Source organism: Glycine max, chromosome 13, assembly GCF_000004515.6.
Source record: "Glycine max cultivar Williams 82 chromosome 13, Glycine_max_v4.0, whole genome shotgun sequence".
Lineage (NCBI taxonomy): Eukaryota > Viridiplantae > Streptophyta > Magnoliopsida > Fabales > Fabaceae > Glycine > Glycine max.
The window spans coordinates 36267278-36339366 of NC_038249.2; the positions used below are offsets into that span (position 1 = coordinate 36267278).

Sequence of the window (72089 nt, forward strand, 5' to 3'; positions counted from 1 at the left end):
TACACTAAGAATATAAAATAATTTTATATTGTTATCCAATGATAAATTAATTAACATATATAATAAATTTGTTAATTTTTACCTAAATTACCTTCAAATTAAACTCACACCACCCATTATTTTTTATTAGTTCAAAATGTAAAATTTTCTAATCATATGACTCTATTATAGTACATAATAATCATGAAACTCTTAAAAAATATACTTAATTTTTATTTATATAAAATTATTTATAGTTAGTTAGTATGTCTTTATCTTTCTCACTTATCATTTTGATATTTCATATACCATTGTTTCTCTTTTTTTTAATAAGGATATAATTAGTTAAGAAAAAAATGATTAACGTTCAAATTTTAAAATAACAATAAACAGAACTATTTTATTTTTTCTTCCAAAATAACAGATTAAGAGAAATAGAGAGAGTAATTCTAAAGATAGGAACTGGCATAAAAATTTTGCCACAAAATCTTTAGATCAAATTCTGTTGATAGAAAGATTGACCTATATATATAACACGGCAGAGAAACTTACATTATTACAACATGGCAGAAGTTTTCACCGGGGATAGTGCAATTGCAAGTGACATTGTTGTTCTCCTTAGATGTGAACCAGGGAGGTTGTCCTGAGCATGGATCTATGTCAGTGTCCCATTCCTTCTTACCAAGCGTCTTGCCCATATCTTTCAGAGCTTGCACTATACATATGCAAATTTCAGAAGGATATCAGCAAAGTACTCATTATTTATCTTCCAAATTCTTTACACACCCACACAAAACATATATTCAGAGAGAGAGAGAGAGTGTGTTTTAAATTATGGGAATGACTAAAATAGAATTTTTATCTATTATTTATATTTTGGAAGATGTCATAATATATATAAAACATTACGGATGAAAAAATTTGATTTACCAGAGATACGTGTTAGAAACAAAGTAAAAGTTTTCAAATTAACTTAAAATAACTAAATTAAAATATAAATAAAGGATTAAAATTATTTTAACCGGACAAAAGTTGTGAATAAAAAAAAGACTTAACGTGATTTTTGATTTATTATATTTTATGATTGTTTTATTTTAATATGTTAAATTTTATTCTTTTATGTTTTTAAAAGATTTTATTTTAATATTTTTTTAACATTTTCCGTTAAGAACATTATTCCTACATTAACTTTTAATCTTAAAAAAATATAATCTAAAATGCAAAAGCAACATCTCTCTACATCTCCGAATCAAAAAACAACATCACCCCTTAGACAGAACACAAGAACAACATGAAGAAGCCACCGATTTCAAAGCCTCTCCAAATTCTCCTTCTCCTCTGTAGCAGCAACACAAAAGCAGATCTGGCTCGGTGGGATGGCCACGCAAGCGCGCGTGGCGGTTTAGAAAGTGAGCTTCTGCCGCAGCGCACCGACCTCAACCGCGACGCCGATTACATGCTCTCCAACGTCGCCACTTCCTCCGCCTCTGCGATCCTTTGGGGGTTTGAATAAGCCAAGTTTATGGGTTTGGTGTTGTTTGTCGATATATTTCTTTTACTAAATAAAAATAACTGTGTGATGTGATATTTAGTGGCATTATATTAAATTAATTATTTTCAAATTTAAAAGTTAATAGAAGAGTGATTTGGTGATAAAATTAAACGTTAAAATAATTTAATGAACTAAGAATGATATACACATGCATGACATTATACCTTCTTCTGGGTGAGTGGTATCAGCTCCAAAAGCAATCGATGTGAACCATAAAGCAAGGAGTGAAAGGAAGAGAAGAAATTGAGAGGAAGTGATCTTCTTCATGCTGATTGAAGATAAATTAAGAATGGAAAAGAAGTTCAGATCAATTTCATAAAAGATACTGGTCGAAAGAGATGAAAGCAAACTGAAGATTACGGATATTAAAGGAGGAGAACTTTGGAAAAGTTTCGTAAAGATAAAGGATGGGCGGCGGACTTCAAATTTTAGGAAAATAATATTTTTTACTTTTTTTAAAAGAGAAAAAAATATTAACAATAATAATAATTTAAAAAACATTATAAATTTGTTTAAAATTTATTATTAACAGATAAATTACTATTTTTTATGCGATAAATTAAATAATTAAATTTTATATATAAAAGGAGTGGAAATATTATGGGAGGTCCTCATATGTGTTCCATAGAACAAAACAATGTCAACTTGCTGGCTAATGTCTTTTCCATGCATCTTCTTTATTTGGTGAGAGTGAGACTGATTGGAGAAAGTACAGTGAAAAAATAAACTAGTGGAGCAAATAATTGTATGAGACTAGCTAGCTATTACAGAGGGTATCAGTGGGATTACAGTGCAGAGTTATAAATCAATAATTGTACGAGACTAGCTAGCTAAGTGCAAGTGGGTATCAGTGGGATTAAATTATAGTTTCTAAATTTATTTCTTTTAATTTTTATAATTAATAAGTAAATTTTTTTATTTTTAATTCTTAAAATATTTTTGTTGTTAAAATTTTTTAACTCATGAAATTAAAAATTAAAATTATAAAAATTAAAAAATTTACTTATTAAATTTTACAAACTAAAAAATTTAGAAGAAATAAGTTTGAAATTATAAGAATTAAATAATAATAAAAAAAGAAAAAAAAGTAGTAACGTGGAAATTTTAAAATTTTTGATGTGACATTTCATAAAAAATTTCAAAGTCGTCGTCTAGCTTGTCAGTATTCCCATGTGCTATTAGCTAGGATATTTCATTGGCATGCTGAAAAATCAACTTGGAGAAGCATTCGTGCATTATGTAATATGTATCATTTCATCTAGCTTTCATGAAGATTCAAGAATACTCAAACACTACGTAATCGTCACAGCGTCAGTATGTAGAGTAAAATAAGACATAAATTATTAAATATGTTTTTTAAACTAATTTATCTATGTAATTGGTGATTCTCTTAAATCGTTCTTATATTTTATTATTTTAAAATATTTAGGACTTCTTATTTTTAAAAACGTGTTAAAGTGCCACCAACATTAATTCAAATGCAGACAAAACAGAAAATGAGAAGAAAAAATAAATTAAAAAAATATGGATAGAGATGTATTATAAGAAAATTAGATAATTGAATTAATGTTTGCTTGATTTTATCAAATAGTAAATTTTAGCCTAAATTATAATTTTAATCTCCTAAATTTTTAAATTTATGATTTTGGTTCTTCTGATTTTTTATTATAACATTTGATTTCTTAATTTTATAAATTAACGATTTTAATGTTTTCCAATAAAATATTAACTAATAACTGTGATTTATACAATTATTAAATTAACTATAAATAATTAATTATTAAAATTGTTTACCAAAAATTAATAATATTTAACTACAATTATTAAATATTTTAATAATTAATAGTTTTTAATTAATTTATAATTAACTTCATAAATTTATTAATTACAATTATTAGTTAATAATACAACCAAAATCGTCATGTACTAAAATTAGAAGGAGAAAAAAGTTACAACTAAAAACTAACAGGATAAAAAATCATAGATTAGAGAAATTAAAAAGATTAAAACTATAATTTAGCCTAAATTTTTTCTCTAGTTTTATACATAAAATTAATAATAAATATTTTCGTAGGATTTTTTATTTATTAAATAATTATTTATTATAAGTTATTAGAAAATTAAATAATTATTAAAAAAAACTTCAGCCTTTGGCCTCTTTTAATGCATTTCTGAATCTGTCCCTAACAGTAATTAATATTAAAATATAATTTATTTTAAGACTTATTTATTTTTAAAAAATGTTGAAAAAACTTCTTTTATGCATGGATTTAGGTTTGAAAGTTGACCATGGATATAAAAGATAACAAATCGTTAATTATGAAAATCCGGTTACCCCTAGTAAATTATATGAAAGGATTTGAACAACAGTATAAGATTTCGCTGTAAACATGTGGAGAATTATTTATTTAACGAAATAGTTTATATTTAATTTTTTTCATTTATAATTTCTTTTAACTAATAAGAATCGCAAACGAAATTAATTCTCCTGTGTTTTTATAGTATGTAGGGCTAAATTATTAATGTTGTTTTTTTATAATTTAATTTATTTGGCGTTGATGATTTCTTTTTATTCGTTGAATCATTTGTTAGTACCTTAGAGAGTTTATCTGTGTGTGCATATAAAAGAATTTTCGTGTAAGTCAGTGTTGGAAATTTGTAATATTAGTCCTCAAACTTTTAATTGTACCAATTTGGTCTCCCCAAATTACAATTCTGCAATTTTAATTCCTTAATTTTTGAATTGTGATAATTAGACCCTTCAATATCACAAATGTGCAATGATAGCCTCCCAAACTTTAATTGCACTAATTTGGTCAAGTATTATAATTATGTAATTTTAGTTCTAAATATTTTATAATTATGCAATTGGAAATATTTTTGAGGATTAAAATTACACAATTATAATATTAAGGATCTAATTAACGTAATTGAAGTATAAGAATTAAAATTAAACAATTGCAATATTGAGTGACTAAATGGAATTCAGCCGAAATTTTATTATATTTTTTTATTATTTGTAAAGATAAAATTAAAAAAATTTAATTATTTATTTAATCTTTATAGTTATACAAATTTTATTTTATACTTAAAAATATCTATTTTAGTCCTTATATATATTATTTTAGGATTAATTAAATTTTTAGTTGTGAATTTTTTTAAAATTCAAATTTTAATCCTTATATATATATATATATATATTTATTATTTTTAGGGATTAAATACTATCTATAAGGACTAAATCCGATTAAAATGTTATATTTAAAAAATAAAATAAATGATGCTTAATTATATCCGGTAGTTTTGTTTTGCCCTCTATTCTTATTGCTGCTAATGCGCCATTACTTATGCTAAGCTAATACCTAATCCTCCCAATTCATAAGGCGTTCTCTGGCTTTCGTTGGTAATTTTCTCTCCGTTTCAGGGTTTTCAGAAATTTTCGTGGTAAGTAAGTGTTTGGAAAATTTTCTTTTTGTGTTCTTAGGGTTTTTGAATTTCTGCAATGTTGTGTTTGCTTCTCGTGTATCGATATTTGTGATCGTCAACTGTCCCCGATCGCCATTGTTTCTCTGTTCAGTGTATAAATATACAACAAAGACATCAACTAAGCCTTTTCGGCTACATGAATCACACGACGCCCATTCGGCTCGGTTAAAAACCAAGTTTCTAAAAATGTTTAAAAAGTGTATAACTATGCATGTATCAAATTTCCATTTTAATGTAGCCGAGATTCTTGAATTGGGTGCGGAGAAGAGTTGAGTGTAAAGATTGCTACCTCTGACTTTACAATTTTGGTTATTATTATTTTTTAAATTTCAATTTGTTGGTTAGTTCTGTGTTGTGGTGGTAACCGGTAAGAGATGATTGAAAGGCACAGTACACATTATTGCGCTGAAAAGAAACCTAATTAATTTTCATGAGCGTGCTGTGTCTTCTCTGCTCACTTAATTTATGGAATGGGAAGATATGATAGCTGGGAGATTTTCGCAGTCTCTGTTTTGTTTGTATCCCCTATGATTTGGGGGCAGGGGTAAAAAAAATTCAGGGATTTCATTTTGCATATAATCTTTTACATACAGCTGCTGCAAAATCAACGCCGGGACCCGGTTATATGCTGTGAAGTATGTCCCTACATGATTGATTCCCTTTCTTAGTGGTGTTGATTGTCCATTAAACCCTTCTAGCCTAGCCTCCAATAGGTGGTTGTCTATGGACTTCACAAGTTAATCTGTATGGTATTTTAGCATTCTAATTTTTCTGAGGTTTTATTTAGTTTGTTATGATTGCTCGTTGCTCCCTGTGTGCCTTTTCTGTATATTGGGTGGTGATTAGCTTTTGATTTCCTTTTTGTTTTGCTTTTAACTTTTTATTATTTGATTTAATTTATGTTTTTATTTATATTTCCTTTTGTGATTCTACATTTTGGGGTCATTCAGTTCATGACCTGAGGAGTGTAAAAATACTTTATTGATGCATTGTAAAGAAGGAAGGAGGATTGATTGAAGTAAGCTTTTAATTTGGTACACGATGTGCTGCTGGCTACTAAATTAGCGGGTCTATGAACTGGGTTCTCTGTTAGGAGATATAATAATTTTTCAATAAAGGTCAAGGGAGGTTAAGTCCAAATTGTCTAATTGTCTTACTTGATTAGACCCTTACACGAGGTCTCCATATTTCTATTATTCACTGTGTTTCAACTTTCAAGTGGTTGGGATACCCTTCAGCCCTTTTGATGTGAAGTCAACCAGTTTCAGTTGTATACACTTTACTATGTTGCTTATTCTGGCCTTCTTGGTAATAATTTTTAGGTAGTAAATATTTTAAACTACAACAAAGTAGTGCTGTGACCTTAACTTGTCAGGTAATTTACTGGACTGATTTTTTACTTGTGTAGAAAGGTAATTGCATTCTATTCGCAGGTAGAAACCCAAAGTATTGAGAAATGAGAAATATAGCTGATAAACTTTTGGTATTTTTTATCATGCTGCAAGCATCAGTGTGTGCCTATAACTTGTTCTCTTTGTGTGATAGTGACCCTGTGACCAAGAAGAGAGAAGATGGCACCTCAATTGGCACTAACCCACTCTTCTCTTCTCTATGTTTCTCCCTCTTCTGCTTCTCTCGGTTTCAGAAGGTACTTCCATTAACAATTCCATACTTTTATTTTTTCTCATCTGATACATATGCCAATGTTGTATGTTTATATTTATATTTTATCATCATCATCATGATTAGTGTTATTGTTATTGCTCTTGGCTTATAAATCTATTGCATCCACAATGAATTCAAACAAGTGGAGCCTTTCCTGATCAATTGTCATGTTGGGTTTTGTAGGGTGGAGGATTTGATTTGATAGATTTTGTGCTAATTCAGAATAAATTTTGAATTTCAGAGTGCACTCTTTAGGTTAATCCCAGTGTGCTTATACCAGAAAGAACTTATAATTTTTGTTTTGAGAAGCTAAAGAACTTTATTATTGTTAAGCTTTTGTGTAGTAATTGTGGCATGTTAGAGTGACTTTTGTCATTGTATACATGTTTGTTTCATGCTTCAAAACTGATGAGATGGTGTTGTTATATCATGGTCTCCCTTGCTTTCTCTATTTGCATTTGTAACTCATGTTTTCTTTGGTTTTGGTTTTCAATTAGGAATAAAGTTTTGATTCCACAAAGATGCACTATAACCAACGAGAAAAAAAATCATGCCATCACAGCGTTTGCAGCCAACTCTCTCGGTAAATTAGCATCTTGCTCCACCAAATTTTTTTAAGGACTTTCTATCTAATTTAGATGCTTAAAATTAAATAGTTCCATTAATTTAACTTTAATAAAACAATAAACCCCTATCAAAGTGTTTGCTATAAGAATAATGAAATATTGCTTTGGCTTATATCCTCTAAATACAATTGTTTCCAGTTAATCCCCAATTTTATTTTGTATCAGGAAAATCATCTATCCAACTCACTCCTGTTTCAACTTCACTATTTACCGATAAAGAAGCTAACCTCTCACTCAGACTTCCTATTTCTCAAAGATTCAATTCTAAGATCTGTGGACAAGCATTTAAATATCATGCGTCTGGTTTCCGAATCCCTGCAAATGCTGAGAAGCCAGAATGGTGGTGGAGGACTTTATCCTGTATTCCCTATCTAATAGCATTGCAGATGTCATCAACTGGATATTATCTAGATCCTTTCATTCAAAAATTTCCTTTCTTTCAGAATTTGATTTTTTATATCCCAGGAGGTGTCAACCGATTACCAATCTGGTTCCCTATGTTATATTGCTATGTGGCTATTGTATGGGTGGTAAAAAACAAGGACTTGCCCCTTATCTTCAGATTCCATGTAATGATGGGAATGCTGTTGGAACTTGCTCTGCAGATAGTGTATACTTCAAGCAATTTCATGCCACTCATACACTTCCCAGGGGGAACATTGGGGATGTATTACTGGACTGGTGTGGCATTGGCATATATTTTTACAATGATAATGTGCATAAGGTCGGCCCTTCTCGGTAGATTTGTGAGAATCCCTCTTGTTAGTGAATCAGCCTTCATTCATTCTCTATTCAGTTTAGGAGGATTCCAACGGCCATTTTAGGATGTGATCAAGAGCATATGTAATTTACTCTTGGTTTTGTAGTTGATTTTTTATTATTACCTTAATACAGATAAGGGACATAAAGATTTTATTGAAGATTGTTGTAGTTTCTCTTGTCTTTCCCTGCCTAGCTTAAACTTAAAATTGAAAGTTGAAAGGTTGGTATTATGTGATGTTTGGGATTATTGACTCTAGTTTCTAGGTTTTACTGGGGTTCTAGGCCCCTGCGTTACAAATTACCTTTTTTTAACTGTTTCTACAAAAATTAAATGAAAAATATGTCTTACAAAATGTTAGAATCTATGAAAATAACCAAATAATATTTTTTTTACAAGATACCAAATAATATCTTGATTATCTTTTAAAATAATTTAAAATATCTTATTTTTTTTGGGATTTATTATTTGTATATATCTATTATTAAACGAATCATGGTAATTCATGATAGATTAATAAGTGATAATGATGATAAAAAAAATTACTACCCTTGTTTTCTATTCGAACATCGAATAATAATAGATTTTTTTGTAACAACATCGAATAACAATATGAAAGACAGCAACAAATAATTATGATGAAATAAATCAAACATCAGTTAAAAATGCATGAAGGTTCTGTCAATCAAGAGTGTATGTTATCTTTAATCATGCATCCAATTTAGTGTCCTATGATGAGTAATGTTGGTTTTACCATGTCTTAAATTAATCTTAAATTATTGCGATCCAACTATGATGTATTTGGGGTCATTATATCTGTGATTGAACTCTGACATAACCAACAGTCTCATAGGTGTTCGTAACAAGAGAATGAGAGGGATAGAAATTATATCATAGGTATATGCCAAATATCGTAATTTTCAAGAGGAATAATACTGATTGATTTAATGATGCTGAAAAGGTACATGGTGTTCCAATTTATATTAACTATTGAGCACTGACAAGTAACTAATCATAACAAACTAATTGTGTGATTAACTCAGAGAATTTCTCTCCTAACAATAGGAAACTATGCAAATGAATGCAATTCATACAGACTCTCTTAATTTCTTTTTCTCCCAACAGGAAGCATCAAGGTGAGCCGGATTGAGATCTACAGCTGATGAAGATGAACAAGTCCATGGAACATCCATTGTCAAGCTCAAACTTCGTGCCTCACTTGTGTTATTTTCTTCCATTTGACTGTAAAACTCTCTCATTATCCCCAACTTCATCTCATCCAATACCTCACTTGACAGTGCAACAAATTCTGGAACTACCGTTCTGCCCTCAAGCATGTTTAGCACAGTAGACATGGAGGGCCTAAGGGTTGAAGTGACATTGGTGCATAGGAGAGCCACTTTGACCATCAACATTACCTCCTCTTCATTGAAATCTATACCCAACCTTGGATCAACTAGCTCCATTATGCTACCTCTGTCTTTCAACAAACGTGCCTGTTGAAAGAAAAAAAAAAAACAAAACTCAGTTTGATTTGAGAGTCTGTTACAGTTGAATATATAATACTGTTTCAAGTATGAAGATTCTTTATCATAGGATATTGGACATTTTGACAGGAGATAAAGATTACAATGATGTCATTTAGATGACTTGAAGTGGCTAATTTTTCAGAAAATTCACAACAAAGGTGAAGTGCATGCAATGTTTTTCTTCTAGACTGGCACAAGATGAAAATTGAATCATAATTTAAACACATCACAGAAAGTATATTGTATGATGAATATTCAGAAAGAAACAATGGAGAATGTTGAGAATAAAAGTTACCCAATCAAGAAGATAAAATGCTTCCTCCTTTGATTGGTGAATAGTGTTTCTTTTTCCACTTACAATTTCTATGGTAATAACCCCAAAACTATAAACATCTGCCTTTTCGGTCAGATAACCATGCATTGCATACTCAGGAGCCATATATCCCCTGCATAATTGAAATACATTATTCCAGCAACCTCAAATTTGATAATGCTCTGGCTTTTATATCTAAAATCTTTCTGAATTGGATTTGATAAGACTTGTCAGTACATAGTGTAATTTGGAAAATACATTTTAAAAATATTTAGATAAAAAGATATGAGCTTATTTCATATGTATTGTTAGTGTAAAAGGTTTTACACTTTCAAACAATTAAAAATCATGTTTGATATGAATTTTAAGGTAATTATTATCAAAGTCAACAAACTTATCATCCATGATGATTTGTAATTAGATGACAATGTAAAAACACTTAACACTATCGGTGCATATCCTATTTTCTCAAAAATATTGTATCTCACCAAGTCCCTGCAATTCTGGTGCTTATGTGAGTATTGTCTCCCTCACGAAGCCTGGCCAAACCAAAATCAGATATCTTTGGGTTTAGGTCTTCATCAAGCAACACATTAGAGGTCTTTAAATCCCTGTGAACAACTTTTAGTCTTGATTCTTCATGCATGAAAGCTAAACCTCTAGCAATACCAACACAAATCTTCTTCCTTGTTGGCCAACTCAATTTCAAATGTCTATCTCCTGAGTCTTTTGTGACAGTGACAGAAATTAGACAACAAGTTATTTATCCATGTATACTTTTTAAGATTGAAATGCCACATAAAAAAAAACCAAAATTGAGTATATAAAGCAATGAATTACCAAATAACGCATGTGCAAGGCTATTGTTTTCCATATATTCGTATACTAGCAACAATTGATCTCCCTCAACACAACAGCCATAAAGTTTAACAAGATTAGGGTGTTGCAAAGCAGAGATCATGCCTATCTCATTTATAAACTCACGGGTTCCTTGCTCTGATTTAGGTGATAGTTGTTTGACTGCTATTGGTTTGCTGTTTGACAGAATGCCCTGCATCAAACACGAATTTAGTCATTAATATCCATCAATACAATATATCAAACAAAATTTATTTAATGCTATATAATTGGGACACCTTATAAACAGGACCAAAGCCTCCTTCTCCAATCTTATTGGAAATATCAAAGTTATTTGTTGCAACTTTGATTTGATGTAAGGTAAATACACCAGTTTGTAGATCTAGATCTCTGAGCTCTGCCAATGAAAGCAAACAAAAGACGAGACATATATTATCGTATGAAATTCTTGTGTCATTACTCATTAAGGATTTGGAGGAAAAAACATTATTCCACTATCATTGCTCAAAAAAGGGAAAACATATAGATACCAATGTTTTGATTAGATTGTCCATCCATTGTCCTTTGCTTTTGTTATATAGAATTAGCAAGTAGGTAACTAGAATGAATGGTCAAATATCATGAACAAAAGCCAATTTTGTGTTTGATAATTCTCAATTGTTTCAGCTGAATGATTGGAAAATGGCAATCATGATAGCAAATGTAGTTGCTTTGTAGTCACCTTTCATTAATAAATGTTTCTTTCGACCAAAATGAGGCAGGAAGTTTGACGTTGACAATAACCCTTCCACCGAAGCATTCCAACAACAATCACCAATGAAACCCATCCACCAAAGTATGCCAAGAACAATCAAGATGACAACAATCACTAATGCAGCTACAATTGCAACAATAACTCCTGCAGACATGTCACCTGTAGAGTCTGTTTGATTATCACATAAGAGCAATATGAATCAGATAATACCATTAAGGTGGAAGTTTTGAAGAAATAAAACTTAGAAGACAACCCACCATACTGAGCATACTTGACAGAAATAGCGGATATAAGAGGACCATATACTGATTTATACGGGATATTTGTTGTCCCTTTGCCTGCCCAATAGAAGCGGATCTCTAAGTCATTAGTACTCACATGAGCAGGAAATTCTTTTATGAGTTCCTTTCCAACTCCTTGTGCTTCATTAGCAATGTTGAAATCCTTCAGTACTCGCCTTCCCTGCAATATTTCAAATACAAGCCTAAATGAATTTTTTTAATTCATTACAGTAAATTCTATTTATCTGATGCCATGTTTCTATATTTTAATATAATTCAAGCATGGATTATGAAAGGGATCTAAAGTCTAAACATTGATTGATGATGATCCTAAAGGAAACTAGTGACTTGTTGGTTAAAATCATGTACCTGAATATATACATCAAATAGACGCCTCCCTAAGCAGCTATATGTGCTATCAGCTGTAAACATTATCTCAGCAAAGTGAAGCTTTACTGTGTAGTCTCCATTTTCCAAGCAAAATCCATAATAAGTCAAAGACATGGGGGAAATACGCGCATTCTTATATAATTCGGCATCCGTCATATAAAGCCTGGTTTCATTTTCTGTGGTATAGGCGGGAAGCTTTCCTTGTATAGCTAAAGTATTATTGTCCATGAATTGACCTGTGTTGCTAAATGCCCAGTTGTTTCTACTCTGTTTATACACTGCTGGTCCAGCTGAATCCATATCTTCATCATATGTTATACCTCCAACAACAACCTGCTTTCCACCACAATTTATATATAGAGATTGAACATCTGGAACAAGAGGCAAAGGATCAGAATTTCGAAACCATTAAAGGAATCCAGACAATATAAAACAGTTTAAGTTGCTGCATACGTTGATGAACGAGTATTACAATGTTAGCCTGATAATATTAGTAAGATAGTTTAGCTTACAGAAATTTCACATTTCATTAACTTACTCTTAGTACAGGTTCTAGTGCTGTTCTCACAAGAAACTGGTCCTCTGAGGGAGAAGAAGTGGACACAAATCAAAACATAAAAAACATAAATTGCACTAGAGAAAGGAAAAATGAAAGGGTCTATATGTACATTATAAAAGTGATTTTTTTTTTTTTTGTACATACATTTATAAAAGTTAGCACATGAAATATAAAACTTACAAGTTAGTCCTTGAAAAGCTTCCAAACAAGTTCCTATGGCATAGAAAGAGATGGTTAATACTCGGATAGCTTCATGAAATTGCCAGAAAACCAAAAATCATATGAATGTAAGTATTCATACGCAGTTTTCTGGTAACATATCTTTGACTCTCGGTCTTCAACACTGAAGTTGTTATATGAAAGATCTCTGCATAATGTGAGAAAGGTAATTCCAAAACTTAGAAGATGAAACAATTTCATTAGGCCAAGAGGAATTATCTTAATACATGATGTCAATCGGCTATGAGCTATGATATATTTGATAGAAATCAATCCATGAAACTTCGAGGCGATTAAGGACTAAATGCCTAGAATATAAGATACAAAATATGGAAAAGTAAATTTACAGTTCCAAAATTAAAAAATGAATTACTCAGTGAATTATACAAGTAACGTTCAAAATAGAACTCACAAATTTTTATTATTGGCACTTGTCCACTCAGGTACCAGTCCAGTGAGGAAGTTTCCAGTTAAATATCTACAGTAAAATAGTATATAAGAACCAAAACATAGAGCACATCAGTTACTAATGAAGCTATCAAAATGAAAAATAAGCTAGTTATCTGTAATGATTCCTAGCCATGCTTTCTTTTTTCTTTCCTAAGTAGTATTTGATTCATTCCTAACCTATAACTTATTTAGAATAACTGCATAGATATCTTGATTGAATAAGAGATGTTAACTGTAAAAATTTATGACATTCAAAATGTACTTTAGAAAGTAGAGTGACTCAACAGAAAATTAAGGGAGTGAATTCTTATTTACCCATATGTATTATCAGCATGCTTGTACTCACTGTTAATTTTTTCATTGATAGTTATTGTAATATCTCATTTTTCGTAGACTAAATTAAAAAGGATTATTATTTATAAATAAATAGAGTTTTATAAAATAATAAGGTTTTTTATAATTAAATAAATAAGGAGAAATAATTTTATTAATTAAAATAATAATTTTAGAGAAAATAAAGAGTGTATTTATTTATTCATTTGATAGAGAATCACTACAAGAAATATGCCCATTTGCCAGGGATTTTTGACAGGGACATTAACCCCTGGCAAATTTCCCAGGGACTAAGCCAAGGAAACCCCTGGCAAAATGACATTTGAGAAGGCTGGGACCACTTACATTTACACAGGGGTTTGTCCCTCGCAAAAATACAAAAGCCTTGGCAAAAAAAAGAGCGGAAAATGAATTTTAAAACAGCATGTTGTTTTCACACGGCCAAACACACGGGTATGCCCTCGTTTTCTGTAAAGCTGACGGAATCTTCCCATAAGTCAACACGACATGACCATGCACTGCAAAAAGCTGTGCGGCCCAGACGTGACAGGGGTGTTACCCCTCGGAAATGGCTTGCAGCCCCTGGCAAAAAGGAATCCCTGCTTTCCTAGCTGCACCGTTCTGCTCATATAGCTGAAGCTAGGAGGTTAGCCTTTGACTCTGTTGTTTTGCGAGGGGCATTCCGTGAGTTATTCCCTGGGTTTTTTTACACTATATAGCCAAACCGCGTGTTTATCCTCATGCTCAGTGTTGTGTTTTTGAAACTTAGAAAAATTTTCGGTTTCCATTTCCATCCTCACCAGTTCATTTTCAGTCCATTATCATTCAGTTCATACACTTGTTCTATAATTTGGTAACACTCTTTTCACTTATTATATTTTTCTGTTTTTATTTGTTACTACTTATTAACATAAATATTTTTTATTGTATCAGTGTCCAAATTTGCCTCCTCCTGCTGCTCCTTGCTCTCTGAATTTGTTCTCTCAAGCTTCAACAAGTTAGTAATTTTTCTACTTATAATTTTAGATATATGATGTTTATATATATGATGTTATAATTTTGCATGATCTGTCAAAGAAAATATGATGTTTCTACTTGCATGATGTGTTATAATATATGATGTTTATATATATTTCGAATTTTGTTGTTAATATAACTGTTTAATTAGAAACTGTATAATTTTTTTGTTTAATAAAACTGTTTAATTTTGCATGATCTGTTTAATAAAACTGTTTATATAAAACTGTTTATATATAATATATGATGTTAACATTTTTAAAACTGTTTATAAAACAGTTTAGTTAGAAAAAATGTTAAAACTAGAGAAAAAAAATGTATAATAAAACTGTTATTTTTAAAACTGTTTAATTAGAGTAAAACATTTTTTCTTTGTTTTTATTCGAAATTTTAATAAATATGTTATATAGAATGATATATGTTGATGATGATGTTGGATGTTATTGAATATATGCATGTTGTTGAATATTCAAATTATTTATGGAATATATATGCATGTTTTTTTATTTTTTAACAAAATAGAATATATGCATGTTGTTGAATATATGCTTTTTAGGTAGATTTGTGGATTATGTGTAGTTATTGTTATACTAGAATGCACAAAAATACATAGCATTTTGTTAATTATTATGGAAAACTGGTTATTTACTAAAACTGTTTTTTTAAAACTTTTTTTTTAATTTAGAGGAAAATCGGTTTTTAAATTTGTGTAGTCAAAAGTCTGATATTTTTTAAAAGTTAAACTGTTTGTTAAATTAAATCGGTTTTTTTATAAATTGTAATTTTTTTAAAATTTAAAACTGTTTTTTAAATAAAAATACCACAAAAAAAGGTTTATTGTTGGAAAACAGTTTTTGAAAATAGTGTATTCAAAATCAGTTATTTTTTTAATTAAATTTAAATAATTTTTTTTAATTATTTTAAATAATTTTTTTTAATTAAAATGATTTTTATTACAATAAATTATTTATTAAATTTTTTTTTTAAAAAAAATATATATAAAGTTTCACAGGGGTTTGCCCCTGGCAAAACCCCTGGCACTGTATGATTTGACTTGTATCAGTACAGCAGCGCGTCAGAAAAGTGTGCAGATGCGTCAGTGAGAAGACAGGGGCTAAGACAGGGATTTTGCCAGGGCCAGCCCCTCGTTTTTTTGCCAGGGGTGAAATCCCTGGCAAACTGATTTGCGATGGGCGTTTTTCCCAGGAATTCAGCCCCTGGCAAACGTCCATTTCCCAGGGCTTTTTGTTCTTTTCCCAGGGAATCCGCCCCTGGCAAACGAGCTTGTTTCTTGTAGTGAATAAAATATAGTTTATTTTTATAAAATTATAAAAATAAATAGAGTAAATAATAAGTTGTGAGTACCCTAGGTATAAATAACGATGTTAGGTTAGTTTTCACCGTTAGGAATTATGAGAAAATGTTGGAGGTGAGAGAAATACACTTCTCATAGTAGCATTTTCTTTTTCCGCAGAAACTCAAAACTGTCTAAGTAAAACTACGACCAAAGATTTGTTAACCGTTGGATTGTCGTAATCTTTTGATATGTTTTCCAAGATTCAATTACGCACACCTTCATCGTTGGGATTTGTGAGATAATATTCACGGAGGGAGATAATGGAATCACACGAAGACAGTACAAATGGATGAGTCTTAGTGTATATGTTGCATAACGCTTGTGTATTGATCGATATTGATTGACTTGGTGATATTGTGTGTTGATCATTGAATACGTGAATTTTGTGAAAATGAACGAGACGTGTTGTGTTATGATGTGATGTTGGGTGATAAAGTGGTGAAATGATATGAGCTATGTTTAAGTAAGTTTTATTTTGTTTTTATGATATTTATATTTACATGTTGTCTTGTCACTCTTCATTAGTTAGGAATGTGATAACTCACCCCCGGGGTGTTATTTGTGTTTAGATCCTATAATGATCTCGAACCTTGTGTGCATGGAAGCAGATGAATAGGTGAATGATTATGAAGAACCTGATGCTAAAGGATACAGGAACACAATGCTCTGATAGGATGTGACATTAAGGTATAGGTTCTATATTAAGTGTATGAAGTTTTTAGACGCATTGTTTTGAGCCAAAGTAAATTTATTATTTATTTGGATAAATTTTATTATGATGTTAGAAAGGTGAATGTGAGTTGTATTTAAATATGTTTTAAAAACTTTTAATTAAATTTTATTTCTTATTTCTTTTATTATTAATACATGTATGTGGTAGAGGATGTCACATTTATGAGTTTTGCACCTTACTTTCCAAGTTGCAAGGTGCACTTTATAAAGGATCATGATCCATTCAAATACAATATGATAAAACCATGCCACACAATTTTATCCATGTTCAATTTCAAAAAGGGTGCATCCTTTATTCATAAATTTTCTCCCATTTCATCTCATATTTGCCTTGATCTACCTAAGCTACACTATTAAGATGACAATTTTACATGTGTCTAAGCTGAGTTTTTCCTTCAAGAATTCAATTGGACATAGACAGCTTATACCAAAGACAACCTGAACTTTTTAAACCTATAAAGATATTACAAACATGCAGAATAGGTATAATATCTGAAACCTAATAATCATTTGATTATTTATAAATAGATAGTGGCTTCTACAAAGTAACAGCCATAGTTTTGGATATTAATTATCTAACTGGATTTGACAACGAAAAGAATATCAATTCCTATTTTGGAGTAAAATTAATATAAAAAATGTTAAAAAGTTCTCACATGTAGCTTGCTAATGCTACTTCTTGAAGGTTTTTCGGGACTGGTCCATTTAATTTGTTATAGCTGAGGTCTCTGCAAGAGAAATTTTATCCAGCACAAGTCAAAGTTAAAGAGAGAAGAAACATCAAAATATTTATCTTCTAGATGTGATGACCACAAAAGCATACTCATGTTATATCCATTCGAAAAAAGAGCCTATGTCAGAGATACACAAATTAGTTAAAAGGTTAGTTACATTAGTTAGGAAGTTGGTTACTCTAATTAGCTTTATAAGCTTTATTGTACCCTTGTAAAATGATCTTTCTTATTTTAATACAATTCTATTTTTAAGTTCTGTAATTTTTCTCTAATTTTCTCTTCTCTTTTACTAAATACTAAAAGTATAAAATGGACAGAGCGATACTGATCAATTTGATTATCTGACACATCATAACATGCAGAAAACTTGAAACAAAAGTATTTGGTGGATGTGTTTTTCATGAAACCCACTTATTTGTTCAACTATTTTTATAGAGCTACATCTTTTCATTTTTCTCATGGGCTGTTTTAGACTTTTCAAATTGTAAGGACCATACATGATCTTAAAATAACATAAAATTAATACAAGAAAATTTGACAATCAGCATCAACATAGTATATCATTGGAAAAAGAGTGAATTAGCACTTACAAAATTTGCAAACGTGATAGCCTTACAAGATACTGAGGAAATGTGTCATTGATATTGCAACTCCTTAATATCCTGTTATACAATCAAATACGTGAATTCTGAAGAAATAACATTATTAATATCTCATGAGTTAGATTTTGTACTTCTCAGATCACGTATCTTGTATTAAGGAGAAAAACTAGAATAAAAATATCAACAATTAAAGCAATTCACTCACAAATATTTCAGATATGTCATATTTTCTAGTCGTGGAAAAGTTGAATCAGGTCCATTTAAGTCACTAATCCTCCTGCATTTCATATTTTAAGGAAGGAAAAATATAGTTAGAAAGCAATTTAATGCTGAGGTCCCAATTATAAATAAAGTTTAAATTATTCATTTGGTCCTTATATTTATCTTTATTTTAAGTTTTAGTCTCCAAACCAAAAAACTATACACTAAGTTTTAATTTCTACATAGCTTTTTGTGGTAATTTAGCACTGCCAGAAAACTTTTGTAATGGCTTTCACTGCCAGAAAATGTTCTCTAGTGTTAGTAATAGAGAAAAAAAAACTAAAGTTTTTAAACACTTTACTTATAATTATATTGTGTAGAGACTAAAACTTAAAATAAGGAATAGAAACTAAATGAATAGTTTAACCTTTATGATGAATTGGTTAGAGAAACTCCTTTTAGCACTAGAAAATTAAAATAAAATTTACTCTACAGCCTTGGCAATATATATATATATATATATATATATATATATATATATATATATATATATATATATATATATATATATATTTATTTATTTATGTATGCATATGTATATATATAAAAAAATCATACTTACAAATCAGTTAAGTTTAGAAGTGAAATTCCCGAAGGAATTGGTCCACTTAAACCACTCCCTTGCATATGTCTTCAAAATAAGAATACATTTCCATCATATATAAGGATCAACAATGGAAATAGAATCAAACTTCAATTAAAAAAAAAAAGAGAAAAAGAGAATGGTTCGTACAGTTGATCAAGACTTTTCCAACTTCCAATAAAATCAGGTATGTTGCCAGAAAACTGGTTGTCATTAATTCGACTGCTCACATGTGACAATAATCATGCAAAGTTACTATTTATTCAGAACCAAAATTAATAATAGAATTCCAAGTAACTGCAAAAAATTTAAATAAGGACCATACAATTCATCCATTGTAGTAAGCCTCGCAAGAGTTGCTGGCAATGGACCAGTGAAGTTATTGGAGCTTAGATGTCTACAGTAACAAGCAATTATCAGAACTCATATGTTACATGAGTTTAACAATTTATATAGTACAAAACTTAGTTGAAGCATTTTTTTATATAAAAAAAATAGAGAGAAAAAAGTCCACTTTCACTGTCCTGGCGCATAATCTTGATTCTTGAAGATTCAACAGCAAAACTTAATCAAATGAAACAATATAGTGTCTCTTAATGACAATGACAACTAAAATGCAGAGGCTTACAGTTGTTTAATGAGGACAAGATTCCCAAGTTCTGAAGGAAGCTTTCCAGAGAGTTGATTGAACTCAAGGATCCTATGCAATAGAAATTACGTTACATTGAAATGACTTACATAGAATCTTAATCAATGAGGAAAAGTAGAAACTCACAAGCGTGTAAGATTGGTGAGTTTTCCCAGCTCTTTTGGGATTGGGCCAGTTATTCGGTTTCCAAGAAGAGAACTATAGGAAAACGTAAATTAGATTCATGTGACATGAAACAAAGTAATAAATTTTAAAATTCAGAAATGTCAACAATATAGTCTCTTGTGGACACAATTATTACATGGTCCCAAACTATTATAAGTTGGGTCAATTTTCACATGATACATAATCAAGTTTTATCAACTATTTTTCTTTGTAAACTGAAAAATATGGTTATGTGTAGATTGATGAGAAGCATGTCACCATGGTCATATAATGATATTGGACTATATAATAATTTTTTCTCTATGAAGTAAAATTCTAAGTCTGACTAAATATGTGAATTTTATTTTTCTTCTAGTGGATTTTGTTACAAAACCGGTGAAACTCAAATAAATTTTAAGCAAAGGGAGATAAAGTGTTGGAAAGAAAAATATTAAAGAGCGCATTATTAAATTTATATACTCTTTCTCACATTCTGTATAAAAAAAAATACCTTTTCTCACACATGCAACACAACACATAAAACAATACCCTCATGTAACAAGATCATATGCTAAAGACATACAATGAAGATGATTCATAAGTGGAAAGAGAAACATACATTTTTTGAAGGTTGGAGGAGCCCCATTGTCTAGGAATTGTACCACTAAGGTAGTTACGGCTGAGTTCACTATACCAAAATGAGGCAAAAAAGATAAGAAATAAATTAATCAGATTTATAATGAAACGCCAGCAAGATTACGTGAGTAGTATTGTAAATTTCTAATAATAAAAAAAAATTCATAGTGAAACATAACATATATAGTATGCAAGTTCACTTTCCTTCAAAAGAGTATTACGTACATCTCTTGGAGATAAGGTAATTCGATCAGTTGTGGGGGAAGATTGCCTCGAAGATTTTGTGATTTCAGAGCTCTGTCACCAAAAATTGAAAAATAGTAATTATTTTTTTTATCAAGACAGGCGTTTATGTAGTTATGTTTATTGTACTAGTCTCTTTTAATTACGCATTGATCGATAATGAAAGGGTTAGAAATTGAAGTTTGAACAATCATAAAAGAAAAAAGTTGTAGTGTTCATAGTTTCAAACATCCATGCTACTATTGTCGTATAAGAAAATAAGATACTAGTGTAATATTTATTCTTAATTTTAGTTTTGATTTTATTAGCGTGTGCCTTTAAAGATACATGCTAAGAATAAAAATAATATTAATTATTTATTATACTTTAAAAATTGAATATTTATTTTTCAATTTAAAGATACATACGTTTACCAAAAAACTTAATTTTCAAAAGTCAATTTTCATATTTATTTTTTAAATTTTTTAAGAGATTTCATATATTTGGTATCAATCAAAGAGAATTTAGTACTTGTACTAAATTTGTTCCGTCGTATTAGTATATATCAGATAGTATATCCTCTTTTTGTTAAGCAAACAATCATAATTTAGTACTTGTAGTTGTCGTAAGGTTTAGTCCTGACTAGAGAAAAATTGTTTTAGTAACAGCGCAAAACTGCTAAGTTTTAATCCCTACGAACATAGAAAAATTTCAAGTTCTAGTGTTTATTGCCAATACCATAGAATATTTTCAGTGGTATAAAGCTACCACAAAAAATTTCTGACGTAATAAACCTTTACAAAAAAACTGTATATATAAAGACTAAAACTCTAACTATAAAGACCAAGTGAATAGTGAAGCCTCTTCCGATTTTAAAGACACTGATGAGAAAGGGACATACATTTTCATGACATGGCAGAAACTGTCATTAGAAATATCGCAATTGCAAGAAACCATATTGTCTTTGGAAAGATTCCAGCTGTAGCATGGATTTACACTGAAGTCCCAATTCTCCTTACCAAGTGTTTTAGCTATCTCCTTCAGCGCATCCACTAAAATAAACGCCCAAAATTGAAGTGCCATAAGCAATGTGATCACTTAAACAATATTTTGATTCATTTATATTTAAAAGAGATTTATATGCATTTCCTACCCTCATTTTGTGGCAGTTTGTTGGCTCCAAAAGCAAGCCATGTGAAGCAAATTGGAAGGAGTGAAAGGAGGACAAATTGAGAGGAAATGATGGTCTTCATGCTGATTGGCATTGCAATGGAGAAAGTGTGAAGAGGAAGAATAATGAGAAGGCAGATAATAAAGGAGGAAGGAGTGTAGAAGGGTCCAGTTCAGGGAAGACTTTAAAGTCTCATAGGCGTGTCAATTAAGGACCAGCAAGCTAAGGAGACTAATTCAACATTACCATAGCAACTGTTACCAACTAAGTCCTTTGACTCCTTTTTCTTCAACAGTTTAATTTAATTTATGTATGCTGTTAATTTAACTTACAGTTATTTAATAGTAATTTATTTTATAATGGCATTGTATTAATAAATAAGGTGGCACGACAAAGTAATCAATTTTTTTTATAGAAAGTAATCAAATTTTGTTAGGTGTTTGTATAAATGCATTTATACTAATCATTTATATTTGAGCGTGTGGATCAAGTACAAGGTTGCTCCGGTCTCTGTACAAAATAATAGTTGTTCTTGTCTAACTAATAATTTTTAGTTCAAATTTTTTATATGTAGATGTCTGAATACTTAGAATTTTGTCCCTAGTAATATTTCTATATGATTCAAACAAGATTTTCTATTGTGAAGAATATTAGTTTGTAGTTTCTATCAAAATATATATTAATCCTAAACTCTTCCTTCTGTTATCATTGAACGCATATATCAACTGATTTGAAATTATATTAGTCTAACTATATTAGGATTTTCTAAAGTGAAGGATAGTTTGAGCACAACTAGCTAATTTAGGTCCAGGAATCAGGATGATCGATGTATTCGGACCTAACTACTCGTTATAGGTTTGGTTAAATATGAGTCTATTGTTAATATTTTTAATTTTTAATTTAAAAAATATTTACTTTATTTTTTGAATTATAAAATATTGTAAAATATATTAATAATTTCTATTATATTTTTCATTAACAATAAGGATTTATATCAAATGATACTGTAGTTTGCTTTGTAAAATTAAATACTAACGTAAATTTTTTATAAAATCAATAATTGAATCACTAACACTTATAGTATTAATACCAAAAGTAAAAACTTACTCATATTTTGTCGACCAACTGAGTCAACTCGTCACGCCATTTTAACACGGTAGGTAGTTGCGCATAGCCTGGCCATCAAAAGGTCAGGCCTAATTATTTGTTTTCTCCAAAAACAAGAAGGCAAGGCCAATGGCTTATAGAAAAATGAAAAATGAATCTTGGTTAACAGATTTAAAATCTACAGTAATTTTGTTAAATCCATTTTTTGTTTTTTTATTATGAGGTATTTGAAGGTTTTATTTGACATCCATTTAATCTTTCTCTCAAATTGACCCATTTTTTTTCTATTTGAATATAGACAAGGAAATCTTTTTAAAAATTTAGCAAGGTGGAAAAATAGCAAAACAACCTTATAAGGTTTAGGGTTAAAACACTGATTGCTTTCACGAAAAGTGTGGCCGAGAAGAAGATTTCACTGTCAAGCAATTTTCTGACAGATACTATTCATCAGAGAAGCATATCTATGGAATATTTCTGACAAGGCATGTTAATTAATCTTCTATATCTTGTGTGAAGATATTAATTATTTGAAAAAATAGGGTTTTGTAAGAACAAGTAAATATATTTGAAAATAAATAAATCACTTAGAGATAATATTTCCTGAACATAGAAAAATGATACGAGTCTCTTAGCTAGTCACATTCAAAAAATCGAATTAGGCAAACAAATAAGTAAAATAAAACTAGAAACAAAAAGTTTGTTTGAAAAAACAAATAGTATTCAGACATATGCTTCACATTAAATTGTAATATTAATTTCTATGAAAGTGAAAATTACCTAAAATGTATTTTTTTTATAACTTGGCCAAAAACCTCTTATCGAGAAGTTTAAAAATTTTAAGAAGTTAATAACCTATAGAATAGGAATACTAAATACCTAATATAAGGGAAAACAATTAATGAGAAATACTCCCACAACTTAATTTGAATCCCACTTTAAGTTACATATGCAAAATAATTAGGAATTCGATCATATATAAGTGCACCAAAATCCAAAATGATTTGAGGCAAACTATAGAACACAACAAACTAATACCTTACCCAAACAGAAATTTCTATTCACATAAAGAGAGATCAGATTTGCTAGAAGTACGAGTCAAGGAGCCAAACCTATGTATACTTCATGCCAAATATAAATTAGACGGTGCTAAACACTTGAATTATGCCATCAAAACTCATTGTGTTACTGTCACAAATTAAAAATCTGTAATAGTGTTAAAGAGGGAAAAACATACATCGTCGTGTATGGTGTTGTAGAGTGTATGATACTGTAAGTTGATGCTCAATTCCAACCTCCTCATAGAATTTATCAAATTCATTTGAGGTGTATTCCTTCTCTTTATCTGACCTCAAAACTTGAATTCTAAAATTACTTTGGTTCTCAATCCAGTTCTTGAATTTGAAGAACACACCTGCAACCTCTGACTTGAACCTAAGAAAATAGTTCCAACACATTCTTGTATAATCATCAATAAAAACAATGTAATATTTACTCCCATTTAATGAAAGAGTTTTATGAGGTCCGACAACATATGTATGAATGAGTTGCAGCTTTATGTTAGCTCTCCAAGCTCCTTTTTGGAAAGAAAGCTTTGCTTGTTTACCAAAATGGCATGCCTTGCAGCTTGGCAGATTGAACTTAATATGGGGCAAGCCACGAACTAACTCCTTCTTTTGCATATTCAAAGTTGCTGGTGATGAAAATGACCTAGTCTCTTATGCCAAGTCTCTGTGTTGGTCATAGCAGTCGCATAAGTTGCTTGCTCCTCCTCCATTGGGTCAAGTAAGAAACTCTTGCCTCTCATTTTAATTCTCATGACCTCATCGTCACATGGATCCTTGAATCTACATTGATTGTTCTCAAAGAAGACTTTGAATCCCTTCTCAAGTAGCTTTCCAATACTTAGTAAATTCTTATCAATGTCAAGCACATACAAAATATCATAAATTTGTTTTGTACCTGTGATACTCTCTATAATAACAGTTCTTGTAACGTCTCATTTTTCGTAAATAAATTAAAAATGTTTTTTATTTAAAAATAAATAGTTTTTAAAAAATGATGAGATTTTTGTAATTAAATAAATAAAGAGAAATGAATTTATTAATTAAAATAATAGTTTGAAAGAAAATAAAAAAATATCTTATTTATTCATTTGACAGGAAATAAAATAGTTCTTTTTTTATAAAACAAATAAATAAATTAAGTAAATAATAAGCTGAGAGTACTCTGGCTATAAATAGAGACATCTTAGGTCAATTTTCACGATACATCTCTGCGCTTTCTCTTCCTTTCAAAATTTATTTTTTCTTCTCCCCTCCCAAAATTCTCTTCTTTTCTCACATATACTCAAACCTATCTTAGTAAAACAACGATCTGAGACTTGCTAACCGTTGGATTATTGTGAAAACTGAGCACTAGGTTTTCAACTCATATCCAGACATTCTCACCGTTGGAAATTACAAAAAATTGTTGAAGGTGAGAGAAATTCCCTTCGCGTCTTATCTTTCTCTTTTCCCGCAAAGACCCAAAATTTGTTCCAATAAAACTGTGACTCCGGACTCGTTAATCGTTGGATCATTGTGAAATTTGGACACCAAGTTCACAATTCATTTCCACACATCTTCACAGTTGGGATTTGCAAAATGATGTTTGGGGAGGGAGAAATATGCATTGCACGTTGACAGTGGAATGAAGGCTTCAATCTCTTTTCATTCTCTAACGTTTTGAAACCTTATCAGGGCAACCAGAGGAAAAGCTTGAGGAATGTCAAGGAACCGTTAGAGATGCCACTATCGCTGTCGAAACACGCATGAGCCCACTTAGAGGTAAGGGATAAATTTATCGCAGTTGGGGTTAAAATGAACATGTGTAGAGATCCTTATATGATTAAATTGAGGTTTATTTTTAGATGTTTATTGAATTATAATTTTTCCTTTACAATTATAAATACAATATTGTTGTGTTTGATGTACCAATTGATGTTCTGATGAGAATTGGTTGATAAACTTGAGTGCTCATGATGTTTTTGTGTTTTAACCTATGATTTTGATTCATTGATTTTAATATGATTGTGTGAAATTGTTTAAGGGGTTTTACTCCCCATGTTGTGAGAAATATTTTGTATAATTTGTTATAGTGAGATTATGAAATGGTGATTCAAATTGTGAGTAAGTGACAAATTCAACCTGTGATGAATGATATGTTTATTGAGATGTTACATGTATTGAATTGTGAACTATGAATTGTGCAATTACACAATTGTAAGACTCTTTAAAGGCAACAAGTTTTTGGATGACGAGTATTGTGATGGGATCCACTGTGGGAATCTGACGAGTTGAACCACTTTGAGACGCAACGAGTTAAAATGATTTTGAAAACAAAACGAGTAGTTGTATGTATTACATAGTTCATAAGTAAAATGTATATGATTCATGAGGTGTGATAACATATTAAATTGAGATTATACCATTGTGATTGAGACCGAATGTATGTGATAAACTGAGTATGTATTAACTTGTAATATATATGTGCATTGAGATGTTGTGTGCATTAAATTGTGAACTATGAATTGTACAATCACACGAATATAAGACCTTTTATGGGCGATGAGTTAATGCGCAGTGAGTATTGTGATGGGAATCCTTGTGGGGACCCGACGAGTTTAATCACAAGCGTGATGAGATAATATTATTTTGAGAATAATTGAGGAGTCGTGTATTTTTTACAATTCATAGATAAAGTCTGCATGCTAAAATATTTTATGGGTTAGACCTGAATCAGAAGGGAGAGGTCTTAACGGACTCTTTGGAGTGTAGGCCTTGGGGGTAAATACACCCACTTTGAGTGCTTCTTTAAGTCTGTGTCGATCCCACATGGTTGGAGCATTCTTGTAGAACAGTGTGACCCTGACTGGTCCCTTTATGATTTTACCTAGTGAGAGTGACTTGACTTACTAGTGTGTGGTTTGTCTTGTCATGTACTCCTACGCGCCCAACAAGGTTTTTCACTAACATGATACCACATTGCATATAGGATTGAGTCTTAGTGTATTTGTTGCATAACGCTTGTGCATTGATCGATATTGATTGATATAGTAATATTGTGCTTTGATCCTTGAGTACGTGAATGACGTGAGCTATGTTTAAGTAGGTTGTATCTCATTTATATATGTATATCTATGTTGTCCCGTTTCTCTCTATTAGCTAGGGATGTGATAACTCACTTCCCGTGTGCTATTTGTGTTTAGATCCTATGATAATCTCAAACTTTGTATTCATGGGAGCAGATGATTAGGTGGATGACTATGGAGAACCTCATGCTAGAGGACGCGGGAACACAATGCTCTGATAGGATATGACATTGGGGTATAAGTTTTTATATTAATTGCATAAAGTCTTAGACAACCTTGTTTTGAGCTAAGATGATTTGATTATTTATTTGGATAAGTTTTATTATGATGTTAGAAAAGATAATATGAGTCGTTTACCATTTTGAAAGACTTTTATTTAAATGTGTTTTAAAAAATTTTAATCAATTTTGATTTCTTGTTCCTTTAATTATTAGTACATATATGTGAGAGGTAGATGGCGTCACAGTTCCCTTCCCTTTGATAATAATGTAATCGCCATGACCAATTCTAACTTTGGATACTTGTGACTTATTCGAATCTCTAAAGAGTTCTTCATGACTGGTTATGTGATTAGTACAACCACTGTCTACAAGCCAATAACCATTAGAGCTTGAACAGCTACTTGTAAAACATGATGCTACGAATAGTTGTTGCTCTTCCTCTTGTTCGGTTACTGCTTGGGCATTGTTCTTCCGTTGAGAATTGCTTTTGCATATTCTTTCATGGTGGCCATGTTTATGGCACTTCCCACACTTTACATCAGGTCTTCTCCAACATTTGAAAGGAGGACAACCCTTCTTGTTACAATGTTTGCAAGGAGGAAAGTCTCTCTTCTTATTGCCAGCTATAACACTTGGTTGAAATTCTTCTTAAAACTCCTCCTTTTTTCTTTCTCTCCTTGATTGTTTTGTAAGTTAGCTTGCAATGCTCTTTTCACATAATCTTCACTCCTCATCAGTCTCATTTGTTCTTGATCTTGTAAGGCATTGGTTAGTTTTTGCCAAGGTGATTTTTTATAGATCTTTTCTATTTTCCATGGTAGATATAGTAGCATTAAATCTTTTAGGAAGGGTTACAAGTATTTTTTGAACGATTCTAGAATCAGAAAATTCAGAACCAAGCAACCTTATTTGGTTAGCAATGCTAAGAAGCTTATCTGTGTACTCATTGATTGTCTTTGACTCCTTCATTCACTGCATCTCGAACTCACGAATTAGATTGAGCACTTTCATACCTTTAACTTTGTCATCTCCTTCATCTTCAATTTTAAGGAAATTCCAACTTTCAAATGCTGAGTTTTGGTGCATGATTCTGGTAAAAATCTCTTCTGAAACAGCGGCAAATAATGTAGCTTTTGCCTTCAACTTCCTTGATTTCTTTAAAGTATGACTCTTCAACTGAGTCATGGTTGGATTATCTATTAAGGGAAGAACTTCATAGTCTTCCTCAACAGCTTCCCAGAGATCATTCGCTTCGAGGTGGGCTTTCATCCCAAATGCCCATAGTTTATAATTTTTACCCTTAAACACGGGTGGCGCTAATGCTATAAATAGGTGTTTCAGAATCCATGTTATGGATTGAATTAAGGAAGGTAAGATTTGCTGTTGAATTACTCACAGATCCCCTTGAGAAAAATAGGTCTGATACCAGTTTGTTGGAGATATATTAATGAAGATGAGAGTTGAATATTGTAAATAACAAAAATGCACACTTTTATTGATTGCATCAGATATTGCTTAAATAGATTAAGTTAAAAAACTGAAAAACTGAAAATAACAACTAACTAGCTAAACTTCAGCAACTAAGCTTAAGCTGCTAAGTTACTCACACATAACAATCAGACAACCTAACAACAAACTCCTTAAAACTTGGTAAATAATTAAACATAAAAATAAAAAATAAAAAACCAAAGCTACTGATGCATACATTTGCACACGTTCAAACAATCACAAATAGATTTACAAGAAAGAAATGAATTTTGCACATAAACTCACAACAAAATAATTAATACAAAATTAAAGCAACTTTTCTCCAAAGTCTTTAATCTCTCTTCTCCAAGTAAGAAGAATCTAGGCCCACAGGATAAAGATCTGCTACAGAAGTAGATGAAGCTGTCCATGGTTCTTCCTTTGAGTTACTCAGCTCTTGGTAATACAATCTCATTTTCTCCATTTTCTTCTCATCCAATACCTCAGTTGTCTCTCCAGAAAACTCTTCATCAACAACAATTTTTCCTTCTAGCATGCTGACCACCGATGACATGGTTGGCCTAAGTGCTGCAGTCACATTAGTGCATAAGAGAGCTACCTTGATCATCACTAGCGCCTCCTCTTTGTTGAACTCTAAACCTAATCTTCTATCAACTAGATCCATTATATCTCCTTTCTCTCTCAACAGATGTGCCTGGAAAACATAATAGTATAAAAAACAATTTGATTCCAAAAGTCAATTTAAAGTTCAAAATAACCAACTATATATATTGAAACAATTTTAACAGATTTATAATCGAGTAAGAAGTTGTTAACCTAGCTATTGGCTCATAGTTTGAATATTTAGAATGGATCAATTTGTAAAGAAAAAGCTAGAAGAGTAAAAGGACTTCAAAAATAGGAAACAATTAACATATTCTCTCCTATTGGTTGAAATTCACATTGTTCACACTATGAGGAAATAAGACTAACATGAATTAATCACCTATGAGAAAATAGTGAGTTAGAAATAGAGTTTATTGAAATAACACTTCTCTTTTTACATATCTAATCATGGGAAACGTGAAACTTGTTACTCTTAAAGTCTAGTAATAGAAACTCAACAATATTATTTATAAATTAAATCTTATCAATGGTTTGTCAATATCCTCAAAAACAGTTGGTTGAAAACCACTTGAAAATACTTACCCATTCAAGAACAGAGAATGATTCTTCTTTTTGTCGGTGAATAGTATTGCTCCTTCCGTTTATGATTTCCAAAGCAACAATTCCAAAGCTATAGACGTCTGCTTTATCAGTCAAGTAACCATGCATGGCATATTCTGGAGCCATATATCCACTATATAGTAAAAAAAAAGTTTATTAGCTACGTACATAAACCGAGAAACCTGCATAATCCTTGGTAATTATTTTTACTACAACAAAAAACAACCTTAATTAGTCTTATCCCACCACTAAGTAGATTAACTGGCTACATGGATCAATGAAATGTCAGACTGTATTAAAGACTAAATTTCTCATGTAATCCACTTATTCATATTAGTTATTAAGTTGGATAATTCGAAAAGTTGAATTTGATTAGGTAAATCACCAGTATACAGTCCCCGTGCTTTTGTTTCTTTAGAGTCCAATCATATGCATAACAAAATTTCACGTTTGGTTTTGAATTAGAGACTACGTTAAATTGAAATCAAAATAAAAAAAATATTTCTTAATAAAATTTATACCAAAGGTATAGGAACTTACAATGTCCCAGCTATTCGGGTGCTAATATGAGTGTTGTCCTCTTCATCAAGCTTGGCCAAACCAAAGTCTGATATTTTTGGATTGAGATCTTGATCAAGCAACACATTAGTTGCCTTAATGTCCCTATGAACAATCTTCAATCTTGATTCTTCATGGAGGTATGCCAAACCTCTAGCAATACCAACACAAATCTTGTATCTTGTTGTCCAGTCCAATTTTATTTGGTGTTCTTCGGCGCCTTTATTTGGGAAAATGATTTAAATTAGACAATAGTTACGTGTAGTCATGTGTACATAAGTTAAACAATATCACGTAAATGACAACCAAAGTTGACCATATAAGAAGAATTACCAAATAGAGCGCGAGCAAGACTATTGTTTTCCATATATTCATATACCAACAATAGTTGATCTCCCTCCACACAACATCCATAGAGTTTAACAAGATGAGGATGCTGCAGAGCAGAAATCATGCCTATCTCATTTAAAAACTCACGATTCCCTTGCCTTGATTTAGAAGAAAGTTGTTTGACAGCTATTAGTGTTCCATCTGAGAAACATCCCTACATTTTAAAGGATCGATGCAATATAGTTATTGTAATGTTGAAAAAATTATTTTAAAAATAAATATGTAAAATTATATAAATGTATGATAATAAAGAGAATTTATTATATAATGGAAAATACCTTGTACACAGGACCAAAACCTCCTTCTCCAATCTTATTGGCAACATCAAAGTTGTTTGTCGCTGCTTTGATTTGTCTTAAAGTAAACAAACCCGTTCGCAGGTCTAAACCTTGTAGCTCTGTTGATTGAAGTAGAAGAAATATATCAGATCGAGATCTCTTATAATGAGAAATTTTTACGAATGCATTCTGCATATGAGCATGCAACTTTCTACTTAGCTAGATAATTACTAGCCTCAAAGGTCCAATAACAAGATATAGTAATTAAGGCACATACTCAAACTTATTCAACATGCATAATTTCTCCTTTTTTTTCATATGAATAATACAGTGCGTTTAGCAAAATGTTTGACTGATAATCATGACAACAAAAGTAATTTCTTTGTAAGTACCTCTCTCTAAAGAACTTTTCTTTCCGAAGCAGCCTTTCCACCAAAGTATACCAAGTACAAGGATGATAACAACTGCTCCTGCTGCCACAACTCCAACCACAACTCCTACAGATATGCTACTTTTGTTTTTCGAAGGAGGTGTAAAATCTGCTTAATTATTATACACAAGACACACATATTACACAATAATATCATGATGGCATATATAGCATGAGAATAAACTTAAAGAGAATACAATAGCCTACCAGGTTCCACAGATATAGCTGATATAAGAGGACCATATACTGATCTAAATGGAAGACTGGTTGTTCCTTTTCCAGCCCAATACAAGCGGATCTCCAAGGTATTACTAGTCACAACAGCAGTGAATGATGTGATGACTGCCTTACCAATTCCTCCTGCTTCTTCTACAATATCAAAGTCCTTCTTCACTAGCGCTCCCTACAACATTTCAATTCAAACCCTAATGCTCCATGATAATTATAAGCTATGAAACACAAACACCTCTCCTGTTCGAAGCATAAGCATGTTGGACCCATTTTTGACCCCAACATTTGTTCAACATTTCTTATTAGATGTCTAGTTTAAAAGTGATTTTTTGTTGGTTGAAACACTTAAGTCATTAACTTTATGCAGCTAATATACTTAAAAAAACATAGAAGACCTATTTAAAAAAAAGGTGAACATACTATCAATTTAAATATATTGATATATGTTACTCATATTTCATTTAATTAAATTTTTTTTATATGTGTATGTGATATTTCAATATCCTATATTTTAGACATTAATATATTGTATTAAAATATCTGTGTTTATGTTATATCCTGTGTCGGTTAGAGTTCGTGTTTCATAGATTACAAGCCTTAAATATTTTAATTTTCATATTGTTTTAAAAATATTGTACCAAATAGCAAATGATTTGATAAATGAAGTTAAACTAGTGACTGTAGAGCCGAAAAATATATAATTGCTAAGATATTTTATGTATGAAAATATTTCAAAAGTTTTCCTAATAAAATCAAAGCTACCACCTTCATTTTATATATGAAAAAACGCCATGACAAGGGTAAAAAAATGTTGAGTATATATATACCTGAATATAGATGTCAAATACTCGTCTTCCTAAGCTGTTAAATGTTTGATCATCAATGAACATGATTTCCGCAAAATGTAGATTAACCGTGTAGTTTCCATTTCCCAGGCAAAATCCATAGTAAGTAAGAGAAATGGGAGAAACTCGAGCATCCATGTATAGGTCAACATTGTCCATAGAAAGCAAAGTTTTATTTTGCACGATATAATAGGCGCCAGCGTCATTATCCATAAAGTTACCAGTATTGATATATGCCCAATTTTTTGTTCCACTTCGGTGAAATCTTGCTGGACCTCCAGTATCTGAATCATCATCATATGTGCTTCCATTGTCTGTTACTATCTTTCCACCACAATTTATATGAAGAGAATATAACGCTGTGATAAAAATTAAAAATAAAAGTTAGCAATAATTAAAATATTATTTAGAAAAATACATTCCTTCAAATTGTATTTTTCTATTCCTTTTCTTTTCTACTCAAAATAAAGATGCAGTGGAGTTATGTTAACTTATATAGGTCTAACTAGTGAAAGAAAGTGATGATATTTTTGCTGCTGATATTTTGTTTTTCATGGAACACATAAGATGATTTATGTATGCTCGAAGGTTGGCATAAGCAGGAAAAATGAGAAGATAATTATCTTGAAGTTATAAAATAGATTTTGAGAAATTAGAAAACAAAATAATTAGAAAACCATTCATGAGTTCCATGTTAGCCTCTTATATGAAACATTTCATGGAACTAGATGTCAAATGGTCAACAACAATAAAAGTCTTATCCCATTTATTCCAATTGGTCAAAAATAAAAATTCTTACAACATTAACAAATTCATTAGTGATTCATGGTTATAGAATGAAAGAATTTTTAACCTACTTACAAAAAAAGATTAATTAATGCAAAAAGAAGAAAACTAAGATAAAATGTTATGTAAATCAATATATGTTGCTCTTTTGTCAGGCTTATATATTGTTAATCATTGATCATCTAAGATTTTTTTTACTATACTTCCAAAAGGAATCCAAAGAAAACCTAAATAAGTGGTTTATATTGTTGTGAAATGTCAAATGGTTCCACATTGTTAACTTTTAAACTACCAAAACAATATTTTTTATACAAGCGTGATTTCTTTAGTCTCTTTTCCTCCTTAAAAGGACTTAAACAAAAGCTTAAGTTAGAACAACATAACAGTTAACAAAAAAATTTCCACATGCAAAGAAACTTACTTTCTTGACAGACACTGCTTCCTAAGCATGCAACTGTTCCTCTGTGAGAACAATGGAAGGAACAAAATGCATTAGCATAATCCCCATCATGATCAATATAATATTCCTTGCATAATAAGGAAAATGAAAACTATATGCATGTAATAAAAATAATAAACTTACGAGTCATTGTGCGTCATAGAGCTAGCAAACAAGTTCCTGTGACATAAAGAGATGATTACGACTTAGGTTCTTGATTAAATTTGCAAACAAAAAAGCCCACAACTACAAGGATTCTTACACATTTCCAATTTGACATGTACTCCCTTGGCTTGTGACGCTGAAGTTGTTAAATGAAATATCCCTACATACAAGTTATAAATTTTGATTCAAACTCTAAAAAAAGATTAATGCTTAAAAAAAATTAATTTCATATTAAGGATCATTTATATGTTTTTGAAGATCAAGATCTAGAATAACTAAAACACATTTAGTGTAACTAGGTGGTGATGAGTCTCATGACTTAATGCCCAAGGACAAAAGCATAAACTATATATAACTAAAGCTACATTAATTTGCTTTAAAAAAAAACTAAAGCAACATTATTTCTTAAAATGAAAATAAGAGAGAAAATGGAAGAAAAAGGGAAAAAAATTAGAGTCTCCTTAGAAAGAAAACAAGAAAAAGGAATAAATGATACGATTCTATTTTATTGCTACACAAATGATGTGTATTGCTAAGTCCAAGGAATCATATAAGTAGCATTTGAAAGAGAACTCACACATTGTCACTTTTCTCTGTCCATGCAGGTACTTGTCCATTGAGAAGATTCCCAGTTAAATATCTACGTACATTAGAAAAAATCAAGGGATTAATATGCAAAATATATCATTTATTGATGATCCAAAACTATGGAAAATAAACTAGTCATCCTTAACCAGACCCATTTATCTATGTTCTTATTCTCACACAAATCCTTCTATCTGCAACTAGTATTTTGATTCATAGAAACTAATCAGGATCAGTGAAATAAATGGAGTAATATTAATGTACTCAAACCCAAGATCCTTAGTTTATTGAGTTGGTTCTCATTATATCTGATCATTATCTTGTTCTTTCTCATTATTTATTTTCTCTTTTTAAAAAGATAAAGACACGTGATCCTTTTTTATAGAAAAATATTTCATTATGAGTCTACATATGAATAATCTTGATATTTTGAAATAGCAACCAATATTTTTGTTAACTTCAATTATATCTCTTTTAGGATGAAATCAAGATATCTTCCACTGAGATCCAAAGATTAATCCCTGGAGGTACAAAGATTTATTTATAAGACTAACATTTGCCTATAAATGTTTTTTCCATATATGTGGATGTAGATATCAATCTTTGATTTTATATTAAAGGGTCGAGATTATTTGTTAATCATATCACATCATATTAATAAAAATAACTTATACTTAATATTTTTGCATTTATATATACAAATTTCAAAATAGTTCATTCCTATCTATTCTAATAAAACCTTGGTTTTTGTTACTTAAGCCTCCATTAGGTATTTCACATGTTAATCTAATTAGGATTATCCTGCTATCATACTTTAGACTAAAAGTGGAGCATAGTACTCAAATCAATGCATTTATGACTAAAAATATATCACAAATTAAGATATGCTAGGAAATATGATAAATATTTCTTACATGTAATCCACTTTTCTTAGGGCATCATAGGTACTTGGAATTGGTCCAGTCAATTTGTTAAAGCTAAGGTCTCTGAAAGAAAACATATTGAGAATGAGTTTAGAACTGGCAAAGAAAACTATTATTGCAAAAAATATCCTACAATTTAATGGTTTGGATATAATATTAAAGTTATATCATCGAAACAGGTACTATGAGACATAACAATATATTAGAAGTTACAAAATAATATAAATCACATTAAAGAAAATAAATCATTAATTGCAATAAAAAGTGGAAAAGTATGCAATTACAAGTTTTTTAAAGTTGTCATATTCCCAAGATATGGAGGTAGTGTTCCATTGATGTTGCAATTCCTTAGAATCCTACCAAACAACAAAATTGATAAGATTATGTTATTGGTTCCTTTTGCTTAACTTCTTTGTATTTTTATTCAAGAAAAAAGTCAAAGCAATAAACTCACAGATATTTCAAGTTCTTCATCTGATTAAGTTGTGGGAAAAGAGAATGTTCAGATCCATTCAGATCACTAATTCTCCTGTATATCACATTAAAATAATAGCTAAGTAAACACGAATAAAATTATCATTGATATTGAAACCTTGCTTACTGTATAAATTCACACATACAAGTCCGTTAAGTTTTCTAGAAATGAAATTCCAGACGGAATTGGCCCGCTTAATCCACTCCCTTGAATCACTCTATATCAAGTACAATAATCATATCATTAGTGACTTCGGGAAATAAGACAACCTAATTCAAACAATAGAAAAACAATTATATTAAAGTACACCAATTCAATAAAGTAAAAAAGGAGAGTTCATACAGTTTTTGGAGACTTGTCAAGCTTTGAATAAAATTAGGTATCTTCCCAGAGAATTGATTATCCCCAATTCGACTGCATAATGAGAGGGTATGAAATGAGCAAGGGTTGTTTTTAATTCAAAAACAATACTCTTTAAATTTTTCATCACTGAGTAGAATAAATAAATAAAATCAAGCTTACATATCCTGCAACGTAGTGAGCTTGACCAATGTTACTGGTAATTCTCCAATAAAATTGTTGGAGGAAAGTAGCCTGTGTATAATTGATAACAACAAACAAGAATAAATTATGAATCTAAACCATACAAATAGATTTCAAATATTGGCCTCTGGCCATGGAAAGAAAACAACAATGAAGGAAGTTCGAAGAATTTGAGCTTAGGTCTTAGCTCAAGTCAAAACTAGTTTGGGAGGTTCTAACTAAGGTAACCAGACCCCACAGAGGTCACAATTAAGGCAGGTTAGTTGTCACCGTTATTAAGGAAACTTTCTAACACACTTCCTCACAACTAGGTAATGAGCCTAGAGTGTGACAATACAGGTGATATCAATATTGAATTTAAGATAAGTTCTAATATCATAAAATTTGAGATAAATATCTAATTAAATTTTACAAAATTGACTTAGATAAGAATTATCAAGTCATATATAAGCATTATTCGGGCCATATTTCTAAACAATAAAGGACTAAACAAGAAACACACCTCATTGATGCTACAATTAAGAAAGCTCCCAAAGAGGCCGCAATTATAACAAATCAGAAATAATCAAACTTATGTGGCTTTCCAACATAATTCAAATTGCCAAAGGGTATTTAACATAAGGAGGTGTAAATGGGAAATAAAATAAAGTGCTTACAGTCTTTGAATTTGGGTTAGATTCCCAAGCTCAGGAGGAAGATTTCCAGACAGTTGATTGCCCTCCAAGACCCTGCCCAAATCAAGTTGAAGTTAGGTTCCATTCCAAAACTCTTTAATTTTGTTACATAATAATTACATAATATTTGAAATGGAAAAAATTTCTTTGATAAGGTATATATGGATAACAACAAACTCACAAACTTTGAAGAGTGGATATGTTTGCTATCTCTATTGGTATTGAACCTGTTAATCGATTTCCTAGGAGGGAACTGTCATGATAAAGAAATATGTTGGCATTAGCTTCAAGAAATATTGATAACAATTATTAAGTCTTTTAAAGAATGTAATGTACGACAAAACTCTGATACAGTTCTATAGGTGTTATTGGTAATATATTCTCCGATTAAATTAATTAGAGTAATTCATCTCAATAACCAACACCAACCTTAAATGTCAACTTTTATAATAGAGGTTAATGGAGTGAAACTCTAATTTTGATTGAAAAGCAATATAAAAAAAACATCTAAAAGTATGTATGTAGAATTTATCATATTATATAATTCCCTTTATGTCAGGAAGCAGGAGCGAATTATATAAGCTGATGATTTAAAACTCAATAAAAATGACCGGAAAATCATACATTATGGCAAGTTTCGTGGAGCCCCATTCTTTAGGAATTGTACCGTTTAGGTAGTTGCGAGTAAGGTCACTGCAACAAAGATTGTGTTGACGTGCAAAATAAATACATAGATGTTAGCAAACAAAGAAAATAAGCAAATTCGTTATCTGTGATGGAAGTTGAGCAAAGTTTGAGAATTACATACATTTCTTGAAGGAAAGGCAACCTGAACAAATCCCGAGGGAGAGTGCCAGGGAGGTTTTGTGATTTCAAAAGTCTACACATTTATTTAACCATGAAAATGGTTAGAAAATAAGATTTGGTTCCTCTAAACTGAGAAAAATACATTTAATAATAACCCTTAACAAGTCTAAAAGGCAAATGTAATTTAACTATTCATTAATTTGACATGATTGATGAAAATTACATTAAATAGAAAGAAAAAAAAATTGGCAAGTATGAAATCTTCCCACTTTTAAGTTCAATTTAAGCCCATAATCTTTGGGCTCTGAGAAGTAAGTACAAGCAAATTTGGGCCTTAAAGAAACCATCAACTTAATAATTAGAAATTGCAATTTACTGTACAGTAAACGTGTATAAGTTTTTTTACATCAAATGTAAAAATAGGAAAACAACAAAGAGAATAGATAAAATGTGTGATATAACGAAGAGTAGGGGTGGAAATAGGTCAGGTTGGGCTATAGGGCCTACGACCTGACTTATATAAAAAAAATTTACTGACCTATTTAATTAAAAGGTTAAGCTAAGACTTTTTTAAAAGTTTATTAAATTAAATAGACCAGGCTTAGGCTTATTAAAAAGTCTTATAAGCCTGATATATATATATATATATATATATATATATATATATATATATATATATATTATTTTTTGATACCAATATATAATATTATTTTTTGGATACAATTAATTTTTTTTTGAAACTATCCGACTGCTCCATAATTTCTATTCTTATAATCAAGGACTTTAATTACAATTTAGGTGTGAGTCATGTTCCATTTTATATTCCTCATTATTTTGATTTGACTTTCCTTTTTCTTTAATTTTCCTATTACGTTTCTACTCCATAAAATATTAAATATTTATTGTGAAGAAGACTTTTAAAAAGGCTATCAGATCAGACCAGACTTTTAAAAAGGTCAAACCGAGCAAAAAATAAAAGTCTTTGATAGACTATAGACCAGGCTCAGGCCTTAAAGATTCATCATAGGTTAGGTTCAGGCCTTTCAAAGCCTGACCTGACCTATTCCCACCCCTAACGAAGAGATATATAAAAATAATATGTAGGGACGGAATTGGGGTGGGGGTGGGCAGATGCAAGACCATGGAGCAGTCCCCAGTCGTTTAGCTAATAAACTACAGTGAAATGAATAAAAATTTCAAAACAAAATTCTCATTTACCATTGTCAAAACAAAATAATAAAATGTGAATATCATGCGTAAGTTTATATAAAATAAGGGGTGTGGGAAATGACTTGTAATATCCTTCCCATATATGCAGGGCAGTAGCGGATCTAGGATCCTAGTTTAGGGGAATAATTTATTTTAAAAAAATTTAATAATTATTATCAGAAAAGGGAAAAAAATTAAGAACAGGAGATTCAAATGTATTAAAATTAGGAACAATAAAATATACACATTTAAATTATTTATATGTAATTTTCTAAAAATGACCGGATACATTTTCATTAATTTCTTCAAGTAAGTGTGAAATTAATCAAATGCAGGAAGAATGAATAGGAAACATTCTGTGAAAATCTATCATTGCTAAGCAATATTGTTTAAGTTTGTCAAGCTTTTTTAGGTGTTGAAGTCTCCCACCCACCCACCCTTTGCTTGTAGCTAGATTCCCTTGTTATTTTAGATACTTCTCCTTTCATGTTTGTTACTATGAGACTACATATTATATTTTTAAGAAAATGTTAAATTTTTTTAAGAACTGGTTCTATATTTGGCAATAATTAATTAATCCCAATGAGATTAACCTAATGATGAGGAATTTGCACAAAGAACCAAACTAAAATAATAGGTTAGTTGTATTTTAAAAACCTACAACTGCTAACAAGAATATAATATGTTTGTTGCGCGCACATTGAATACGGACTTTGCTTTCATGGTGATCATATTGAAATTCAACGCTAAAAGATAGAGAAATAAAACAAGCCAGACAAACCGACATCTCAGAAACAAGTTGCGAAAAAAATACAAATCTCACAAACAAGTTGCGAAAAAATAAAAGATTTTAAAGATGCATGGTGGGTTCAGAAAAGTCCAAAGTGAAAAATAGATTAAAATTCTTCATTCTGCAGCTAGCACAGTCTGTACGTATACGGAATCAATGAGCTGCTGAAAGTTGACTGAAGTGCTATTTGACGACTTTCATTTTGTTTACATTATATTTAGACAAAATATATAGCTTTTTGAATGATTCTTTTAATTGTTTAATTAAGGTTAAGCCAGTAAGGTCTTAAATTATTTGGGAATTTTTAACTAATTTTTTAAACTATTTTTTTATAATATTGTATGTTTAATTTTGTAAGAAAAATTATATTTGAGTCTCTGAAATTAGATTGTCAAAAAAATAATTATTAATTTGTCACAGTTTTTTTTAAAAATAGGAATTTAATTAAAAAAATACTAGATAAAAAAAATCCATATATAGTTATGGAACTTATTGATTAACCTTAGTTAAATATAAACGATTTTTATGATATTTTCCATCTCCATGAAAAATTGAAGAATTGAAATAGAATGTGTTTTCTTAAAAAGGAATCTAATGAATACCAAATAATTAACTAAATTTCCTGATCATAATTACCTAGCTATCATACCCTTAACTGTTCCTATCAAGAACATAAAGAAAAGAAAAGGAGTGAGACATTTACATGTTGGTGACATGGCAGACGGTGCCATTGGCAAAGGTACAATCACATGTGACATTGTTTTCACTCCCTTTCACTTGAACCGCAGAAGTCCAATTACGTTGTCCACTGCACGGATCTACGTTGAAATCCCAGTCCTTCTTCCCAAGTGTCTTGGCTATATCTTCCAGAGCTTTCACTGTAATAATATATAACAAAATCATCAAGCCATTTTTCTTGATTCGTACAATTCCAAGACATATAGCAAAAATTTATAATTACTCAACTGTTCAACCCTCTTCTGTAATCATGAAGTCATTTAACTATGTATAATTTTTTTATCTGTAACGCCCACCTAATCATTCTTATCTGGAACGCAACTAGTTAATTAGTTTGATCTTTCTTTCATTTTATTAGAATAGGAGTAGTCTCACCATCATATTTTATATTGATCTCTAATGTGAAAACTTTTATTACGTGAGGAAATAAAATTAAATTCCAATTATATATGAATAAAGATTAATATAAAAAACATCTAAAAAATTAAATTTGTCTAGCTGGGGCAAGCTATTTACGTACCTTCATCTTGAAGCAGAGTGGCTCCAGAAGCAAAGTTGGCAAAGCTAAAGGCAGCAAGAAACAAAAGGAAGAAGAAACCAGGGGAACTTACTGATCTCATGCTTGCTCTTGCTGTTTTGATGATGACTAAACTATTAAACCTCAGAATTTATGAGAAGAAATTAAGTAGCTGCGGAGAAAGATATAATTAAGTAGCTATCATTCTATATGGCATGAAAGAGTTGGTGGGGAAACATTAATGGCAGCCAAAGATATAACGCAGAAGATGACTTTAATTTGTATGGTGAGAAATTGAATAAGTGAAAGTTCACACGAAGTTACATAAAAAAGGGGTGCTGAAATATATATATATATATATATATATATATATATATATTAAAGATAATGATTAAATAAACACTATTGTATGTTCTGTTTAAGATAGAGGCAACGCCGGAGTGGCTGCCCATTTGTATAATTTTATGAAATATATAATTGAATAAAGAAACAATAATGCATGACAATTGGATTTTAATTTTTAAGACATATTGTTAGAGGAGATAAGCATTATTGAAAAATATACAAGAATCCAAAACTACTTATTTAATTTTTATACACACACTCTCTGCAAGTGGTTGATTGGCAGCCTCTAACAGTTGGCTTAGTCAACTTTTTATAAAAACTTTAAACGTTATAGAGAAAATATAAATTGTCAACTTGTGCGGATAACACGGTTTCTTATAATATTATCAAGATTGATATATTAAGTTGTTTGGAAGAAAACAGGGTTTTTATACTTTTTTAATTAGAGTTTAATTTTTATGTATTATCATTAAAATTTTATATTTTTAACTAATCAGTAATTATCATTAACTTACTGTGATTTTTCAAATAATTATTTTTAAAGTTAATAAATTTATTATATGATACATCTTTTTACACTGTGAATATATATATATATATATGTCCCCTGCATGTTTGCCATTGAGTGAGAGTATATGTGCATAGCCAATATTGATTCCAAAAGAATAATAACAACATTTAGTTTTGTGCCTTGTGTGTGGATGATTATATCCTTTGTTCCAATTTTGATCTTGCTTTGCAGTATCACAGTTCTTGAACCAACAAGTGGTGCTGTATGTGGGAAGTAACGCAAAGGTTAACAAGATCATTCAAGAAATGGCAACGAAGTTTAACATTGAGAAGTTTTCTGGCTCCAATGACTTCGGACTATGGAAGATCAAGATGGAAGCAATCTTGATTCAACAAGGATGTGATGAAGCGTTGAAAGGGGATTCGAACATGCCGCCAACCTTGACGCATGCAGAGAAGAAGAGCATGATTGACAAGGCAAGAAGTGCAATCATACTATGTCTTGGTGGTAAGGCACTAAGGGAGATTGCAAAGGAGAAAACTACGGCTGGGATATGGGCAAAGTTGGAATCACTGTACATGACCAGGTCTTTGACCCATAGGTTGTGTCTCAAACAACAACTCTATTCATTCAAGATGGCGGAATCAAGGACGATCGAGGAACAACTCGCAGAATTCAACAAGAACATTGATGATCTTTAGAATATCGGAGTGAAACTAGAAGATGAAGATAAAGTTGTCATTCTTCTAAATGCTTTACCTAAGACCTTCGAGCACTTTAGAGATGCTCTTCTGTATGGGAAAGATCAGCTAATTACCTTGGAGGAGGTGGTCAACTCAATTTGAACCAAAGAATTCCAAAAACTCCAAGATTCAAAGATTACAGAGGAGGTGTCATTTGGTCTAGCAGCAATGAAGGGAAAAGGTAAGAAAGGAGAAGGTAAATGGAAGAAGTCAAGGCCTGAAACCAAGAAGCAAGTCCGATGTTTCAAATGTCAAAAGGTTGGCCATATCAAGAAGCACTACCCTGAGAAAGGTACCAAGGCCTCTTAGGTTACTGAAACTACAGATGTTGCAGAGGCTTCTGAAGGATACGAATCTGTTGGGGTCTTGGTGGCTTCATCTGATGATTCACAAAAGAGTTGGGTCATGGACTCAGGATGCACATACCATATGTGTCCTGTAAAGGATTACTTCGAGGATCTTGAACAAAAGGAGTATGGAACAGTACTCCTTGGGAACAACAAGGCTTGCAAGGTGTATGGTATTGGGACTGTCAGACTGAGAATGTTTGACAACAGGGAAATGTTGCTGCAAGATGTGAGGTATGTTCCAGAACTCAAGATAAACCTTATCTTTATAAGCATGTTTGATCTTATGGGATACACTACAAAGGTTGAGAATGGGATAATGAAGGTGTCTACAGGAGCCTCAATCATTGCTAAGGGAAGGCGAAGCAATGGTCTATACATCCTGGAAGGATCCACAGTAATTGGACAAGCATCTGTTGCAAGTCACACAATGGAAGATAAGTCTAAATTGTGGCACTTGCGGCTAGGCCACATTAGTGAGAAAGGCTTGATAGAACTTGAAAAACAACACCTGCTGATGGTGATAAACTCCACAAATTGGAATTTTGTGACCACTGTGCCTTGGGGAAATCTTACAGGGTGAAATTTGGGATAGGTAAGCACACCTCAACCAGACCTTTTGAGTATGCTCATGCAGATCTATGGGGACCATCTAGGATCCAAACACATGGGGGTGGATCCTATTTCTTGAGCATTATCGATGACTATTCAAGAAAAGTATGGGTCTACATCCTAAGGAACAAAGCTGAAACATTTCAGAAGTTTAAGGAATGGCATACTCAAATTGAAAATCAGCAAGGAACCAAGTTGAAGGTCCTAAGGACAGACAATGGGCTTGAATTTGTCTCAGACCAATTCAATACTTTCTGCACACATCATGGAATCAAGAGGCACAAAATAGTTGCTGGTACCCCTCAACAAAATGGCCTTGCAGAAAGGATGAATAGAACCATCCTGGAAAGAGTGAGATGCATGCTTCTTGGAGCAGGTTTGCCCAAGGTTTTATGGGGAGAAGCAACAAATACAGGTGCGTATTTGATCAACAAGAGTCCCTCATCTGCCCTTGAATATAAAACACCAATGGAGGTTTGGAGTGGAAGTCCAACAAATTACTCTAACCTAAGGGTGTTTGGAACCTTGGCATATGCACATGTCAAAAAGGACAAGTTGGATGCTCGAGCTAAAAAATGTTTATTCCTTGGGTATGCTGAAGGAGTCAAGGGGTACATGCTGTGGAGGTTAGGTCCTAATTCTTTTAAGCTCATCATCAACAGAGATGTGACATTTGATGAGACAAGAATGGGAATGTATTCTGAAAACTCAGAGTGTGGAAAGGAGAAAACTCACATTGAGGTGAAGCCTTTTACTGATAAGGTGCAGGAAAACACTCCGATAAATCCAATTACTGACCCAGACAATATAGCAGACGAAATTGGACACTCAATTTCAAATTTGAGGAGATCAGATCATGCCATTAATGATTACCAACTGGTTCGTGGTAGGGAAAGGAGGATTCCTAAACCAAACAGAAAGCTTACTCAAGTTGATCTCATCTGCTATGCTTTAACAATAGCTGAGGAAATTGAAGGATCAGTAGAACCAAGGAATTTCAAGGAGTCACATGAAAGTGAGGAGAGACAACTTTGGCTTCATGCAATGGAAGAAGAACTTGAAGCACTCAGGAAGAACAATACTTGGAGACTTGTGGAACTACCTAAGGGACAAAAGGTAGTTGGCTGCAAGTGGATCTTCAAAAAGAAAAGTGAAATTCTTGGGGTTCAGAAGACAAGATACAAGGCAAGGTTGGTGGCTAAAGGATTTACCCAAGTTGAGGGTGTGGATTATAATGAGATATTTGCACTTTTGGTAAAGCACTACTCTGTCAGAATCTTGATGTCAATTGCCAACCAATTCTAGCTACACCTGGAACGATTGGATTTCAAGACAACCTTCTTACATAGAAACTTAGAGGAAACCATTTACATGAGGCATCCAGAAGGTTTTGCTTTGGATGATAGGGTATGCCTCATGCAAAAATCCTTATATGGCCTGAAACAAAGCCCAAGGCAATAGTATAAGAAATTTAATGATTTCTTGATAAAGATGGAGTTCAAGAGATACAGTTATGATAACTGTGTTTATGTTTTGCACCAGGAGGATTGCCTATATCTTCTACTATATGTAGATGATATTTTGGTGACTAGCTGCAACAAATGTATGATTAATGACCTAAAGTCAAGGTTGAACTCAGAATTCGAGATGAAGGATCTTGGGGAAGCTAGACGAATCCTTGGTGTTGATATTAAAGAAGATTAACTGAAAGGAACCTTGCTATTATCCCAACAAGCCTATATGCAGAAGGTAGTGGCGAGGTTTAGGATGCATCAGTCCAAACCTGTGAGCACACCTTTGGGGCAGCACATGAAGCTCTCGAAAAGCCAAGGTCTAATATCAGATGATGATAGGAAGAAGATAGATGTAGTTCCCTATTCTAGTGGGGTTGGAAGCATCATGTATGGAATGGTCTATACAAGACCAGACTTGGCTCATGCTGTGAGTGTTGTTAGCAGGTTCATGGTGGAACCTGGTCAAGCACACTAGGAGGCTTTAAAGTGGATGTTGAGATATATAAATGGAACTCTCGACTCTAGCTTACTGTATCAGAGAAACTCTCAAGGTGGAACAGTGATCGAAGGGTTTGTGGATGCAGATTTTGCAAGGTGCTTGGACACAAGGAAATCATTGTCAGGATATGTGTTTACCTTGTTTGGAACTGCAGTTAGCTGGAAATCAAACCTCCAGTCAGTTGTAGCTCTATCCACCACTGAAGTTGAGTAATGTCTTGGCTGAAGGAGTGAAGGAAGGTCTATGGCTGAAAGGGATACTACATGAATTGGGGATTGAACAAGAGACTATCCAAATACATTGTGATAGTCAAAGTGCTATTCATTTGGCCAATCATCAGATGTACCATACAAGGACCAAACACATTGATATAAAGCATCACTTCATTCGTGAAGTGGTGGAATCAGGAGCAATCAAAATAATGAAGATTGCATCTAAAGACAATCCAGCTGATATGTTGACTAAATTCCTACCAAGGGATAAATTTGAGAAGTGTTTAAGCTTGGTAGGATTTGGCTGAGATTAGTGTTGTTAGAAATGTAGAGTCAAGGTGGAGATTGTTGTTGTAACTGCCGACTCTATATTTGATTGGTGCCTCTACCTATTACTTGTAATTGCTTTAAGTGTCATGATTGTTATAATTGTTAGGGTTACTGCTATATATATATCCCGTGCATGTTTGTCATTGAGTGAGAGTGTATGTAGAGAGCCAATATTGATTCCAAAAGAATAACAACACCATTTAGTTTTGTGCCTTGTGTCTGTGTGTGATTATATCCTTTGTTCCAATTTTGATCTTGTTTTGCAGTATCACACTTCTTGAACCAATATATATATATATATATATATATATATATATATATATATATATATATTATTTATTCTTTTTATTAAAAGCTAAAAATAATAGTCTCTTTAAAAAAATATTATAAAATCAATTTACCATGACTGATACATAATTGAGTTTGGCATGTTCATTAGGTTTCTCTCGTATGATTTTCTTGTTTTGATTTTTCTTTGGCTGCCGACCTATAATGTGCTGGTCCCTCTTATTTTAATTTCGCCTTCTTTTTTCTTTCTTAAAGTATTTTCATTTTCCTTATTTTCTATGGTATATGGCAGTTGTTGTTCCCATGAAACTTCTTTCACAGTAGTTGTTGCTAATAAATTCCTTGGTCTTCTAGAATTGAAACAAAAATAGAAATTACAAGGAATTAACCTATTACAGCACATGCCTGTCACAATGCTCAATCGTGATGCTTAGGAGGATGGGGAAAGAAAAGTGAAGGGTATATACAACTTTGTAATCATAGCCCATATAACCCACACTATATATGCAGGAATACAACTACGTACTGAACCTTTTTCTATATCATGCTAAGATACAATTTGTTCATGTAATTGTATTTGCGTCAATTCTCTGATGCTTAGTTCTACGAAAAATAAACTAAAATGAACGAATATTTTAGATCTTTTTAGTATAATTTCATCCCCGTTTTTCATTTATTTGTGTAACTATTGCACCCAAAATGTTTTTAATTATATTTCATGTTAAGAATCTGTTAAGTGATAATGTAACATTCTATTAATTTATTATATCATTCATTTTAAAGCTGATTTCAAAATGATTCAAACCAATTATAAAGTTAACATTTATCCTATTATACTATAAACCTAAAGACTATCAAGATTTATTAAACTAAAAATATTAAAAGTCAAACAAATGAGACTTAAGTCTAATATAAATGACAAGGTCCAACAAAAGTCAAAATAAATATGTCTAATTTGTTTGCAAGTAAAACTCCTTAGATATGTCTCCATCATAATTTTTGTGTAAGAATTGAAAATGACAATAAGAAATACTTAAGTCCAATTTTTGTAGTTCTAATGGTATAGATGAATCATTATAAAATTTGTTGCGTTATTGCTTTTTTCCCTCATATGTTTTAACTGATGCCTAGGTTGTGATTTTCATTTTACAAAACTAAGTTTTTAATCTTCTATAAGAATCTTCGTCTGTTTCTGCTTGTGTTTGTAATCTATTTTTGAAACAGCTATCAGATGCAAGCCTGATTACAAAAATCTTGCGAAATTTTTTTAAGATCACAATCAACCCCCTTGTGATTTTTGCCTTAACACCAACAAAGTACATACAAAAATTGAAATACTAAAGTTGAAGAAGCGAAACACTGATTGCAAATTTCTTCTAGCATTGAATGTGAATACACTTTTTATATCCTCATTTTGAATACAACAGACTAACTGAGTAACATTTATCTACAACTAAAAAGTAACTAACTTTACTAACATTTGTCCTTAACCATGACTGTGCTGTTATGTACTCTAGAACTCTTTGACTTCTTTTTTTTGGTACTTCTGCTACGTACCTATAGTTATATATACATATACCCTTTTGCAGAGAAAAAAAACTACTATTGATACTTCATGCAAAATATAAACTATATGGTACCAAACACTTGATTAATATTCTATCAATACTTGTGTTATAGCCACAAATTAAAAAAGTTTTACAGTTCAGAGGAAAAAATACACTATATAATGGAATCATAAATGGATTTATAAGGAAAAAAATGAACTCTGCATACCAACTGACAACAAAAATAATTGATAAAAAATATTGTAATTTCTCTCCGTATTATCTATCCTCTCTTCTCCCAATAAGAAGAATCTAGGTGTGTAGGATAAAGATCTGATGCAGACGTAGATGAAGCAGTCCATGATCCTTCTGTTGAGATACTCAGGTCATGGTAATATTGTCTCATTGCCTCCTACCTCTTCTCATCCAATACCTCACTTGTCTCTGAATACACTTCCTCAACAATAGTTCTTCCTTCTAATATGCTTACCACTGATGACATGGTTGGCCTTTGTGTTGCAGTCACCTTAGTGCATAAGAGAGCCACCTTGATCATCACTAGTACCTCTTCTTTGTTGAAGTCTGAACCCAATCTTCTATCAACTAGCTCCATTAGACTACCTTTCTCTTTCAACAAATTTGCCTAGAAAAACAGAATAAGTATAAAAGGCAAAATGATTCCAAAGTTCAAAATAACCAACTATTGAAGCATTTTGATATGTAACAGGAAGAGATAAAAGAGAGGGATAACTAAGATTGAGAGTTTCTGCTTGTTTATTCAATCTTCTTTCTTACAAATTTATACTAATGAATTCTAACAGAATTCCAATTTGTTATAACAGAATTATCCTAGCTAACGGAATGCTATAATCACTACAACATGGTGCTTCAAACATAGTCTCCTTAAGTGGGCTTCTTAGTGACCCTCTTTGGCCGGTTAGTGTTGCTGCACGTTTCTGTACTGAGTCCTGTATTATTATTGGTACGTGCTGAATTGCTATCACATTTTCTTTTAATTCCCATTACAAATTTTATAAATGAGTAAGAAGTTATTAATCTGTGGACTTCTAGTCTGAATATTTTCACATTTTAAAACAGAACAAATTTGTATAGCTAGAAGAGTAAAAGGACTTCAAAATCAATAAAAAGCTAAACATCATGGCATTTTCTATATGTGGAGTGCTAGCAACACACTCTTTTCTGTTGGTAAAAAATCATGTGGGTTGCACAATCTTAGGAATGGGCTAATAAATAAGGAATGAGCCTTGCATGAATTCCACCTAAGAGAAAAGAATGTGTCAAAAAGAAAGTGTATTGCTAGCACTTCTATGTTTATATATATAATCTTGATTAACTTGATGCATGTTACTCTTAAAGTCTAGTGATAGAAATCAAACAATATTCTCAAAGATAGTTGGCATGATCAAAGCTTTTGAGAATACTTACCCATTCAAGAATTGAGAATGATTCTTCTTTTTTGTCGGTGAATGGTATTGTTCTTTCCATTTATGATTTACAAGGCAACAATTCCAAAGCTGTACACATATGTTTTATAAGTCAAATAACCATGCATAGCATATTCTGGAGCTATATATTCATGATAATGGTTAAATATGAGCTATTTTTTATAATAATAATAATATATTAAAAATATCTTTAAAAATATTTATTTAATAGTTATTTTTGGCTAGTTATTTTTGGATTAAATATTAAGAATTAATATTTTTCTTATTTATGATTTGCAAATATGAAAATGAGGGATTAAAAGCAAAAAAATCCAAAAAATATAAATAAGGAATATTTTTTTATGAGGCCCAAGTTTACTCCAATAACTATAGAAAGGGAGTCAAGTCCAAGTCCACTTCTAACCGCTATAGAAAAGGAGTCAAGCCAAGAAAAAGAAGACACATCGAATCTCAAAGCACTCTAATACATATCTAAAGCCTGAAAACTCTCCCTTAGGAAATTCTTTTTTCTCTTTCATCGTTTTCTATTCCTTTTTTTACATCCCAACCCTTTTTATAATGTAAGATCCCTTATGACTATGAGAGGCTAAACCCCTAGTTAGGGTCTGACAGACCTAAAAAGTTAAAAGATGTATTGTACACTTCATATTTATTAATACAAACAAATGTTTTATTTCCTATTATTCTTTCTTACTTTTAATTTCATGCATCATTCATCCTTGCATCATCTTTGAGGGTTAGGCGCTCGACAAAGGGTAATCCTTAATAGAAAAACAAGGACGATTTTACATGCATGTATTTTAGGAATTAGTTGCTCGACAAAGAGTAATTTCTAATAAAACTCAAAGGAAGGGATATCTTAATAAAATCATTACTAAACATAAAGTGATTGCATTATGTTCATGCATCAAAACAAGTATTTAGAATTATAACAGCTTCATGCATTTTATCTATTGATTCTTTGCAAAGACATTTGAAAGATAAATAGGTAAAATAGGCTCGTCATCGTGAAATATCAAAGACAAGAATTCTAATAGATGTGGGTAGGATAAATTCACCTGATTGATAAAGAAAAATCATAAATAATACATCTTAGACAAATAAGACATGCTAGGTCCTAACATCCTAAGAATGAAAAGAGGGTGGTGTAAGGTAATGATTGACACAATGGTTTTTTGCCAAATTATAACCTTTTGATATCTTAACATGTATAATATTGATGCACACTTGTTGGAGTCCAATATACACAACTTGTTTGAGTGGTCCATGATTCAAGTTATTATTGAGTAGCTTTATTTCTAGCAACATATGTTATTATTGACTAGCTTTATTTTTGTCAAATTCCACGATATGATATATCATTTCATGTAAGAGACCCTATAAGCATGTTTCACGAGATAGGAACTATAAGTGACAGGATTCCAAAGTCTCATGCATCATTTCATGTACCTATAAGCATGTTTCACAATATACCAATTGTGAGTAGCATGTGCATGCTTCTTACACATCACTTTGCTTTTATACTATTCATGCATGTGCAATATGTTGAAGTGTATAAAGTTTTAATATTAGTGTTTTCAACATCTTCTTCTTAAGTTACCATGTGCAAACATTAAAACATTTTCAAAGCGTGTGTTTTTTGCAATTTAAATTATAATGACTCTGTTGATCTTGCATACAAGTTGAAAAACATTTTCAAAATTTATCAACATCATTTTCATTCCCTTAGAAGTGAAGACACATGGACGTAATATTTAGATCCACATTTTATGACTAATCCTTCCAAACGATGGCAGACATCAAGCAGGTTAGTCACTATTTGAATACATAATGAGATAGACAAATCAATTCCAAATAGATATAAGGAATGCTCATTATGTAGAAGTGGAGGACATAATCGTATTAATTGTCCATACAAACAAGTATATGATTAATGTAGCTTGTACTTTTTATGTTTTTCTTTCATTTGTATTGTGCGTTTTATATTAATGTATTAATTTTGTTTTTAATTTTATTATGTATTTTTATTAATAAATTATCTAAATTTTAAATAAACAAAAACTTTTAAATAAAACAATATTAAAAATATATAACATATTTTAAATAATAAAATATTAAAATAAATTAATATAATATAAAATAAAACCATAAAAAATATACTAATAAAAATTCAAAATAAATATTATTTATTATAAATTAAAATAATTTTTTAAAAAATTAAAAATAAGAAATAAATAAAGCATAAAAGTTTTATAAATTTAAAAAAAAATAACTTAAACATTAAAAAAAAGTGATTTACGAATTCAAAATCGTAAAATAAAAATTTACAACTTAAAAAAAAATATAACTTTAAAGTCGTAAAATAAAATAAAAATTCTTACTACTTTAAAATTGTAAAAACAAATTTAACTGAATTTATAAATAATTTTATAATTTTTAATTCAGAATTCATAACACTTATTATAATTTATCTTTTTTAATTAATTTTTTAAATTTACCCCGATCAAAAAATATAACGAAAAAATATAGCCCTGGGAGATCGATAACATGCTCATACCACATGGAGAGCAGTCAAACTACTCCAATACCAGAATTACTAGTATTAAGTGATAGGGTACGCATACATTCTACATACAAGAGCAGAATGTGAATTTCAAATTGGGTTATTTAATAATACAATTCATCATCAGTTCGTACATGATATATTAAAGACAAAGATGGGTCAAACATACCAATTAATAAAATTTTAAAAAGTACGTAGAACCCTGTGCTCCCTGCTGTCTCCCACATGGATGATGGACCTATACCTGAGTCCTGAGATATTTTTGCAAGGGTTAAATTATCATCATCATTTTATTTTATAAAGCAATGTTTAACATGCTGCTTAAAAAGTTTGGGTATACATGGGTACGTACACTTGTTGACTACGGCGAATTTGATATTGGCCTACTATTATACTTTACCAATTAGGTCTTACTTGTTTATTGTTTACGACAATAGTTTTTGTGTTTTCCAAATTTATTTGTTTTTTTAACACATTTGAATGTCATGCATTGTCTCATTATCACATTTTTGTTTTATAAAAGTTTGTCCACTATATACTTGAACAGAACTGGTGAATAAACATGATACGGGAAGACATCTTCTCACTATTTCTGGTTTTTTATAATAAATAAAAACTTGTTTTGAAAAGAATCTTCAAAACTTGATAGATTTTAGATGAAAAATCAGTGCTGATTAGCCTGAAATTGTTTTAAAAAATAATATTTAGGACAAAAAGGTGAAAAGAAAATCATAGGTGCAAGCTATCCTTGTAATTTCATCTCATAAAATGGCAATAAATAAAAGAGAAACAAAGCCCTTGTACTTTGAAGTAATCCAACCGCAAGATCTAACTAATTAAATAAATACAATACCTTATCATAATCAAGTGAGTTAATGTCCTCTAAACCAATTTCAATTTTTGTCAAGTATTAATTTATTACTTATCCTTTTATATTTGAGCAAGTCGAAATGTTGAAGAAAAGATACATTCATTGCTAACGATTGGTACGTAGGATCATCTCCAAATCAGGCCACTCACAGTAGTGATGAGCATTTAGTCAACATGTGGAAAGGTGCTAGAAAGAAAGAAAAATGAAAAAAGATGACAGTATTTTCTAGGCTTTATTGTGAAAAAGGATATATAGACTGGAAGTGGGGATCATTCCTCATCGTTCTCTGCAAATCAATTTTGGTAGCTATCTAGTCAAGGTCAATATTGTATGCTTATGAATTAAATCTGGTCCATTTGTATCCTCTTCTTTTACAAAACATAAATATATATATTAATTAAAAAGGGAATTAAACTATTATACAATTCCATTTTCCACTCAAAAAAATTCTTCTCCGAAGTAATCTTCAGTCCAAGTCTCTAATATCCCGTGTCAACCACAATAACCTTTTACTTTTACACCAATGATATATGATTGATATAACCCACTATTAAAACTGTTTCTAAAGTCACCAAATCCTACCATCGCCATTCCACAAAGATATTTCTCAAGTTATTTAGTGTTCTTCTATTTCTCTTTCTCGATCATTCTTTTAATGTGTAGCCTCCTATGTAGCCTTCCTAAGTCCCTTTCATCAAATAGGCCATTTTTTTAATATATCCCGTTCTCTTTGATCGTTACTTCCCCCACGATATTTGACCATTCCCATACCACCCTCTTTCAAAGAGCTTTTATATTTTAATTTAAGTTAAAATGTAATTTTTGTCTACTTATTTTTTAAATTTTGTAATTTTAATTTTTTTATTTTTAATTGAGACAATTTATTTTTTACTTCTAAAAAATCTGTAATATCAATTCTTTTATTTTTAATTTACATTTTGTCCCTCATTTTTTTAAAAAAAAAGTTAATTTTAATTTTTTTTTCAATTTTAGATCTGATTATGTATTTTATTAATAAACTAAGTTTGTTAATAATTAAATAATTTAAAAAAATATTTTTTCATGTGGATAATAAATAGATATATATCAATCAATATTTACAAAATATATAGATTAATGTTTAAAATTGATTATAAATAATAAAATTGTGATTTTTTTAAAAATAGGAGTCAAAATGTTTTAATTAAAAAATATGAGAACTAAAATCATAAATTTTTAAAAAAAAAATAGAAGAAGGAAAATTAAATTTTAACCTTTAATTTATTATGAAAACTTTCATCTCCACTTTGCCTGATAAAGCCAAACTAATCCTCTGGAATCCCGTTCTTCCATATATCCCATCTCACCAGTGCTATATTTGGACTCCTCACTCCCCCAAAAACAATTCACATGACAAACTTTAGACGTATATTTCTATATTAATTTGTCGTGTGTTTCAATGACTGAGCATTAGAATGAGACATTTCACCAATAAATTCGCTCAGTTGGAGATGGGCTCCATGTGCACCCTTGAATTGAGATGCATGCATGCACCTTAATTAATTAATTAATAACCCTTGCATTCATCAACAGCTACTCAGATAGCGAGTAGTCTTTTTATTTTTAAGGTGTGTCGCTAAACAATCAATTATACATACTAAAAAAAGCTTTCAGCAAAAAAAATTACTATGTGTTTTTTTATCAATAAGAATTAAACTCAACCAACTCAAATATATTCTAAATATTTATATATATGTTTGGGATTACAAAAAAATCCTTACAACATAAATAAAGTAACCTTAGTTTTGTAAAAAAAATATTAGACTGTGATTCAATTATATTTCATCATATAAAATAAATTTATTAATTTTTAAAACAATTATTTTAAAGTAATTCAAATAATTCAACGGTACATAAGTATTAAATTTCTTTAATAATTTAAAATAAAAAATGTTTTTTATATTAAGGATAAAAATAAGAAAATGTTAAGAATGAATATGCATTTTCTATAACGTACGTTCTTCTTAATATGATTTTTGTTATTGACTAGAGTTTACTGAGAATTACAAATTTTTGTAACTATCATTTTTTACATTTAATGAGTTCTACTAATAATTTTTAATTTAGGCAAAATGTATTGAAACTATAAATTTATTAGATAAACTTAGGTTAAATTATAATTTTGATGTTTTTTTAATTTTTATACGTGATTTTGATCTTTTAATTTTATTTTTAATTTCTCGTATTTTAGAAAATCTGCATATGAGGATCGGATTAAAAATTTGTGAATTTTTAAAAAATTGAGGGCTGAAATCATGAAAAAAAATAGAAAAATCAAAATCACATACCAAAAATTAAAATTATAATTTAACCTAAAATTAAAACACCAGAGATACAAAATGAATATAAAATTTGAAAATTGTAGGAATTTTTTTTTCTTAACAAGGAGACCTAGAGCTCCAAAGGAGATGGTTATTTTTAAAGTTCGGATAGTCGACAATGTGGAAGACATAGTGGTTGAATGGTTGATGATTGGTGCCGATCGAAAGGACATATGTTTTCCTTTGGTGATGATATTAGAAAGAAAGAAAAGAAAAAGGAGACACCTTGGCACAATATCTAAGTCAAACCAAGGCGATCGATGCCCCAAATTGATATTTAATAATATGCTTCATCACTATCATCATACCAACCCTCCTTGTAGGTCCTACGATATGGCCACCCACGAAACCACCCATGCATCTTTAGTTATCCTATTTCGTACATTTTCCACGTCTATTAATTCTATTATTTTATAACTAATGATGGATTAAACTAGAATCATTCACACACAAAATAATGGATTAAAGTAGAGTAAATCACTCTCACATCTCCATCAGATTGTATATAAAAGTAGAATAAACTACACTCTCATTTTTTAAGTTCTGTGATATTACACAAAATCTTCTTATTCTTTCTATTGCTACGTAATTTTTTAAAATTATTTAAAAAGCATTACATTAATACTTTTTATTACACTGATTCTTTTAATTGTTTGAATGATATTATATTATGATTTTTTTATAAAGAACAATAAATTCTTATATGACATGCATTTACGGGAAAAAAAATATTGTAACACTTAATTACATGTAATGTGATAATTAATTATGAACAATGTAATTTAAAAGAACCTAATACTTTTTCTTTTACAAGAGGTTGTTGTAAATAAATCTTAAAAAAAAAAACCGAAAGAAGTTGTACAAATCTACCAAACCTTAGGAGATGTCAGTATATTTATTCATCAAAGTAATATCAATATACCAAACGGATATACGTGTCATGTTTTTTTATGCATTTTTTTTCCTGGCTAACTAGTTCCCATCAATCGGTCTCTCACGCACTTGCTAATTGCTATATTTTGTTGTTTTTCTACTTTCACGACGGATTCTACCGTATGTAAGTAAACTTTTTAAGAGCAAAAGGATAAATATAAATGAAAAATTTAAATAAATATATACTGTTAGATTAAATGGAGATTTTTTTATACATTTTTTTCCTTTTCTTTTTCTCTATCTTTCCGGATTTCTCTCACATTCCAATTTATTCAACTTCCATCAATACCTCACAACTGGCATCAATGACAATACCTCCACCACCTTCCAAACAGTACACCCACATCTACACCGAGTCACTTCTCTCTGCCAACAATCCTTCGTGCGGCGAAGAGATGATGCTGGCGTATAGAAAATTAGGGAAGAAAAAAGAGAGATAAAAAAAAAAGAGGGATAGAAAGGAAAAGATAATCAAAGAAAGAGAAAAAAAAAATAAAAAATTAGAACCATGAAAACTAAATTAAATCGGACACTCAAGATTTCTTTCGTATCCTGCAAATATATTTAGCATGAGACCATTCCTAAGATTTTTGGGGCCTCTGAATCCAGTGGTAAACTACCATGTTGATTCTAGGTATTTTATTTGATTTCTTTCGTATCCTGCAAATATATTTAGCTTTCGCACAGTGAAGTCTGTCTTTTTTCACGTTTTTTGTCTCTTCCATACGTCTACGTGCATGTGGCTGCTGTTATTTTCGCGGGATTTTATACACTGCGCCACGTAGAAGAGAAAAAATACAAAGTAGCCTCGATCAACGAGAATGGAAATTGCAATATCTTCTCCATAAATTTTTGTATAAATATTTATTAGAAAAAAAACAAATGAGTATTTTACATTAATTAATTTTATTTTATAAAATAAATATCTTCTTATTTTTTATTTGTCCTTCAGCTTGATCTTATGCCCTGACGCACTTTTCGTGGATAAAACTTACAGAGGAATCCTTGGATTTTTGAAGCATTGGATTTTCATCAATGTTTGTATTATTCAAGCCAACATTATATCGTAATATAAGACAAATTTAATATTTTTAATGACTTATTTATTTTCATGCCGTTCAACTTCAACCAACGACTCACTAGTATAATTAGTGACATGTCAATTATCAATTGGATTTCCGATAACACTACTTTCAAGTAGTAACTGATTAGTGTTTTTTTTTCTTCCAAAAAATAAGGTATTCTCATACTATATACACGATAAAAAAAAAACTTTGGCTCCATTTCATTTATAGATAATAGAAAATAATAGACATTCTTGCTTTATACTCTTTAAGCATGGAAGTTATACCCATACAATAATTTTTACTTTAATTTATATAACATTATATTTGTGTTTATCTCTTTCCTTCATGTTATCATTTATTATATTTTAAATTTAAATTTATTTTTCTTTTATCTCTTATCTCTTAGTTGCATATTTTATTGTACAAGTATAATTTCTGCTTTTCTAATTCATATAAGTGATAGATTAAATTATATTTTTTATTTTTTTCATTTAGATTCAATTTGGTCACTTTATCTTTTAAATGTGGTTCAAATTGATCCTTTAATCAATATATAAATAACATTGTTAATAATTTTAACATAATGACACTTAAAAATTACCACGAAACAATATGTGCATGTTTAGATGTAATTTTGTACATGTAATTAATAAAGTGATAATTTTTAGTTGTCATAATATATAATATTTAAAATTTATAAAAATTAAAAATGTCTTCGCAAATAACTTAAAGATGTTTGTGTTCGATTTCTCTTGGTTTCATAAATCTTAAAATTGATTGAGAGTTTTTTATCCTATATATTTCACTCAATATAGTCTAAAATCAAATTATTTCGGTGAAGCATGTGCGAAAATTGAATATTTTCATGTTGAGGATTGTATGAAATCCAAAATTTTTTATCTATGCCTTGAGTCCATGTTTTTGCAATGGACTGAACAATTCAGGTTCTTTCTCATCTAAGCAACATATTCAAAAAATATTTCTTTTCAATCAAGAACAAAAGAAGTTAAATGAATTGGATCAAGTTTCTGGATTGGATAAACTTGTTTTATGTAGGAGTGTTGCTAGGTGCACTCAACATTATTGTTGGTGCACCCAGCACTTAAGATGAAATGATAAGAATACTCTTGATCCGTAAGCCTTTTAAGTTGATCCGTAAAAAGCTTATGGATCAACTTAATCCGTAAGTCTTTTACGAATCAACTTGATCCGTAAAAGCCTTATGGATCAACTTGATTCGTAAGCCTTTTACGGATCAAGTTGATCCATAAGACTTTTACGGATCAAGTTGATTCGTGTTGTTCCATAAAAGGCTTATGGACTAACTTGATCCGTGAACCTTTTATGAATCAACTTGATCTGTAAACCTTTTATGCAACAACACGGATCAACTTGGTCTGTACAAGTCTTACAGATCAAGTTGTTCCGTAAAAGGCTTACAAATCAAGTTGATCTGTATGCTTAATATCAATATACGGATCAACTTGATTTGTACGATTTACAGACCACCTTCATGCACACTCATCACAAATGCGAAAAAAATACAAGGATAGTGTTGGTATTTTTTAAAAATGTTGGGTGCACCAGTAATAATGTTGGGTGCACCTAACAACACCCTTTATGTAGCATGGTTTTAACATGACCCACTTTTATTTTATTTTTAGATGAGTTATTTTAGATTGTTACAAAATTTAGGACATTCTAATAGGGAATCAAACAATCTAAAATAACTCTTAATTAATTTTAGGTTTAGTTACCCATTTAGTCTTTATAGTTTTCAAATTTATCCAATTTAATTCCTATAGTTAATAATTGACTTTTTTAGTCCCGTGGTTTACCTTTTAATTTCATCCCTACCGTTAAAATTATTTAACACTCGTTAATGGACTTTGACAAAACTTCCTCTGCACCGCACCGCACCGCAAAACTCTCTATGCATTTTGAATTCATCTCCCTCTCGACAATTGTTGTCCATTGTTGGGAATTAAAACTCATTGTGATTTGTTACAACCAAACGTTGACCCATGTCGTCCATTGTTGCAACGAACTAAACAACAAATGTGTTCTTCTTTAATAGAGGATGAAGACAGGTTAAGGTACGAGGTGTGGTGCCATGTGCGAGGTGTCGTGTGAGATTGTATCAAATCGCAATGAGTTTTAATTCCTAACAAGGGAGAAGTGGTCGAGAGGGAGATGAATTCAAAATGCAGGGAGAGTTTTGCGGTGTGCTAGAGAGGGAGTTTTGCCAAGGTCGGTAAATGGTGTTAAACAATTTTAATGATATGGATTTATTGGGAATTAAAAGGTATACTATAGGACAAAAAAACCACTTATTAATTATAGGTACTAATTTTAATTTTAAGATTTATGTATCTTACGAAAGAAATTGAACGTATGAAAGAAATTGAACACAAATTTTAATGCTATTCACATTTTTTTTAATTTTTAATATTAAATATTATTGTAATAGCTAAAAATTATACCTTTGTTAATTACACGTAAAAAAAAAACACATTTAGGTTGCCTGTATCTGAAATGGTGGGCCAACCAATTACTTTTTTCATTAAAAGAAAGTTTTTAAAATTAACCATTATTATAAGGATGTGGGGTTATTCGTGGGACCCATTTAGTTAAACTTTTGTAAAAATATATAGCTGTGAGATACTTAAATCTTCTAACAAATAAAATACTTAAATTGAAAAAGAAAAAATTTAGTGATGTGTTTTCTTGTTCACTGCAACATATATTAATGGTGTTTGTAATTCATCAGTGAGTAAATTCATCACGCAACTGAAACAAATATTAAACATGCACGTGTAAAAACACGACTCACTTAAAAATTCAAGAGAAACCGTAGATTGTCCGAGAAACTCAATTTTTTTTTACACATATATTTATGAAGAAATTTATCTAAACATGATCTAACTAATCAAATTATTATTTAAAGAATATATATATATATATATATATATATATATATATATATATATGAAAAAAGGGATATGCACGATTAGTATATAAATTTTTGCATATTCATTAAATCACAATAAATTTATTAATTTTTTAAATAAATATCTTAAAGTAATTTAAACATTATTTGATATATAATTTAATGATAATGTAAAATTATTACTACATAAATATTAAACTTTATTTCTAAATTTATATCTTTATTTGTGTAATAGAACTGAGTTTGAATTTGTAATTTTAAACCAATTTCTAAATTAAAATTTCAAAATCGAACCCGCAAATGTTCAAAAACCACGAAATTGTATGGCAGAAGTTTACTTTGTATAGAAGCCTGATCATGACCATCTCTTTAAACCAAATTGACAGTTGACCAAGGAATTCAACTAAGTTGAATAATACTTTATTAATCATGAAGAAAAAAATCAAAGTTTGATTGAACTGTTTTACCTCATGATATGAATGGTATGTTTAGAGGGAAATAAAGAAATTGAGAAAAAAATACAGATAATATAATACATGATGTTTTTTTAAAAAAAATGGAAAGAAAAGAAATTGAAAAAAATAAAAATAATATCATACGTGATGTTTTTCTTTTTGAAAGAAGAAATGTATCACCATGTTATGAAAGTCACGAGATTAATTATCTGGGCATAAAAATTATTTAAATGAATTTTTTCTTTTCAATAAACTTTTTTTCATACACATGATCAAATATAACATTTTCTTTTAGATGAAGAGAAAGTAAAAATAAAAAAAAATATGACTTTAAAAAAATATTTATTTTCCTTTAATTTTCTTTCCACCATACCAAAACAAACTTTATTTGTTTTCCTTTTCAAATTTATTGGAGGTTAATAATGTTGGCAGGAACTGATCCAAGAGTTCTTCAAATGGGGGATTGATATTTTTTTTGTATTTTAATTATTAATTATCTAACATCAAATAAATAAACATTTAAGAAATAATGATTTTTATCAAATTATTTATTAATTTTATGCATAAATTTAAAATTAACTTTTATTTCAAATGATAAAGAAAAAAACATGTATATTTATACTAATTTTTTATTTTAAGTTTGGAAGACTTTTTGAGTTTACAAGCTGAATAACAATTAAACAAAACACACGACAATAATTTCACAACAAAAAGGGAACAAACTTATTAAATACAATGATAAACAAAATCATCCAATTTTATAACAACTATATATAATATATATGAATATGTTTATAATATAATGTTACTAATTAGATGTATAGATATATAAATAAAACTTATAATAATACACAAAATATAGTTAATCATCAAAGTAATAAAAATTGATGAAAATTCATAAAGATATTATATATATATATATATATATATATATATATATATATATATATATTTGGATTACAATATAATTAATTACAAAATATATTATTAAAAAAATTAGTATATAATTAGTGATAAATGATAACATATATTATCAGATTTATTAATTAGTATATATATATTTTATTTTTTCTGGAACTAATATACATTAATTATTTATTAATATATTGTTTTTATTTAAAATATTTTTTTAATAAAAATATATTAGTTATTATATAGCATTAAAGGAGTTTGAGGGATGGGGGCTAAAGCCCTGGTGTCCCCGAAATCCGTCTCTGATTGTTGATAAAGTTTAATTGTAATTTTGATTTATGGAAATATTTGTCATTAAATTGTGCAGTGTTTACAATTTAAGGGTCTTTCATAATTTTTAAAATCGCAGTCCACCAAATAATAATAATAATAACTTTTTAAAGTTGATGCGTATATAGAATCAATATTTTGATTCATTAATTGCCAAAAATTGATTTGAAACTGATGACCATCATCATACACAGGACAGAGCATGGGTTGTGCTGTGTCAAATTGGCCAAGGGATACCTGCGGTAACTCATCCATACACATTCATCGACCAATTATTTTATTCCTATAACATGTTGGTTTTTAAATATTTTGTATTATTAAAATCTTGAATTATTATAATAAGATTATTATCAACAGGAATTAAATCTAACGAAAAGATTTAATTTTTTATAACATAGTAAACTAAGATTTTCTTTTATTATGATAAACCAAGATCTGAACCAATGCGATTTTAGTTAATAGTATATATATATATATAATGTATATTTTTAAATTGATAATGTATTAAATTTATATTCTATATTTTTATAATTTATTTTTTCTTTGTGCATATTTATTTTATCTCTTTTTTCTTTCATTTCTCTTCTAATTATATCAAAAAGTAAAAGTATTTAAACCTGAAATTGGACCCCAAATTAGATAGATTTAAATTATGTGAGATCCTCTTATTAGTTCTCCACTTATCTTTCTGACTGTATCTAAAGCAAAAAATCCCTTTAAAAGTTTCTCATACGTCATTATATACCCTTTCCCTCCAACAAAAATAATCTTTGCCCACTCTCTTTGTTCTCTCTTCTTGTTTAGCCTCTGTTCCGTTTATTCTGCTTGCCTTTTTTTTTTTTTTCTTTTTCTTTTTCATTCAATTCTGAAACTCTCCTTTTCAAAACCAAGATACGGTGGTTCTTTTCGGATCCTGACAAACCGCCGGACCATGATGCGGTTTGTGATGCCTTCAAGCAGCATACGTGTGTCGACTATGCTCTTCATTTTTATGTTCCTGGCTTCCCTACACTTTGGATCCAACGCTCAACTCATACCACAAGATGAAGGTACTTAATTCATTTCCATTTTTGTTTTTTTTTTGTTATGATTTTTGATATGTTACTATCTCTGTTCGAAACACTTTTGTAACTATATATAAAGTGAAACTGTCTCTTAACTTTTTTTTTTTTAGAGAAAAACTGTCCTTACTTTTTACACCAACTTCATAAAGCTTCAATCTTCATCACTTAGTGCAAACCCCATCTTCCAGAATTTAGTTCATCCACTTGCATTGTTGCTTCTGTCACCAGATCCATAAGGAAATCACCAATATCTATTTTTTTTTTTTTAAAGAAGTTCTGCATCTAACTTGCTGAAAAATAAAAACAAATAAAAAGTTTTTCGTTTGATTTCTTTGATCTTTGGATTCATCTGCTTGCAATGGTGTTAGATTCTTTGTCATACTTCAATTAATCATTGAATCATCTCTGCCTTGTATTTTTTAATTTTCTGGGATTATTTTGGTTCCCAGTGAATGGAAGGAAAAATATTGATAAGAAGGGACAGAAAATTTTGAAATTTAATAAATTGAAAGAGAGAATAAAATGAAAGAAAATTTTGAATTTTTTCATCTATACCTCAACTTTTTGTTTTAATTCAACCAATACTAATTACTCGTGTTTTCTCTTCTTTTTATTTTCTTTCTATCATTGAAGCGAGGGACTTGTTTTTCAGTATCTGGATTTTTTTCCCTCTCATTGAAACAAGGGATTTGTATCTGGATTCTGGATTTCTTTTGTTGTTTTGACATTATCGTGATTTTGGAGTGTTTTTGTGATCCAATGAAATCACGACAATTGTTCTTTACTATCCCATGTGATATGGGTAGCCTCGTCTGTAAAGGACAAATTAAAGGGGGGCCATATTTTTTTATTTTATTATTGGCTAGTGAGACCCTTGATTGCTTTTTCATTTTTAATAGATGGATCATGCTGCTAACTAGCCTGAATAAGAATTCTGAATACATATTTTTTTACCAAGTGTATTTGATTTTTATTTCTTAATCACTGTCACATTAGCATTATAATATCTGTTATTGTAGCCAACTCAAGGCATGAATCATGCATCTGAGATATAAGATATTTATAATTTGGAAGACCGTTGTTTTCAATTGTGTTTGGAGTATGTTTAGATGGAGAAATTTAAAATTTTGATAAATTTTAAATTTTAAAAATTTCAAATACTTCAATTGAAATTCTTTTATTTTCAAAATTTTGTGTTTGGATAAAAAAAATTAAAATTACGAGGATGAAAAAATGAATGAAAAAAAAGAGAAAATATGATTAGTGTGTTAGTTATACGTGTTCCTCTATGCTCACAACCGATCAATATTTTAGGAGTTCAGAGATGTTCTTGAAGAGGATTGTAAGAGAATTTCAATTTCTCACCTTTTAGAAAGAAATTGAAATTTCAAATTTTAGTTGTTTAAAATTTTGTTTTAAAATTCCAAAATTTTAAATTATTCATTAAAAAACATCCAAACAATGAATTCTACGTTATAAAAATTCAAATTTTCTGATAAATTATTTTGCTCGATTAATTTTTTTTATCTAAACGCACTATAAATAAATTTTGAATAAATATTTTTCACTGAGTATTTTATTTTTAGTCTTTAATCAGTATGACAACATTGATTAGCATTATAATATCTGTAATTGTATCCATCTTAAAGGAATCAAGTAGTTGAGATAAGACATTAATAATTTATGACTGAATTATGTTCACCATATATTACAACTTACAGCTGTGGAGCAAGCTGATGTTGAAAAATTGTTAAATAAATAGTGAGGGCAAATTGGTAATATAAAGGTCATGTGATAGTTGTCTGGATGTGTGCAATCAGAAAGACAGTGTGGCCGATCGATTTCGTTCCTTTTATAGATTTTTGCCCTTTTGGGGTAAGCAAATAGTTTTCCCTAGACATGATTTTAATTTTACTTTTATCACTATTTCAGTAATGAGAGAGGTTTCAGTTCACGGGTGAACCTGTGCATTACTAGTCACTAACATGGCAATAATTAATAGTGAAATGTCAATTCTACCCACCTGCTGCATTATTATAGCAACATTTCCCAATTCTATTCACATTTCACACGCAAAAGAGACTAAAAAGAACTTACTATTTGGCTCAAAAATCAAGGCAGCAATATGAGAAAATAAATTAAAGGAGACAAAAAGAAAGTTGAAATGATTTGTGATGGATGGATTTTGATTGACATGTGAGTCAAATCGTGTGTCAACACGCTCTAATAGTTCTTTATTTTAGGATAAGCATAGCTTAGATTTCAATGTAATGATTTGTACCCCTTAAATCACACGATTTCTCCAGCTTAAGGTTTAGACTTTAGTTGTCTTTATTGTGGACGGCACGATGATCATGTTTTATGTATTATTGACGGCTTGTTATAATAATATTAATCTAATAGGACTAGATGGATGCTGCCCGGGGTTCATATGAGTAGTGTTGACTGTCGACAATATGAAGTTTGGAAAAAGGATTATCTTTGCATGCATGCAATGTTCAATTTCTTATTATATTTATAGCCCACCTTGTTTGACTTGGTCAAATTATGGATAAAAAGATAGCGTCGTGCTCAATTTGTTGAGGCTATTGACTAGAATTTTAATGGGCCAATGCATATGTTTGTTAATGAAAGCTTGCACTTGTTAAAAATATGAGAAGGTCTCAATCTAAAATTTACCTAAATTGACATGGTCTGATTTTACAGTTTAGCATTAGATCTTCTTTTGAAAAGATTATAGATCTTAATACCAAAGAACTGATTATAAATTTTCTCAAAATTGGCCTGATGATTTTATAATTTTTTTTGAGGGGTAAGACATAAGTGTTTATTTCATTAATATTTAATATTCTAGAATAATTATGATTTATGAAGATGCCAGAAAGATTTGTTAGGAAGCTATGAGATTATCTCTTAGATTTAATTATGTTACTCACTGCTTAATAGTACTTGTCCCATGTGATGTGAAGCACTTTCACACTTGTTTTGTATATCAACGAAGTTTGATTAAATTAAAAACTTGTCCCATGTGAGGCGAAGAAGCACCACTTTCACATTGTATTTCAAAGAAGTTTGATTAAATTAAAACAAATATGAGATGCATGTAGCCTAAGAATAAAACTAATTAGTTTATTTTCCTTGTATATGTTGCAGTGAAATTGCTACAAGCAATATCAGACAAGGTAGAGAACTTGAATTGGAAAGTTACACAACGTTCCTGCAACGTAAAAGGGGATAGAGGATTTGATAACAGGAAAATTTCAAGGGATCAGGCTCAAATCATAAGGAATGTCACGTGTGATTGCACTTCTAACAATTTCACTACTTGCCATGTGACATCAATGTAAGCCTTTTTTCCAAACCCTCCCTTACTAGTGTGTTATACAGTTTAATTTTGTGCAACTTAGACAATTTGTTATTAACACCAATAGGCAATAGTGTGAGAGTTTGTGAAAAAACAAAAAGATTTTTTTTTAAAATGAAACTAATATGTGAAAATGTCACCTTTGGTTACTTTACATTCATTCGTATTTATTAAATTATTACTATAAAGAATATTCATTTGAGAATGCTAATTCAACACATTGGCTATGATAGCTCTCTCAAGGGTCTCAATATATCTGGACCTATACCCGATGAATTGGGAAATCTAAATCGACTTGAAATACTGTAAGTGGTTATAAATTCTTTCTCCCTCTTACTTTTTTAGTTGTATGTTCACAAATGTTGTCATTGTGTTAGAAAATATGGATTAATCATGTACGTGATTGTTGTAGTCACAAATGAGGAAGCTACTGTGCTATCGTTTTGGGATGTTAAGCATTTGTTGATAGCTAATTTCATAATAAATAAATGCAAAAAATAAATAAATTTGGGTTAAATATAACTAACAATTAATGAAGTAACGTGCCACCAAAAAAAATTAATGAAGTAATGAAAAACTCAACCAAACAAGAAAAAAATAACTATGAACGGTAACCAATGAATGCGTGAGTTGATCCGGTTGAGTAGTGTGTGCGTGAGTTGCTATAAACCTTTTGGTACTGTCTTTCCAACTTATAAAAAAAACTATGGACTGTAGAGTGATGCCACACCATGCATGCTATTGTACAAATATGAATGGTGAATTGCAATATTTTTAGTGTTATTTTAACATTAGTAGTATACATTCTAGTTCTTTCATATGAAAGTGAAACATTATGAACTTCATCAAATGCAAAGGAATCTACTACGTAGAAATAACTAACTGATACTTTTATACTGAGCAGTGATCTCACTCGGAATAATTTCAATGGCTCAATTCCAAAAAGCCTTGGACGCCTCTCATCAGTTGTCACTCTGTAAGTCATCATTACCTACGCATCCGTGTGTTTTTATCTTGCTTGCTCTATTTGTGAGGCATGTTCTTCATTTGTTAACTAAGAAACTTTGAGAGTGTCGTTTTTTTTTTCTTTTTATTGAGTTTAGTTTTCATAAATTGCAAGTGTAAAAAAATTTACATTGTTAACCCATTAGAAATCACCCTAGACAAGGCTCTGGTTTTTAGTCTAGTCAAATGGTATTGTGTGATCTATGTAGTCACGTTTAGTGGGATAAAACTTTATCGTTGTCATAACCAACTAGGAACCACCCTGGATTTGAATTTTAAAATACTTATTACAAAAGTCAATAATCTGACCATATATGACAACCTATAGTTGGATGATAGTGTAAAAAATTTTTATACTATCATTGTATTTTAATTAAAATAAATCCTAAATAGGGTTTGCATGATTCCTCACAGTACAATTGCTACGATGCTTCAGGTCACTTTTGGGAAATCGACTTACTGGTTCAATTCCCTCAGAAATTGGTGACATGGCTAGTCTGCAAGAACTGTAAGCGTTTGAGAAAGCTATGATGCCAATTGATTAATATTGGAGGTGGAATAATCATAATTGTAATCCATGTTTACAGGAACTTGGAAGATAATCAACTTGAGGGACCTCTTCCTCCGAGCCTTGGAAAAATGAGCAGCTTGCTGAGATTGTGAGACTATTTGTTTCATTTTAGTAATTTTCATTTTGATGTCCCTAATCAATTTCAATCATTAATCTGTCTCCATATTATCTACAATTTCGTACTGTTTTTGTCCACACATCCCTAACTCCTTTTTTTGCACTTTAACTAAATGAATCTGCAGACTTCTTTCTACAAATAATTTCACAGGGACAATACCAGAAACATATGGAAATCTAAAGAATCTCACCATGTTGTAAGTGATTTAATATGATGCAATTTTTCCCTTTGGTCTTCATTTTATGTCTATGTTAAATTGTGAAATAACACAACATTTTCTGCATGCAGTAGGATAGATGGGAGCAGTTTATCTGGGAAGATACCCACTTTTATTGGGAACTGGACCAAACTTGATAGATTGTGAGTCTAAATTTTGGTTCATCCATGACCTTTTCTCTATTGAAGAATAAAATAACGTTATATAATGTTTGCATTTTATTATATGAGAAAACTGTTTTTTTTTTTTGTAGGGATTTGCAGGGCACATCCATGGAAGGCCCGATTCCTTCTGTCATATCTGACTTGACAAATTTGACAGAATTGTGAGTACTTTCTCCTTTTAAGAGTATTCCAATAGAGAAATATTTTCTTTTCATTGATGGAACATTTATGTATCAGGAGGATATCTGATTTGAAGGGACCAGCTATGACATTTCCTAATCTGAAGAATTTGAAACTCTTGCAAAGACTGTGAGTTGAAACCTTCACTGCTCTTACGTGAAGGACTATATAATTCGTTTAGGCTTTTATCATTTGATTTATTTGTTACTCAGGGAATTGAGGAATTGCTTAATAACTGGTCCCATTCCAAGATACATTGGAGAAATAGAAAGTTTAAAAACTATGTAAGTTGCATCAAGAGTATATTACTAGCTATATATGCTTTTAAGTTTTTTTTATCTACCTGTTTACCGATCTCATTATTATCTTACTTTAGTTTACAAAAACACATGTAAATTTACTTGACTTAAACAGAAGCACAAACACCTTTCTTGTTTGAAGTGTTGCCGTGTCAAACACGTTTCTGACAATGACACATCCGAACACTTGTTCGACATTTGTCCAACATTTCTTATTAGGTTTCAGATTTAAAAATTATATTTTGTTGGCTTGAACACTTAAGTTGTTACCTTTACACAACTAATACACTTGAAAAAACATAGAATGTTGGTTTAAAAAGATAAATATACCATCAATTTAGATATTTTGTTATATCTTATTCATATTTCATTTCATTAGAATCTTTCTAGTTATGTTTGTATGTGATGTCCTCATCTTCTATATTTTAAACATTAGTCGTGTCAAAATGTTTGTGTCCGTATCGTGTTTGGTGTCCATGTCAGAGTCTGTGCTTCAAAATAAACACACACAAAAGAGGGACGATGCCTAGTATTGTAATAAAGAAATTTCTGGTTGCAATCACAATGATTAACGAAAGAAGTTAAATCATCACACAAATAAGGATTTAGAAGTGACTCTGTAATACTTTGATTCTTTTTATTATCTTCATTTCTACGGTCTGTGTGTTTATTTGAATTTCGCACATATATTGTTATGTAGCACCTTTTTCTCCTTCTATTCTTTAGATTAAGTTTATGAGTACGGAATTTCTTCATTATAAATATCAGGATGTAGGAAATAATTTGAATCCAATTAATGTTGTGATTAACACTTCTTTGCCTCGTTGGTAATCAACTGATCATTGTTAGATATTTTAAAAAACTTATTTTTAGACACTCTTCAGCCGTTTGTGTAATCATTGAGAGCATGTCCTTTAAGGTAATTGTGATTTGTTGGTTAGTTATACTAGTATAAAGACAGTATACAAACCAAGGATGTGGGTATAAATTTTAGTATGCATCATCTGTACAAATTATTATCTGCAATATTGTGTTTCAAAATACCAGCAAAAAGAGAAAAAATTTAAAAATTATTGGAAACTTGAAATTACCTCTCATTATATTTTGTTGTTAGAATTTGGCTGTGGCATGTTCCACTACTTCATCATATTAATTTCCCTTTTTCTCTTTCAGAGATCTGAGCTCCAACATGCTGACTGGTACAATCCCAGATACATTTCAAGACTTGGGAAAACTAAATTACTTGTAAGTGTGTATTTTCATTTGCCAGCAAGAAGATTAACTGAAAGGATGTGGATGCTCCTATTAATTTGATCTCAAGAATGTTGGCTGCTTTTCTCAATTTATTTTTCTCTGATATAATGAGGCATGTTCATGATGGACGCAGGTTTCTGACTAACAATTCTCTAAGTGGACGAATTCCTGATTGGATACTGAGCATAAAACAAAATATGTAAGCATATTTCCTTGAATTTTTTCCACCCCTTTAATTGCATACTTTAGACTCACTTGGTCGAAATTTAGCTTGAACTTTTTCTTATGCTTAGTCTTTAGCACTCACTGAATTATGAAATTTAGTCTCACTTTATTTTCTCTTTCAGTGATTTATCTTTGAACAATTTCACAGAGACTTCTGCAAGTAATTGCCAAATGTTGGATGTGTAAGCTTCTTTTTGTCTAGAAAATATTTAAGCATTTCACCTATGTCAATACTAAGCATGTCATTATTATTGAACAGGAACTTAGCTTCCAGCCTCTCTCGCTCAGCAAACACTCCGTATGTTCCTTCTTGTGGTCTAGTTTTAATTCTATATCAGCTTTGAATCATCTGTTGAAACTAACTTTATATCTTGTAGAATATCTTGTTTGAAGATGGGCCAACCTTGTTCAGGAAAACCCCAATGTGAGTGTCTACCCTTAAAAAATCAATCATGTTTCCATAAACTACAATGGTTTTGTTAATGAAGTTATGATAGTTTCATATTGAAATTTGAAGTACCATGTATGAGAGAACAAGTTTTTTTGTTTATCTATCCCTGCTCTTTCATTAAGCATATTCCTTTTTCTTAATAAATTATTCACTTTCACTGTGTCCCTGCAGTTCATTCACTGTTCATAAACTGTGGAGGACCTGAAACAAAGATTGAGGGCAATGAATATGAGGCTGACCTCAATCTACGTGGCATTTCAAACTATTTTTCTAGTAATGGTGGCAAATGGGCTTATAGCAGCACTGGAGTATTTCTAGGAAATGATAAAGCTGATTATGTAGCAACAAATCAGTTTTACTTGAATATTAGTGGTCCTGATTACTTCAAAACAGCCCGCATGGCCCCTCTGTATCTTAATTACTATGGCCTTTGTATGCTGAACGGCAATTATAAAGTGAAACTTCATTTTGCTGAGATAGCATTCTCTGATGACCAATCATATAGCAGCCTTGGAAAGCGTGTATTCGATGTTTCAATTCAAGTGAGTAATGAAGCAAACAATTTGTTACATATTTTTTTTGTTTCTCCTAAAATTTTACTCATATTTTGTATCTGGTTCTCCAATAACACAAAAGTTCTGAAGGTAGATATTTTCATTACTGTATATTGACAGGGTTTTAAATATTTGAAAGATTTTAACATTGCGAAAGAAGCTGGTGGAGTTGGTAAGGGAATCACTAGGGAGTTTAATGTGAATGTTACAGACAACACCTTGGAAATCCACTTATCCTGGGCAGGAAAAGGAACTAATGCCATTCCTATAAGAGGTGTATATGGACCTCTCATATCTGCTATCACTGTGACCTCAAGTAAGTAGTTTTCATAATATTGGTTTTCTCTGTCAAATACCTTGTCCTTTCATGTT

General features: G+C 30.5%; 5 protein-coding genes across 6 annotated transcripts in view; 2 read left to right on the plus strand and 3 right to left on the minus strand.

Moving 5' to 3' along the window:
* Positions 1-4824: 4824 nt before the first annotated feature.
* LOC100790611 (protein TIC 20-IV, chloroplastic) lies at positions 4825-8228 on the plus strand. Of its 2 annotated transcripts, XM_014765875.3 has the most exons (5): positions 4892-4975; positions 6340-6392; positions 6563-6665; positions 7180-7265; positions 7474-8228. In XM_014765875.3, the coding sequence occupies exons 3-5, from the start codon at positions 6589-6591 to the stop codon at positions 8130-8132; spliced, it is 822 nt and encodes a 273-aa protein (XP_014621361.1). In that variant the 5' UTR covers positions 4892-4975; positions 6340-6392; positions 6563-6588; the 3' UTR covers positions 8133-8228. The 2 variants fall into 2 exon arrangements, with proteins under 2 accessions (XP_006594718.1, XP_014621361.1); XM_006594655.4 differs by lacking the exon at positions 6340-6392 and having other exon boundaries at positions 4825-4975.
* Positions 8229-9000: 772 nt separating this feature from the next.
* LOC100791136 (probable leucine-rich repeat receptor-like serine/threonine-protein kinase At3g14840) lies at positions 9001-22001 on the minus strand. Its single transcript, XM_006594656.4, has 24 exons — positions 21845-22001; positions 21593-21743; positions 20695-20766; positions 20453-20521; positions 19816-19887; positions 19669-19740; positions 19366-19437; positions 19191-19262; positions 19020-19088; positions 18402-18473; positions 18185-18256; positions 17517-17588; positions 13384-13449; positions 13054-13119; positions 12933-12965; positions 12732-12775; positions 12173-12564; positions 11780-11984; positions 11490-11690; positions 11047-11165; positions 10751-10961; positions 10399-10636; positions 9893-10043; positions 9001-9564 (listed from the first exon to the last, which is right to left on the minus strand). Exons 1-24 carry the CDS (start codon positions 21954-21956, stop codon positions 9157-9159), a joined length of 3111 nt encoding a protein of 1036 aa, XP_006594719.1. The 5' UTR covers positions 21957-22001; the 3' UTR covers positions 9001-9156.
* A 6787-nt stretch (positions 22002-28788) lies between these two features.
* On the minus strand, positions 28789-41726 carry SARK (senescence-associated receptor-like kinase). Its single transcript, NM_001250085.4, has 24 exons — positions 41400-41726; positions 40845-41019; positions 38144-38215; positions 37960-38028; positions 37517-37588; positions 37318-37389; positions 36641-36712; positions 36461-36532; positions 36264-36335; positions 36098-36172; positions 35928-35999; positions 35635-35706; positions 34713-34775; positions 34233-34295; positions 34115-34150; positions 33953-33993; positions 32728-33104; positions 31877-32072; positions 31632-31778; positions 31240-31358; positions 30905-31115; positions 30554-30791; positions 29996-30146; positions 28789-29501 (listed from the first exon to the last, which is right to left on the minus strand). The coding sequence occupies exons 1-24, from the start codon at positions 41497-41499 to the stop codon at positions 29139-29141; spliced, it is 3000 nt and encodes a 999-aa protein (NP_001237014.2). The 5' UTR covers positions 41500-41726; the 3' UTR covers positions 28789-29138.
* A 6829-nt stretch (positions 41727-48555) lies between these two features.
* On the minus strand, positions 48556-49917 carry LOC106795692 (probable LRR receptor-like serine/threonine-protein kinase At1g07650). Its single transcript, XM_014766349.3, has 2 exons — positions 49791-49917; positions 48556-48987 (listed from the first exon to the last, which is right to left on the minus strand). The coding sequence occupies exons 1-2, from the start codon at positions 49848-49850 to the stop codon at positions 48757-48759; spliced, it is 291 nt and encodes a 96-aa protein (XP_014621835.1). The 5' UTR covers positions 49851-49917; the 3' UTR covers positions 48556-48756.
* A 13057-nt stretch (positions 49918-62974) lies between these two features.
* Positions 62975-72089, plus strand: part of LOC121173337 (probable LRR receptor-like serine/threonine-protein kinase At1g53430) — an 11636-nt gene continuing 2521 nt past the window's right edge. The window contains exons 1-18 of the mRNA XM_041008376.1: positions 62975-63300; positions 66469-66658; positions 66913-66984; positions 67584-67655; positions 68121-68192; positions 68272-68343; positions 68498-68569; positions 68662-68733; positions 68844-68915; positions 68992-69063; positions 69147-69218; positions 70407-70478; positions 70621-70686; positions 70835-70894; positions 70972-71010; positions 71090-71136; positions 71335-71705; positions 71838-72033. Of these exons, the coding sequence (XP_040864310.1) occupies positions 63183-63300; positions 66469-66658; positions 66913-66984; positions 67584-67655; positions 68121-68192; positions 68272-68343; positions 68498-68569; positions 68662-68733; positions 68844-68915; positions 68992-69063; positions 69147-69218; positions 70407-70478; positions 70621-70686; positions 70835-70894; positions 70972-71010; positions 71090-71136; positions 71335-71705; positions 71838-72033 (1807 nt within the window). The 5' untranslated portion in view covers positions 62975-63182. The remainder of the gene's footprint in view (positions 63301-66468; positions 66659-66912; positions 66985-67583; positions 67656-68120; positions 68193-68271; positions 68344-68497; positions 68570-68661; positions 68734-68843; positions 68916-68991; positions 69064-69146; positions 69219-70406; positions 70479-70620; positions 70687-70834; positions 70895-70971; positions 71011-71089; positions 71137-71334; positions 71706-71837; positions 72034-72089) is intronic.

Excerpts from the sequence above, each read along its gene's own strand:
- LOC100790611 (XM_006594655.4), top strand. The coding sequence starts at position 6,589 with ATGGCACCTCAATTGGCACTAACCCACTCTTCTCTTCTCTATGTTTCT. Across the intron at positions 6,666-7,179 it reads GCTTCTCTCGGTTTCAGAAG|GAATAAAGTTTTGATTCCAC; the intron begins GTACTTCCATTA and ends GTTTTCAATTAG. Across the intron at positions 7,266-7,473 it reads GTTTGCAGCCAACTCTCTCG|GAAAATCATCTATCCAACTC; the intron begins GTAAATTAGCAT and ends ATTTTGTATCAG.
- LOC100791136 (XM_006594656.4), bottom strand. The coding sequence starts at position 21,956 with ATGCCAATCAGCATGAAGACCATCATTTCCTCTCAATTTGTCCTCCTT. Across the intron at positions 17,589-18,184 it reads CTATCACGTTTGCAAATTTT|AGACCTCAGCTATAACAAAT; the intron begins GTAAGTGCTAAT and ends TTTCTCTTGCAG. Across the intron at positions 11,166-11,489 it reads GAAACATTTATTAATGAAAG|AGCTCAGAGATCTAGATCTA; the intron begins GTGACTACAAAG and ends TTTCATTGGCAG.
- SARK (NM_001250085.4), bottom strand. The coding sequence starts at position 41,499 with ATGAGATCAGTAAGTTCCCCTGGTTTCTTCTTCCTTTTGTTTCTTGCT. Across the intron at positions 38,029-38,143 it reads TTGCCTTTCCTTCAAGAAAT|TGACCTTACTCGCAACTACC; the intron begins GTATGTAATTCT and ends TCTTTGTTGCAG. Across the intron at positions 31,779-31,876 it reads AGCTATATCTGTGGAACCTG|ATTTTACACCTCCTTCGAAA; the intron begins GTAGGCTATTGT and ends ATAATTAAGCAG.
- LOC106795692 (XM_014766349.3), bottom strand. The coding sequence starts at position 49,850 with ATGGAAAGAACAATACCATTCACCGACAAAAAAGAAGAATCATTCTCA. Across the intron at positions 48,988-49,790 it reads CATTCTCAATTCTTGAATGG|GCAAATTTGTTGAAAGAGAA; the intron begins GTAAGTATTCTC and ends CTGTTTTTCTAG.